At 36.2% G+C, this 69880-nt stretch overlaps 8 protein-coding genes across 11 annotated transcripts in view; 3 read left to right on the top strand and 5 right to left on the bottom strand.

Annotated features, from left to right (window-relative positions):
- Window positions 1-7355, bottom strand: part of LOC132632644 (uncharacterized) — an 8516-nt gene extending 1161 nt beyond the window's left edge. Inside the window, exons 1-7 of one of the 3 annotated variants that reach the window (XR_009579449.1) lie at window positions 7220-7355; window positions 5668-6920; window positions 3276-4265; window positions 2539-2764; window positions 1851-1993; window positions 1154-1551; window positions 644-861 (exon numbers count right to left, since the gene is read on the bottom strand). Coding sequence is in view for 1 of the 3 variants with exons in the window: in XM_060348646.1 (XP_060204629.1) it covers window positions 1234-1551; window positions 1851-1993; window positions 2539-2764; window positions 3276-4265; window positions 5668-6849 (2859 nt within the window). In the remaining 2 variants the exon portion in view is untranslated. The other 2 variants (XR_009579450.1, XM_060348646.1) reach the window with 2 other exon arrangements.
- A 9571-nt stretch (window positions 7356-16926) lies between these two features.
- On the top strand, window positions 16927-23707 carry LOC132632642 (M phase phosphoprotein 10). Of its 2 annotated transcripts, none has more exons than XM_060348642.1 (13): window positions 16927-17662; window positions 17828-17889; window positions 18665-18785; window positions 18892-19002; window positions 19293-19430; window positions 20557-20625; window positions 20733-20774; window positions 20935-21003; window positions 21453-21524; window positions 21631-21684; window positions 21777-21918; window positions 23074-23136; window positions 23222-23707. In XM_060348642.1, the coding sequence occupies exons 1-13, from the start codon at window positions 16979-16981 to the stop codon at window positions 23236-23238; spliced, it is 1644 nt and encodes a 547-aa protein (XP_060204625.1). In that variant the 5' UTR covers window positions 16927-16978; the 3' UTR covers window positions 23239-23707. The 2 variants fall into 2 exon arrangements, with proteins under 2 accessions (XP_060204625.1, XP_060204626.1); XM_060348643.1 differs by having other exon boundaries at window positions 16929-17662; window positions 18895-19002.
- A 303-nt stretch (window positions 23708-24010) lies between these two features.
- On the bottom strand, window positions 24011-26907 carry LOC132632643 (uncharacterized). The gene is made up of 5 exons (XM_060348644.1): window positions 26644-26907; window positions 25793-25897; window positions 25080-25335; window positions 24926-25003; window positions 24011-24606 (listed from the first exon to the last, which is right to left on the bottom strand). The coding sequence occupies exons 1-5, from the start codon at window positions 26680-26682 to the stop codon at window positions 24485-24487; spliced, it is 600 nt and encodes a 199-aa protein (XP_060204627.1). The 5' UTR covers window positions 26683-26907; the 3' UTR covers window positions 24011-24484.
- Window positions 26908-28248: 1341 nt separating this feature from the next.
- LOC132631394 (CASP-like protein 4D1) lies at window positions 28249-29433 on the bottom strand. The gene is made up of 3 exons (XM_060346970.1): window positions 29288-29433; window positions 28572-28707; window positions 28249-28446 (listed from the first exon to the last, which is right to left on the bottom strand). The coding sequence occupies exons 1-3, from the start codon at window positions 29431-29433 to the stop codon at window positions 28249-28251; spliced, it is 480 nt and encodes a 159-aa protein (XP_060202953.1).
- Window positions 29434-31187: 1754 nt separating this feature from the next.
- On the top strand, window positions 31188-33816 carry LOC132634208 (uncharacterized). The gene is made up of 4 exons (XM_060350496.1): window positions 31188-31652; window positions 32064-32495; window positions 33128-33178; window positions 33434-33816. The coding sequence occupies exons 1-4, from the start codon at window positions 31259-31261 to the stop codon at window positions 33484-33486; spliced, it is 930 nt and encodes a 309-aa protein (XP_060206479.1). The 5' UTR covers window positions 31188-31258; the 3' UTR covers window positions 33487-33816.
- An 803-nt stretch (window positions 33817-34619) lies between these two features.
- Window positions 34620-38393, top strand: LOC132632641 (anthranilate phosphoribosyltransferase, chloroplastic-like). Its single transcript, XM_060348641.1, has 10 exons — window positions 34620-34898; window positions 34982-35125; window positions 35537-35698; window positions 35795-35878; window positions 36655-36843; window positions 37052-37142; window positions 37286-37345; window positions 37575-37693; window positions 37834-37968; window positions 38041-38393. Exons 1-10 carry the CDS (start codon window positions 34710-34712, stop codon window positions 38083-38085), a joined length of 1218 nt encoding a protein of 405 aa, XP_060204624.1. The 5' UTR covers window positions 34620-34709; the 3' UTR covers window positions 38086-38393.
- Window positions 38394-51515: 13122 nt separating this feature from the next.
- Window positions 51516-54787, bottom strand: LOC132632639 (glutaredoxin). The gene is made up of 4 exons (XM_060348640.1): window positions 54486-54787; window positions 53942-54030; window positions 51943-52041; window positions 51516-51855 (listed from the first exon to the last, which is right to left on the bottom strand). Exons 1-4 carry the CDS (start codon window positions 54587-54589, stop codon window positions 51770-51772), a joined length of 378 nt encoding a protein of 125 aa, XP_060204623.1. The 5' UTR covers window positions 54590-54787; the 3' UTR covers window positions 51516-51769.
- A 3461-nt stretch (window positions 54788-58248) lies between these two features.
- LOC132632638 (uncharacterized) lies at window positions 58249-67822 on the bottom strand. Its single transcript, XM_060348639.1, has 13 exons — window positions 67355-67822; window positions 65145-65280; window positions 64411-64547; window positions 63840-64038; window positions 63332-63570; window positions 63135-63246; window positions 62818-62962; window positions 62545-62687; window positions 62282-62451; window positions 61056-61352; window positions 60922-60977; window positions 60246-60457; window positions 58249-59632 (listed from the first exon to the last, which is right to left on the bottom strand). The coding sequence occupies exons 1-13, from the start codon at window positions 67562-67564 to the stop codon at window positions 58431-58433; spliced, it is 3258 nt and encodes a 1085-aa protein (XP_060204622.1). The 5' UTR covers window positions 67565-67822; the 3' UTR covers window positions 58249-58430.
- Window positions 67823-69880: the final 2058 nt, after the last annotated feature.

Genomic DNA, 69880 nt, shown 5'->3' with positions numbered 1-69880 from the left:
AAAATTTGGCTTTCTTATTAATTAGTATGTTAAGTATTTTCATCTACTCAAGGTTATGAATGAATGGTACAATTTAATTAAGTTTTTTTTTTGTATGAATGCTGCCATTTTGACTAACTTTTGATTAATTATTAATGAACAAGTTTAAGTATTCGCAAAGAACTTCAAGCTAATGTCACTGAGCCTTCAAACAAAAATGGCGTTCGAGCACTTTTCAACTACTAAAACGGCCATCCGAACTTTTGTGTATCCTTTATGTATTGATCCTACCTTATTAATCGCACTAAAATAAGTAGGGTTCTATATAAAATATTGAAGTTTCGGAATCCCGAAGCATGATTACTCTATGGTCAAAGTACGTTAAAAAGTGTAATGGAAGAAGGGTTAATCAAAAGGGCGGAAAAAAAAGGACGCTATAGCGCAGTAATTTATTGCGCTATAGCACTTAACGGAGCCGTCCCCGTTAAGTGCTTTAGCGCAGTAAATTACTGCGCTAAAAGCACTTTGGTAACATTTTTTTTTGTCAGGGTATTTTGGTTCAAAATGTTTTTTTTTTGGGGCATTTTGGTTCCGGACTCACCAAAAGAGGCATCTGCAGCATCAGATAATTCTTTTTCTCCAATGGATTATCCAACATCCATAATGGAATAATATGTATATTATGATTCGCCGTTTTCTGGGCCCATAAAAAGTGAAATCAGTAAACCTAATAAATAAAGCAGTTTACAAGTATATTGATTGTGTAAATGCACTTCCAGTGTATGTAAGTTAAATCCTTGCCCATTTCCTTGGTGGTGCTCTGTACCATGACCAATATGCAGACACCAACTACTCCAACGTCAAAAACAAACCAAAAGGCATCTACAAAAGATAGAACAAAAAGTTCCTCACCGGATACAGTAAAGACAGTCATATATAACAAAAAGTTCCTCATTGGATACAGTAAAGACAGTCATACATATAAATAGGACAAGTTGCACTCTTCAAAATTCATATAAACTAAAGTGATCATGGGGGAGTGAGGGAGATTAAAAAAAAAAAATCAACCTTGTTTCTGAAACATTAATACAAAATAATACATGTCGAATGGAGGAAAATACAAAAGGACCAAATATGAGAATGTGAGAGAGAGAGAGAGAAGGGAAACTCTTACAGATCTTAACTGAGGTACAAGCTTCAATTCACATGATTTCTTGGAACCTTAAAAACAAAGCTCTACATATGTACAGGCATTCAGAGGTTGGTCATTGGCAGTGTACCCATTACAATAACAGTATTCTTATCTTCAGGCCGCTGTTCTCCACCCTCGCTAGACTTCAGTGACCTTACCTTCGAGAATAATCCAGAAAAAAGCCTCATACTGAAGTCTGCTCTCTTTCCTGGCATGTCCAAGGAAAGATCCTTCACACTGTTGTCTCTCAGGCTGCCCCTATTTGTATTGCCCTCTTGCTCCGGCTGAAATTGAGTACCACAAGGGCAACTTGATATCCTCTTAAAGCAATGCCTGTGAAAAACTGATTGACAAGACTTGCATCTTTCAATTTCTCCTTCCTGTTAAAGGACAAACTACATCAATCAGGAGCTCTATGCAAACAAGGGCACTCATTATTTCTTAATCTCTTGGTCTGACCTTGCATATGCATGTAAAGATTGAAGCGAACAATTTTATAAGGTTACATCACAGCATTTCAAATTTAAGCCAAGTTTATAGGAACATGAAGTGCAGATTGGGTGAACAGTCAAACAAATTAACTTAAGCTTCCCAAATAGGACATGTATAAGAAACAAAGATCAGTAGTTTTGACAAGAAAGAGTTACGATAGATACAACTAAATTTGAGACCTGCTAACCTGGAAAGGAAAAATGAGGGAAGAGGGGTCATCACAAGCTTGCCGAGCATTACAGGGGATACCCACATCACAACATATAAGGCACTGCTCAGCTATATGCTCCAGAATTTTTCTTGATATAGTCTCGACCATAACTGGTAACGCTGCATTTGAAGTGATAGCCATCCAGACACCAAAACATAAGTCAGTTTTCTTAGTAATGTTGTCAGATGAAAAAACAAGGTCAGAACTATAGAGAAACATCCTTTTCCTGATCTGTCCTAGATTCTCTTTTCTATGTTCTGCTTTCTAACAAGTGACAATCAAGAAGCAACATTCATGTTTCATCCGAAAGCTATAATAAATGTAAGTTAAAAGAGGGGATTGATATACTTTCTGCTATGAACTAATTAAACTGGGAGAGAGAGGGAACAAAAGAAAAAAAACGGTGCAGTTTCGGAACAATTCCATGGGAACTTGAGCAACTGGAGGCTAAGCTAGTATAAAATGTAAAATATCAAAATTAAAACAAACAAGAGCTAACAATAGCCCTCATTCATAATCTTCAACTAAAAACAAAATGGAAAAGGAAAAAGTAAAAGGGAAACAGTCAGTAACAAATCACTAGCAAAGAGAGGATCTGCTTGGACTTTAAGAGGACACATGCGTCCAAGCATCATGAGTAGAAAATTTCATTTTACAAGCTAACCTGCAAAGACTCCCTTGGAAAGATCGACGAGATCCCTAAGAGAAAAGAAGTCATTGCTCTCAAGAAGATATCTTCTAGATCCGACTCCCTTGTAGATGGACCTCCGGAAAGGGCAACGAACAAATGGAAGCATAGTTCCTATCCTTTTTCTGATATCGGTGACATGCTGCAGAGCAGGGACCTTCGAGAACAGCAAAGGATTGACGGCACTGACACAAAGCATTGGCTGCAAGAGCAGAAGAATAAAACATAAGTCCTAGTTCTTTCCTGTAATCACAGTCAAAAGGACCCAGAAGTAAGAGAAACAGGAGGATGCAGTCCAGGGATAAGGCAAGAAAACGTGAGCACTTCTGCAGCTGGGGCTTATTGCCTACTCTCCTTATGATGGCAGCAGGCCATAATATTACTTACCCAGTCAAAGTCTAAGCTTTTTTTCTGTGATGTACTAATCCACCGAGTACCTGCTACCTACCACTAGCATAGGTACCGTGTACCTCTGCTTACCTAGGCTTAGGCAAATGAAAGGAATTCACCAAGTGCTTTTCCCACTTCATTGACCACTAAGCTACATCCTAGGGTGCAACCTTTTGGATCGTAGAAAGATATTTGGCATGAAAAACGAGGAAACAGGACAAGTGCCTTGATAATTTGCCTAATTACATATGAACATGTGTATGCCTATTCACTTCCAATGAACAGAGTTTTAAGCAAATTTGTTTGGCAATATTTCTCATTACCTGGTCGTGTATGGAGTCCAGATAAGATTTAGCCAGCTGAGAAACTGGGTATTGATTAAAGTCCCAAAGATGCAGAATCCTTGCAGGCAAGATGGCCATATCATTTGTATGGCATGAAGAGCAGCACAACTGACCACTATATTCACAAAACCGAGGTTTTCCCCACCCCAGAGTCTGCACAAGTTCCTGTATTCGAGTCTTCCCATCATCAAAATTTTTGTAGCAACCAGCACAAGAATAGTGTTGTTCATCTAGTAACTGTTTATGCGATTTATAAGGCCTTTTATTTACAATGAGGGAAATAGTCTTTCCCAAGCTGGAACCATTCTCTCTGATTCTACTTCTTGAAGTAGATGGAGACTGAAGTACATTTGTATCACGAGTTGGAGAACTGGGAAGATCCTTAGACAGAGATAAGAAACAAAATACAGCATTGAGGGCACCTGTAGGAAACCTCGACTGGAGAAGGGAATTTAAACACTCTTGAATAAGAACACTTCGATCAGCAATAACATCTGGAGAAGCACTTCTGAAAATCTTCTGTGATTCTTGTTCAACAGAGGACCAGACAGGAGGAAGAATCCTGCCCTGATCTGCAAATAATTTCTTCAACCGCCGATAGAGAGCAGCAAAATCACGATATCGTTTTTCAACCTCCCAATTATCCTCGCCACTCCACACTCTTATTCTGTATACAGTATATTCTCTTACTCCAACTAACCTCTCACTAAGTGAAACATCCCCTTTCTTCTGTCTTGTACCAATGACCTCCACCCTGTCAAATCTCAGAGGGTGTTGAATTACAGCATAAGCGTCATGAGTAACAGAAGTAGAAGCAGTAGAACCTCCATCTCTTGAAGGAAGTGGTATATATGATTGATAAATCTTGTTACCAAAATTGTATCCAAGAGATTCACCAGATTCAAGTAATATCTCCTCCATATCATGAACAAGCTCGTCATATAATTCATTTAACTCAAGATTTTGTGTCTGCAAAAGGAAGAGAAAGTACAAAGCATCAAATAAAGTAGCCTCGTACATAGAACTGGGAAAAGATTCATTAACGCCAAAGAAGGTTATAAAAATTGATAAACACGAAAATAATAAGTACTGCCAGCAAACCACCGTTCAGAAAATTATGCACAAATGATGTATTTCTTCTTTAGATCTGTATGCTACATAAGCATGAACCAAAGGACCCTGACTGTCCAAACAGAAGGGCCATAAACACAATAGCAGAAGTCACTGGAAGTCATTGCGCTCAGGAAAGAATCAGTATGTGTTCCAAGAGGGACAATGCTTTTGAAAATAAGTGGACCCTGGAGGAGTTCCAACACAAAGGCACTCCAAAATCAGTAAGTCAAAGTTCTTTTTTAAAAAAAAAAAAATCGACTCCATAGCATATAAGTTTATCATTTATGAAACTGAAATCTTCCTCTTTGTCTAAACAAGCCTTTCTTTCTAATACTCCCTCCGGATAAAAAAGAGTATCCACTTAGCCCTTTTGCTTGGATCAAAAAGAGTGTCCACTTATCAAATCAAGAAAGAATTAACCTTATTTTTTCAGATTTGCCCCTATTAAGTGTTATGTGATCAAATCTCAATGCCTATTTAATTAGCGGCAGTTTAGTCAAATTACCTATTTTTGTCTAGAAGTTAGTATTTTCTTAAGGCTAAGTGGACACTCTTTTTGATCCGGAGGGAGTAGCTACTATTTCATGAATCCGATCTTTATCAGTTCTTAAAAATCAATACTCAAGATCTAAGACATTCAACTCACCATGTTCCATTCAACAATCAGACATATCTTTTTGATACATTGAACCATATTTACACAACATGTCGCAGCGTTTGCAAATTTTTATATGTAGGATTAAAAGCAAATTAGTTTATCTCCTTTATTTGGGTCCTTGTACGTAAGCAAAGATCGGGAAATTATATTCTATCAACCATCTTCCAGTCAATGGCAAAGGATTCACTCTTAGAGAAAGAATATTAACTACCACGCTTACAAATTCACCCTAATGTTCTCAGATTTATGTATTTTCAATGGAAGAACCTCAAGAAGTATTTTCACATTTTGTGGCATGCTTCTGCCAGATCATTACAGAAGATAAAATCAGGTAAAAGACCTTTACCTAGCAGATAGATATATGTAATGAGTACAAATCATTGTGAAATGACTATGCTTAGTTACTGTTGTAATATAGGTCACTTATTATATTTCACAGTTCAAGGAGCTAGGAGATTAGAAAAAGCAAAACAAGCAAATGTTGTCAATGTTTAATTTTATCTGTTTCACAGAGAACATGGTACGTACTTGTAAACTTCAGGAGATCATCTAAAATATATAAGCACGCAACGTCCTTATAAATATTTGTGTATAATTTACCTTAGTAGATGCAAGATGATCTTCAGAGCAGCCAACTGAAAGGGAAGTACTTTTAGCATTTGTATGATCATTAGCCACTGATGCTAATGATGTAGATGAGCTTTGATCTGTGGATGGTTCTAACTTCACATCTTTAAAAGGTTCTGCAGATGAATGATATTCGTTTTTATCAAGATGAGATAGATGGTCCAAGAATAAGCTTTTGTGATTTAGCTCCACTTTTTCGGAAACAAGACCATCATGGATATGAATTACTTCCTCATTATAGGCATCTTGATGTTTCACTTCCCATTCATCATCTTCAATTTTTAGATCCTCTTTCATAGGAACTTCTTCTAGCTGTATATGCGGACTTTTGTCCTGTTTACACAATTTGGAAGCAGAAGACTGCTCAAGGAACTTTGCTGATTCATTAATGTGTTGGATTTGATTGTTTGTAATAAGCATGGCTTTGTCGTTTTCGACATGCTTAGATTTACCATTGTTCAAAGGACTCGAAGGCTCGACAGAACAGGTAGTAGGGTAGTTGGTTAATTCATCACCAGCTTGGATGTGATTACTTGGAAGGCCATCTTCTTTAGGCATTCCTAAACCAACACTAGAATACTCAACGATGGCAGTATTAGCAGTATTCAAACATCCATTTTCACTTCTAATATTAGGCGAGTTTTCAGGTTGAAATTCTTCATGCACCATTGAAGAGAGAGTAAACTCTCCATTTTCCTGCAGGAAATCATCCCAATCATCTGAACCAAACGCCACTGCGGAACTCATAACCAACTTATTTTCATTCTGGTCATTTTCTTCATGAGAGCACTGTACCTCTCTTCTATAATAAAAATCAAAGTTCTTCTCATCATTAGTGCTTCCACCAAACATCGAGTCCTCGCCATCTGAATGGTCGTACTTTGACGACGTCTCACTTTCATCCGAACATCTTACACACTCAGCCCCACCGGCAGCTATACCAGATTGCAAGCTTGATCCTTCCAAACTGCCTTCCCCACGGAGCTCTAAACCATCTTCAATCCCCATAGGTTTGATTTCCAATGAACCACCACTACTCCCAAAGCTTTCAATTTGTTTTCCAACTAGTTCACTATTCTTATATTCACAAGAATCTGTTGATATGAACAATTTATCACTATTTTCCATGCTGCCTATAAATTTTCTCTCATCCATGATTTCATATAAATCTAATCCCTTTCCAGTGGATCAAAATTTATCTTATCTGTCTCCTCTCCCATTTTCATCTGATTATAACAATCCATAAACAAGTTATATAAACTGAATTAAACGAAATCAACCTAGCAAAATCATCAAGAACAATCACGAAAAAGAAATAAACATGTTCATCTAAATTCAATAAAAGGAATGACGAATTTATTGCTTTCCGTTCACATCTGGGGCATACAAATATACCAATTATTTTTTTATTGAGTTAGAATTATTTAAAAAAAAAAAAAAAAAAAAAAAAGATCGGCTAATACAGATGCCGTCGCTGAAAAAGTTGAATTTCAATTTTTTGGTATAAGTAGTTGAAAAAACTGACCTTGATTATCAACTCACCGGAGCATGAGAGAGAGAGAGAGAGAGAGACGAAATGTTGGATAACAAGAAATTTTATTAGAGTTGAATAAAAGAGAAAAAAAGTGTAACAGTCAAATATATAATAGAGATATTAAAAAAAAAAAAAAAGTCAAATGTACACGACATAAGTTTTAATCTTTTGTGATCGTTTGGTGCATGGCCAAAATTACTCCGAGATTATTTTGCTAGCCTATATATTCAGTTCTTTGACTTTTTTTGATTATGTGTAATCCACTCTATTTTAGTAGCATATTCAACTTTATTTTTAAACCGAAATAATTGCATTATGTATAAATAAAGCGTCAAATCACTTTCCTCCCCATCCTCCTTAGATGCTCTCTTACTAGAAACGGAAGAATTTATAGAGATATGATGCTAATTTTGAATCAAGTCCCATTATATTTTTTGCAAACACAAAGAGAATAGTATTATATTTTGGTAAACACAATTAGTCTAAACATTTATTTTTCCAAACTTAGAATTACAAACGAAAATGATATTTTAATAAAATACCACAAACGGTTCTAAGTATTGAGTTATATGATGAATAAGATTTAGAATAGAGCCATTAAACTTGATCGTTGAGGATAGGTAATTGTTATTGTAATTTTGCTTGATAAGCGTGAATGTGAATGGGGAAAATAAAAAAGGACACTGAGAAAAGGATCATGGAAAAAAAATTCTCAAACTGGAATATCTTGTCTTTGGATTAATTTTATATATTCACAAAGACAAAAACTAGAAATCGAATCAGAATAATACAAAATCAAATAGAATCATCAATTTCACACCCTATAAGTAATGTTTTGACTGTTTTCTTTTATTCCAGCAGCAAGGAAATACACATGTATTAATAAGGCGTAATGGATATGCAGTCTCCTAAATTTGATCTTTTTTTTTCATTTTGACAGCCCAACTAAGTGTTGTTCCCATTGAATCCCTGAATTTGGCCTCAAGTGTGTCAATGAAACACAATCAAGCTTACATAGTAACATATACGGTGAATTTCATTTTATTTAGCTTGCGCGTGAACGTGAGTCGCATCCTATGTGAAAAATTCAACCAATTAAAATCCCCCACGCATTTTAATTATACACATCATTAAAATATGTGCATAACGACCGTTTTTCAAGAACCAAGCAACTCGGCCAACCAGGAATTGAAGACCAGCCTTTCGAGATTGATTTTAAAGCTTTTTTAGGATTCTGGAATAACATAATAGGATCTGGTGCCTTCTGGGTGCGGGTTACCTCTCCCATGTGGTTTGCGAGCTATTGCACAGGAGCTGGGTTTACCCTGTGCGCACCCAAAGAGTAGCGGCTGCGGGTTCCCATGTCATAAAAAAAAAAAGGATCTGGTGTTGCTTAATATTTTTGGCTTCTTATTTTCCAGTTTTCAGTTTTAGTTTTCAATCTTGATTTCTTATTTTCCAGTTTTTTTATTTGATTGGTTTAAGTGGTGCTTCTTCACTTGTATAACACGGTAGCACACTTCTTCCTATCTGATGTGTATAATTAAAATGGGTGTGATTTTTTACTTGGTTGAATTTTCCACGTAAGATGCGATTAACATTCACGCGTAAGGCTAAAGAAAATGAACTCACCATATATGTTACTATGTAAGTTGGATTGTGTTTGATAGACACACTTGAAGTCAAGTTCAGGGGGGTCAATAGGAACAACACTTAGTTGAGGTGCCAAAAAAAAAGGACAAATTTAGAGGGCTGCATAATAATTCCTGAAAGAATCAAAGGATACCGTGGTCGATTATTTTTCATCGTGAGAGAGTTGTGTTTTGGGTTAGTTGTTCATAGATTCCATCTACTAGGACCAAAAGTGAACCACTTTTGAAAATCATAAGGGCTATAGTGCTTCACTGTATAATTCAGAGACTATTTTGTATTTAAATCCAAATATAAAGACTATTTTGAGTTTTTCTCGAAATAAAAAAGAAAACATTTGAAAACCAAATTATTCTTTAACACTGTCATTCATTTTTAACATTATCTTGTTTTTGCAGCTTGGGTTTAGGACATAGGAGATGATGACGGTGATGAAAATGGAGGGACGGAAAATACTTCCTCCACACTGAACACACCCTAAGGATACAATAAGAAATTTAAAAATAAATTATTATTAAATATAGAAAGGCACTAAAAGAAACGAGTGTCTCATAAATTGAGATAAGGATGTACTCCGTTGGATCAAAAAAAGAGTTCACTTAGTTTTTTTTTTAATCAAAAAAAGAGTTCACTTAACAAATTAAGAAATAATTAACCTTATTATTCCATATTTGCCCATATTAAGTGTTATATGATCAAATCTCAATACCTAATTAATTAGGGGTAGTTTAGTCAAATTACCTATTTTTGTCTAGAAGTTAGTATTTTCTTAAGGGGTGTGTAAATGGCTAGCTGGACTCTTTTTTTTATCCAGAGGGAGTAATAGTTTTTAGGGAAAATGATCAAAAATGTCTCTCTACTTTGGGAAAAGGGCTAAAAAACCTCTTCCGTCAATAAAGTTTTCAAATATACGTCTGGTTTGATGAAATCCCAAATCTCCCAAAATAATTCGATTTCATTTATTAATTCCGCTTCATTTCAATCCGACCCAACTAAATAAAGAACTCAAATGAGTACCCGCTCCTGTTTCAACAATTTACGTGAATGACCGACAAAATTATTACTGTTGCCGATGTAATGCTTGCTGTTTGGAGCATCAATGGGGAGTGCCTAGCCGTCTCACTTTATCCTTTCACTTGTTAGTTGCACATTCCCTGATTGGCTGGAAACTAATTGATATATCTCAGTCCACCAGAATGAAGCCATTAAAATTTGAAAAATGGTACATTGCTCTTGAGAGGGAATCCTACCGGAAGGTTAGCTCAGGGATAGCGTACCAAAGCATATGATCGTTCGTGTGCAAGTTCCTAATGACTCTAGATGTAGGATTCGGGAACAAGTTGGTCGCATATGGGTATTTTATTTAGTTGTTTGGGTTTAAATGGAGCAAGTTTAAAAAATGATATCGAGTTATTTTGAGAAATTTGAGAATTTCCGTTAAGATTAGGGGTGAACATGGTACGGTATTTGAAACTTCGGTTTTCGGTTTCTAAAAATACTATACCATTACCATACCAAATTAATTCGGTATGGTTCGGTTGCGGTATTTTACGGTACGGTAAATCGGTACCATAGTTTATCCGACTTTGACTTACATATGCTCATATCGTGGAGAATTATGACTTCCGCTGCTTAAGAAACGTCTCAATTATTATGTATTAAACACCTTACACATGTAAAAATATTCAAAAGACAATACAAGCAATCCCCTTCGTAAATCAATTACACAAAGAAAACATTTAAATCAAGATAGAGTAGTCAAAGTTCCAACATTTAAATAATTAGTTTTCTAATAATACTAGTTTATATATTTGTTGGTACTAGTTTTAGCATACGTGTGTTGCACGTGTGTATCATGTCAATATAAAAGATAGTATGCTTATATAACATAACAATTGAATATGCAACATTATATTCATTTAAATGGCAAAAATATGTGTTATTTCAAGTGTAACATATATTGTTCATATACAAAAATCACCTTACGGCAAAAATAACTCAATTTCTGAAATTGTTTGCCAATATGCTTTATTTATTATCGTTGCATATCACAAACATATTAAAAATCATTTTAAATGAATTTTAAATGGCAACCTTTATAGGCTAAAGTTGAATCTTGAGGTTCAACACGTGTTTGGAGACTTATTGGCCTATTATTATTTTGCATGTATCACATCGTGGTGAAAATGGTTTTCTACCATATTTGTATTATTACCCAATCATTTTAACAATTCAAGTTTCTCAATAATATGATTGATGGGTGTATTTTCCTTCAAAATCAACCTCGCATACAAAATGGAAAATCACAAAAGAAATTATAGTTTTATAAAATAAGAACTTAATTCATTTAAGGTGCAAAATTTTTTTTTTTTTTTGGCAGATTGGCTTTTAAGATTATTCTTAGTACTCATAATTTTAGATGGCCAGAATGATTAAAAAGTTATAGGTAGCCAAAACATATGGACCACAGTGTGTGTGCGTGTGTGTACATTGTGGTCCATGTTTTGAAAAATATTTTTTCTTCCTTAGAGATTTGGAATGAAGAAATTCGTAATTGCCTAGAAAAGAAACGAATAAGTGATAATGTAAAGTCTAAAATGACTAATGTTGAGTGGATTTTTCCACAAATAATTTACTATATAAAATATCTGCAGAAAGTTTGAATAGAAAAATATGTAACTGTCATTATATATTTATTCTATTTAATGAGGCAACTATTAAAATCAATAATATACAAATTTAATTTACAGTGGAGTTACGTTTAATGTTCGAAATCCAACTATGTTAAAATAGTAAAATATCATATGATAAAGGGCAAGGAATCCTAAATCTAAGAAGAATTGAAAGTGGGCTGAAAAAAAGGAGTCCTTGACTAGTATGGAAGAAGTCCAACATTATAGAAAGTTAATTAAATGTTTATTTCATATATTAGGTGAAATGTTATAAAGCTTTGAAGGTTATTTTAAGTGAAAAATTTAATGACTATCCTTCCCTGATCCCACTTATGGAATTACACTGGATATGTTGTTATTGTTGTTGTTTTAAAAGGCAATGATATTTCACTAAAGACTTCTAATCTTGATTTTCATAGGTGAATATATTTAATAAAATATGAGACACATATAGGTCATGTTGCCATATCTCAGGCACCTATTATATACTTACAATATTTTAGTGTGTTCTCTTTTGCCACTTCGCTGTTAAGTAAAGAAGTAAATATATAATTTTACAGAAAATGTAACTAAATACAAAAAAAAAAAATTATTACTTTAAAAAATACATCAATGACTTGAAAGTATTCTGAATCAAAAGCAAAACAAAAACTTAAGCAGTTTTACCTAAAGGAGATTTGGATATATATTAATTAACCAACATACTTCGTTGTAGGAAGTTACTCATACACTAACAATCCAAACTTTTAACACAAAAATTAATACCATTAACGAAAAAGCTAGAAGAGTAAAAGTAATAGTAAAATCAAAGCAATTATAACTTCAGGCTTCATTCCATGTATTAATTGACTCAAACCTTCCAACACCTCATTGTTAAAGATACACCACAATCACATGAAAACTAAGCAGTTGAAAAAAGAAGAAAACACTCAATGATTTATCCATGCTTGGCATCAAAGAGTTTGCCTTAATTTTTGAAAAAATTTCTTGTATGTAATTGTGTATTCAGATAAACTGTTCAATAGAAAATACACGCTGTAATCACAATTCAATGCAAAAACTCACAACTCCACCTTGGTAAGAAAAAGAAAAAAAAAATGCATTTTCCAAAAAAAAATAAAAAAAAATAAAAATTGTATGGATCAAAGAGCATTTAATTAAAGCGAATAATGATAAATATGAGTCGTTGTAATACCTGTCGAAAACGTTGACAGTCACAATTTATTTCCAATAATCCCAACGCAATTTATGATAAATAACGTGGAACAATAGCTTCTTTATAAAAGTATTAGATTTAATCTTTTTCTCCGTGGATTCATGAAGGAATTTACATTCCATACAAACAGAAAAATATCATTGTTGTCCAAAAAAAAATAGGTTAGGAGTCAAAAACTCCTCGGACTGAATTTGGATATAAATGAATTAGGATACAGACGAAGGTAAAAGTTTGCCAAAATATAGGCAGTTCTTTATTTTCTCAAAAAATATATATTATTAGTGTTAGAAAAAAATAAGGACTCATACATCAGGTTTTATTTTGCCAAAAATAAAGGAAGTTCTTTATTTTTTCAAAAATATACTATAATTAGAGTTAGAACAACGAAAGGACTCCTACATCAGCTTCTATTTGCCAAAAATAGCGGTTATCTTTTATTTTTGCAGAAAATATATATTATTAGTGTTCTTACAAAGGGTAAAAAAGACGAACATATATATTTCTTAAATTCAATTTTAGATTGCGACTCAAACTCCACAGCCATTAGGTATTTATGTGTGATTGAACTGCTAGTAATACTAATCTAAAGTGGTCAAAGATTTAATTGATCTGAAAATATTAATTATTAGACAAATTCCTGCTAACATAATTCTAAATGAGCAAAGTTTTAGTTCATTTCAGGTCTTAATTATTAGGTAAAGGTCTAAAAATTGCAATTCTAAATAATAGACAAATTCCTACTACATAATTCTAAATGAGCAAAGCTTTAGTTAATTTCAGGTCTTAATTACTAGGCACAGGTCTAAATATTACAATTTTATCTGAGGTATTATTTAATCTTTGAAGAAAAATAAAATATAAACACAAAATAAAGTAGATTATAGATCTTTCTAAACATCATCTTTCTACAAGAACAACACCGTGCTGCGAATTAAATAATTGAAGAACTTTTAGACTTACAAAAGGAAAAAATATAATACAATGTAATGAATTGTCGGTAAAGAGTTTGTATTACTTGCAATCTATATCTATATATAATATAAAGCTAGACATAAACAATCCTATGTGGCATCTCTCTGTGACCACCATTTCTATTTATCCTTTTTTTCTCATTTTTTTGATTTTTTTTTGCCTTATTTGATGTCCAAAAAATCTAGAAAATAATAATTTAAATCCACCTTCTTCATGTCATTCATTATTTAACATTAAATTCCATACACACGTTCTATACCCCGATGACTTTTTCCCATCATTCTTTCAATTCTCTTTGTCCTATTCATTCATTTATTACATGCTACATCAATTACACATTACTCTTTCTTAATTATTCCTAAAGAAACTGAAAGCAGACAATTATGAAGTTTTTTGCTGATTTATTAACGCAACAATTGTTTCTTTTTGGCACCAAGATGTAGTATGATCATTGCTGTTTACAAAGAATTTGTAGAGTCAAGAACTCCAAACGTCTAAAAGCACCGAAAAAAGAAAAGAATGCAGGTAAGCCTTTCCCCTATAATAAATGTAGATTAATGTATATAAATAATTTAATTACCTGAAATCAAAGCAAAAATAAGTTATCGGTTAAATTTGATCCTCAAGAATTTATGTTTTCACCATCTTCATATTCACCAATTACCAGCTCTATTCAACTTCCCTTCGCTATTTGACTATAAATACATGCATTTGGTGCTGTGGATAATTGAGATGTTCTTTCTCTGATTTAGGATGCTTTAGAAGATTCTTACTACATATGGTAGATGACTAAAAGGTACGCCGGATTGACAATTTTTGTAATTGAGAAATGGTACTATAGAGTTACGTTGAAAGCATTGGTGGGTCTTTAAAGATTGTCCGGATACTTTGTTTCCGAAAATATTTGATTGCATACATTGTCTTCTTTATGGAGTAAGCCTCTAAGTTTCTTCAAATAAAGCCTTCTAAGTTTCTTCAAATATTTTTTTTCCTCTAGATTTAGCTTTCTTTTTGTATATGTGTGAATATTTTCTTGAAGTTTCTTTTCCTATTCAGCTATTCTGCAGATATTTTGGAACTACCCCTCACATCGTTCAAAATTTTCTTTTACAGGTATGTTTGTGATACGTTCAACCTTAAAAACTAAACCGTTGACATTTCAAACACTTCAAGTCTTGCTAACCCAACAATAATTGCATAGATAGATGACTTTTTCTGTGCATACGATAGTATTTCTTAATTACCTTATTTCATTTAAATAACTTCATGTGAGTTTTGAAATTCTCATTTATTTGATTTAAACGTTTGAAAATAGCAACATTTACTGCATAATTATATGATATTATAGGAGATTAAACCAAAGCTGATGAGCAAAGAAAGGTTTATATATTATATATTTTTTTGAGATTATATTAGATCAAAATTTATGTAGATGAAGTTATGCATTGCAAGATAAGGAAAGAAGAGTGATTCTAATGATAGATGTATAAAGTGTGAGCTAGTAAACTAAATTGTCTTTTAGAATTTAATATTTCATATTATAAAATTTTGTTGGATGAGTTATATAAAAGTTTGACATTCTTATATAAAGAGATATTGTTTAGCTGGAAATGTCGAACTTTAATTTGTAGAAAAATATCTTTTCATTCATTCATCTTAATATCACTGAGAATAAACAAAAATAACACATCTACAAAAAAAGGATAATGACAAAGAAAAAGAACATGAAAGTAGTTAGGAGATTTGAGCAACACAAGAACTCTTGACAAAAAGAATCGCACGAATAGAGAATATAACATTGATCGAAGAATAAATATTGATTTTGGGTTAAGTTTTTTTAAAATTTTATTTAAAAACCGCGGGAAGCGCGGACAAGTTTTCTAGTAGCAATATAAAAGAGGAACTAAAGAAGAACATGATCATCTGCAACATTAAAGATCAATTAACAATTTTAATGAGGAACTAAAGAAGAGCATGATCATCTGCAACATTAAAGAACAATTAACAACTTTAATAAATCACATCACAAGGAAAAAACTAATTAAATCGAAACCCAAAGAAATAAAGTTGCATCTTCTATTCAATTAATTTGATCATATGCATAAATGCAAAAGCATCCTACGCATATAAGAATGAGAAGAAATATATACAAAAAGGAAGAAGACATTGGGACCATGCGTCACTAACTAACGCGAGAATGCAATATGCTAATGAACTCTATATAGAAGAGAAATAGGCGGTGGAAAATTTTATACAAGGTAAGTTTCAACTGATTTCAAAGTGTTAAATATTAGGGTTTCTACCTATGTCAAGTAAGGAATGATTTAATAAGATGTTTTAAAATTATTTTTAATAAGGTAAGTTTTAATTGATTTTAAAGTGTTAAATATTAGGGTTTCTACCTAATTAGTAAATGACTATTTTGTCTATTGCGGAGTCATTTAATGAAGGCAAAAAGTTCAATCAACATTTCTAAGACCCTTCACACTTTTAATATAATATAGATTATAATATTAAGATATATGAATTGTATAAGTAATTATATACTTTGGTATGATATTTGATAATTCGGTATTTTTCTTTATGAATACCATATACCGTATCGAATATCAAACTTTTTAAAAATGCATACCAAATACCGTATCAAATATCATAATACCGAAACTGCGATATCAAAAATTTCAGTTGTAGGGATCTAGTAGCTCAGTTGGTTAGCTGCCTGAACTTTCAACTTGTTGGTGAGGGTTCGAATCCTCACATTGTAATCCTCTCCCCATTTCCCCTTCCCCTACCCCATATGTAATAAAACCAATATTTTTTTATTTTTTTTTTAAAAAATCGGTTTCGGTATAGTAATAGGTATCTACCATACCGTGCCCACCCCTAGTTAAGACAGAGGTATATTTGATATCTTTAATGACGGGAGTGATATTTTTGACCTAAATTTATAATAGAGGTATTTTCAGCTCTTTTCCCAAAGTAGAGGGATATTTTTGACCCTTTCCCTAGTTTTTAATGTCCTTGTTAGATTAAGACTAAAAGTGTACCATTTTGTCATTAATTAAAGGACTATTAATGTGTCAAATAAAAGTATAGGGACTACTTTGATCCATACCCCAAACAAAAAGTACCATTTTGAGTTTTTCCTCGAAATAGTAAGAAAACAAAACGTTTTCCCTAAACAAAAACCTTTTCTTAAACCCTACAAACCTTCAAACAAGAACATCATCATTCTCCTCCATGGCTACCGACGACAACCAAAATGCTGGCGGCGTTACGGCCCTCCGTCGGCTTAAATCAACTTCACCGCCGCTCTATCTCTCGGCTTCACCTGACCTTTCTGAAGCGGCTAGATTAGCTTCCAAGTACTTATACTCTTCTCTCAAACCCTATACACCTAAGTCGCCTTTTGCACAGCTCTTGACTGATGGTTTTGATGCAGAGCAGATATGGCAGCAAATTGACCTTCAATCTCAGCCTTTACTTGCCTCCCTTGATCGCCATATCAGACAGTTTGAGAAGAAACCTGAAGAAATTTCAAAAAGTTACAGTTTAGTTTCAGGTACTAGTGAAAAAAAGAATAATTTAGAGAGGGAAAAAGAGGAAAAAAGTGAGGACTTTGAGGATGTAGATATGGATGATTTTGATGATGATGATGATGATGAGGAGGAGGAGGAGGAGGAGGAGGAAGAGGATGAGGGTGATGATGGTGAAAAGAGCGAAGACGGGGTAGAGGAGAATGGAGGGGAAGGGGGAGTGGAAGATAAGTTTTTTAAGATAAATGAGTTGGAAGAATATATGGAGGATGATGAAGCAAGGGAGTATGGGTTGAAGAAGAAGAAGACTAAGAAGATAAGAAGAAATAATGTCGAGGAGGACGAAGGTGAGGAAGGCGATGAGGGGGACGAAGAGGAAGATGACGAGGTGAGAATTTGCTGATATTTGGAAATAAGGGTTGATTATGTTTTTAGCGGTTTGGTGGTTCAGATATTTGTGTCTAAGTTTATAATGATTGCAAGTAGATTGGTGACAGGAGATTTGTGCTTCTTTGATAAAGCTTTCGTTTTTACTATTATCTTGTTTTTGCAGCTTGGGTTTATGGGAATAGGAGATGATGAAGATGATGAAAATGGAGGAACAGAAATTGCCAGGTGCGCCTTCATCTCATTGTACTTTTTAATGCTTTTAGTGTTCTGTGATAAATAAAGGATCGATAAGTCTCAGTCAATTTGATTAAGACACTTAAATGCTTCTGGTTATTTTTCAAGACTTGAGGTGCTTATTGTCCATCAGGTAGTGTCTTTGATGTCGATTAAGCAGAGTAGATTTCATTGTGAAGGGTGATTGAGTGTCATTTTCCATATTGCCTTAAACTGAGAAGGACTGGAAAGAACTATGTGATTAGGCTCTCTGCTGAAGCTCAAACGTAGTCTTTATGTAGTCCTTCGGAATTTGCTTGTGGATGCAGGGTGCTCTTTCTGCCTCCCAGGCAACTGTAATATTTATTCTGTCATCGTGACAGTTAACCAGTACTAGATTAGTGATTCTGATGAAACTGCTCTCTGGTTTGATAAAATATCAGAGGAGCCTGTGGTTTCTTTCCCCCACTACATTTGATATATTTCAGTACTAAACAGCTGCCGTTGATGGTACAGCCATTTAACTAAGTTTCAAAGTTTTATTTGAGGATCTCCAAGTACTAATTTTCCTAAAATGGGCTCAAAGCTTGCAGAATCACATTCCACATACGCCCTCAGTTTAATAGAAAGACACACCTGCACTTGTCCTGTGGCAGTTCTCTTTCACTATTTTTCATCCCCCTACACGAAATGTCAATCACACTGTTCACGACAGTGAGGTTTTCAACTATGTTACCTCAACATTGACACACTTCTAATTTGCTCAAATTTTCTCGGTGATACACAGATATGAGGACTTCTTTGGTTCAAAAAAGGGTAATGGACAGAAGAAAAATGTTAAATCATCTGATCTATCAGATGGCCTGGGAACAGATGATGACATGATTGATGATAATGATGACAATCAGGTAATGTACTCTCTGTCATTTCAGTTGTAAATTGTATGAAGATGACTGAGTAAGTGATCTATACTGAACGCTTCCTCTGTATAATTTATTTTGTTTTTCTTTCTAGAAGAAGCGAAGCCTTTCTACCCATGAAAAGGAGCTTGAAAAACTCCGAACTACAATCGAGGATATGGAGAAGGCAAACTTGGAAGAGAAGACCTGGACTATGCAAGGAGAAGTAAGATATTTCTTTCATAGTTTCCTTATTTGTTTTAAATATTTTCTTTGAAGAAACACCCGTTCATGAATACACAAGCCCACACTCAAGATGAAAACTGAAACTCGGTTATCCCCGTACTCTCGTGCTAATTTCACAATAATCTTTTCTCTCATTGTTGATGCTACATTACGATCTTCATAAACCTTTTCCTTTCTAATTGTTCCCTCTTCCTGTATAATTCCCCATGACTCTTTCATGAACATGTACTAGGTCTTCATTCTGTATGTTTGAACAATCTCTATTGGCAGGTAACTGCTGCAAGAAGGCCAAAAAATAGTGCATTGGAAGTTGATCTGGATTTCGAGCACAACGTGAGACCTGCCCCTGTAATCACTGAAGAGGTTACTGCAACACTTGAAGAACTAATTCAGAAACGTATCATTGAGGTGAATATTCTTCTTTTGTCTCTATGCTGCTAATATCTAAGTCTCTTTTTTCTTTAGACCGTGGGAATGTTTAATATTAAGTTTTTCACCAAAAAATGTTTAATGTTAAGTTAGTACGCTGCTACTGAATTTGGGGCATTCTTCTTGTGGAATGGAAGTATTCTATTTTCTTCTGATGCAGGTGAATATTCTTCTTTTGTCTCTGTGCTGCTAATATCTGAGTCCCTTTTTCCTTTAGACCGTGGAAATGTTTAATATTAAGTTTTTCATCAAAAAATGTTTAATATTAAGTTAGTACGTTGCTCCTGAATTTGGGGCATTCTTCGTGTGGAATGGAAGTTTTCTATTTTCTTCTGGTGAAGTGGAATGTAATTATTCTTCAGGGCAGTGTTTACTATTGACTTTTTGGTGAGTTTGGCTCACATGTAGAGATATGGTCAAATATAATGCTACTCTTTTTAAAAAATTCACTGCAGAAAGATTGTAACATTTTAACATAAATTGATGCTTTCAAGTTAGCAATAGAAAGTGGTTATGTTCTTTGAGGATTTTTTTCGGCCCTGGGAGTTTAATTAGTATGTTTAAACATTTCCTACGTAGACTATTTTGATTATCGTTGATGAACATACTCTTTGAGTGTTGTGAGCTTGTTGAAGCTTTTGCTTTTGTGATTGTTGAGAGAATTGGTTGCTTGGGAACTTAGATTCCCTTGAGGTCATCCTAAGAGAATTGGTGCTTTGATTGAATGCTAGTTTAAGGTTTTAGCTATTGAAGAGCTTTTAGTTGCCAATTAGTGTCTTTCCTTGTGTCATTCTCTCCATCCCTTTATTTTCTTGTTGTTTTCTTGTTTTTCCATATCCGTTGTTGTATCAATGTACTTATTCAAGGGTTAATGGTGGTTCTTCTAGATCAAGTTATCATCAAAGTGGTTAGTGGATAAAGTTGTGTCTTTTCGTTAATGGAAGTAATTGTAACTACTTTACCAAAAAGAAACTCCTTACAGATGTAATAGTCACATCAGTGTGTTTTGTTCTTCTCCTATTGCTTTATGCCTTCCTCCCTAGCCAATGTTTGAGAGTGCATGAAACAAAGTAACCAACAACTGACCCCAGCTTGTGATGTCTAGGGTCGATTTGATGATGTTCAGAAGCCTCCTAGCTTGCCATCCAGAGCACCAAGAGAAACAAAAGAACTGGTAAATACTTATTCTATATGTAAAAATATATACTTGTCCAATCAAGTGGATACCGGTTGTTAATGATGCTGTGATTTGATGATTCTTTTTGATTTATCAACTTGCAGGATGACAATAAAAGCAAAAAGGGACTTGCTGAAATTTATGAGGTTAGTGCTCTTGGATTCATGTTACTCGAGGATAGTGATACTTTTTGGCAGCAACTACTGCTGTAAATATGTGTGCTCTTTATGCTTTACTAGCCAACTTCCTAAAGGAAATCTGTCATCTTTTTTGCTACTTCATTTCATATATTATATATTTTTGCAGGAGGAATATGTCCAGAAGACTGGCCTTGTGTCAACAGCATTAACCTTCTCAGATGAGCAGAAAAAAGAGGTATGTTTGACCACTCACCTAATATCCAGCTCTCTTCTTTATAACAAGAGTGATTCTTGTTCTTCTGAACTTTGTCATCAACCCCTTCTATTTGCCTTGTCTTACATGCCTGTCTTATGCACTATGTCTGACTACTTGATGTGTTATTTTATCAAGTGACAACCTTAACCTGAAATATATTATTGCTGTTAGATATGAGCAATCCAATGAAATGCAATTGTTGGGTGAACCCTAGGTTCTGTGTGCACAAATAAGATAATGAAAATGCGTCAATAGGTTAACAGACTTTTAAAAAATTACAGCATGCAGAGGAGAGGAAGAATTCTCTTAAACTTCAAGTTTTGAGGGGTAGCGTGTGGAGGAGGGAAGGAAGGGATGAATCAGGGCTTAACTGTTTTACTTGCTTGCATCATTTTTTTAAGTGTGCTTTATTTTGAATGTAAAAACAGGCCACTATGCTGTTTAAGAAACTGTGCTTGAAGTTGGATGCTTTGTCTCATTTCCACTTCACCCCAAAACCGGTATGACTATAACAATGTACATTCAGCTAGATTTTTCCCATCTCTACAGTGTCTCGTGTTACTTCTCCATATCTCATGTTACTTCTCCACGACTCACCTTGGTTAGGTCATAGAAGATATGTCTATACAAGCAAATGTCCCTGCACTTGCAATGGAAGAGGTGAGTTGACCTGAATAAGCAGACACTTCTTATTTCGAATTAACTTATCATACTTCTCAACTATAATTGCTCATATTATGGTTCTATGGTAGATTGCACCTGTGGCGGTCTCTGATGCAGCTATGCTGGCTCCCGAGGAAGTATTTAGTGGCAAAGGAGATATTAAAGAAGAAACAGAGTTGACACAAGCAGAGAGAAAAAGGAGGAGAGCGAACAAGAAAAGGAAATTTAAAGGTGAGTTCTTTAGTAATGATATGCCCCAAGGACACTTTCCATGCAGTTGACTCATGACTATACAAAACCGATGGTTGAACTAGCCAAGGGCGTGGCCTAGTGGTCAATGAAGTGAGGAGAACCATGGGGTTTTAGTTCAAACCCCAGTGGAGACAAAAAACACCAGGTGATCTGTTCCATCTGCCTAAGCTTGTGGACAGAATTGCCCGAGACAGCAGTTACTTGGTGGAATAGTCGAGGTGCGCGCAAGCTGACCCGGATACCACCGTCGTAAACATAATAGAAAAATTAACAAATTTAGCACAAGATTTTATACTACCAGAGAACAAAGTAATGACTCATTATTGAAGATCTAGGGTTCTTTATCAACTTCCCCAACCCGTGCTTTGCACTTCAGACTTACTGCCTTAGGTCATCAGTCCAAATTTTGAGACATTAGGAAATTGTATCAAAAGTTAGATGGAAGTATTTTGATGAAGCTTGAAACGTGAAGTAGTACAATTTTTGAAAATTCATATTAAGATTAACACGTGATAATATTTGTCTATATTGATTTCAAGTTTGGGATAAGTAAAACTTTATGGGCAGATGAAGGCCGGAAGTATGCGAAGTTCTATTAAGCACCAGGTACTCTTCCCTGTCGGTCCATAAGTGAAGGATAAATTTGATGGGATAACTGAATATCTATTTTCCAATTCTTATCCCTCTTTTCTATTTATCCAAAAACAACATTCTTATACTCCTCTCTCTCTCTCTCTCTCTTTCTTTTTTTTTGTGTGGTTTTGGGGGTGGAAATTTTGCCTTCTCTGCTGGCAGCAGCAGTAGATATTGCTGCCTACTGCCATACTTTTCTTTTATTTTAATAATGGTGCGCCCAAGCCAGCTTGTCGACCTATCCACTGAACACCGGCTACCTTCCATTCAATTTGGGGGGGGGGGGGGGGGTATTTATGAACTTTTGTGACTTGCCTGTAGTTGGAATGTGGTCAGTTTAATGTTTAACTAATGTGTTAACGTCAATTTGCTTCACGGCCATGCTCAAGTACATCTGTAACTAGGTGTTTAGGACTGAGTTTAAGAGATTTATGGAAATTTAGAAGAGTTTAAACTGTCTGTTTCTACTTGTTATCTTTAAGTTGGGTAACTGTTTTGCAGCTGAGTCAGCAAAAAGGACTGTAAAGCCGGCGCCAGAAAATACATTGTCTAACGGTGTTGAGAGTAAGTTGTTTTCTTTATTCTCATCTCTGACCTCTATCTTTAATGAATTTCAATTACTGAATTTGGTCGTGCCATTATTTTACAGGTAATGATAAGTCATAAGGTGTACCAAAAATGAACCTGAGTGGAGCTCCCATGCCTCACTCAAGCAATTTTGATAACAATTTTGGCACGGAACGATTTCTGCATCCTTGCTGACCAAGAGTGCAAAGCTGTTCAGAGCTGCATCCTCATACAAGACTGTTGTTTCCGTTGTGGACATGGACTGGAGTAACTTGGAGAAGTGCGGTTGCATGTTTGTTATCTGGCATGACATGAAGAAAATGTCACTACCGTGCTAATTTGGTTGAGAAGAACGAGATATTTCACATGATAGAGAACTTCATTACGATGTAATGTATTTTTTTTTATAGGGATTTGGTGGCGGTGTTATTAATTTGAATTTAATGGGAGCTTTCAAAAAGTTTTTGATATGTAAAGAGTTGGAATAGTGGCTGATAAAATGCTTCAAGTTTCAACCATATTAAACTAACCAGAAAAATTTATTGGTTTGAATTGTTGGACGACAGAAGTTCTGGATTCAAAATAATATTGGAAGTATTTTGGGGGCAAATAAAGAAAAACAAATTAATTGGTACGAAAAGGTAAGTTGTTTTGGTGGAATCTCAATTCATAATTTGAATTTCCCCTTCAGGAAAAGTGGAACATTTAAACTGGATAATTAACTATTTCAGAAAATTGAGCATCTTAAAAAATACCAGCAATGTGCAGTTACAGTCTTTTGCTTGTCTTACCAAGATTCTTTCTCACACAGACACAAATCATTCCGAGTGGAGCCACACCACTAGTGACCAAAAGAAAAGACACCAACATGTTAAATCAACATACCTTAATCCTCAAAAATACTTTATTCATCAACTATATCTGCCACAGTACTCACAAGTTAACGGGAAGATGTTGGAAAATTGACATACATTAATCCTCGACAAAAAAAAAAATACTCTAGTAATTAACTGTCTCCGCCATAATATTGACAAGTTCAGGGGAAAGATGATCTTGATAAAGCATCACATCCTTTCCATGTTTTAGGTTATTTTCTAAACCTCAAAATGTTGATCCACGCTCTTTTCATGTATTTATGAAGTGCGCAAACTATCAAAACAATCCTATAATGCAATAAGGCCAAGATAGCAAGTTTTATAGCTCCAGCGGGGGAACAATACGAGATGTCTTCTTCAAACCTCTTTAGTTTTCAGCTTGCCTCCGGTATTAACTTTTGCTAATATCACCATCATACATTTCAAGCAGGATCAGAATCCGGTTCTTGTGGATTGAACGTCATCATAATCTATTTGTTGAAGTGCCCTTCAAGTCGCTCAATTGCACCACCTACACCACCCTTCATTTCATTGCCATCAGTTGCCCCAGACCCTTCGTTGGCTTTCTCTACAAGCTTCAAATGAAGCCACCCTGATAGAACAAGTTTGTTTTAGTACAGCTCTGCTCTAAGTTTACTTTTACCAGAGAAACAAAATAGCCCACCCAGAAGTTTGTCCCTACTTCACATGATTCTTCATGCTAATGGATACATAAGATGCATGAAATCCTCATAATTTGAAAGTGTAAACCAGACTGCCTTAGCAGAGATGATAATTTAAATCAGATACGATTAACTGATTACTAATTTATAAGTTTTAGTAGCATTAGCAATACTATAAGGATAAGAACTTTGAATATATACAGAGCAATTTAATAGATTGGTATTAGTAAGCAGGTCACATTCTATTACCAAGAGGGAAGCAAACTGCAGCACCCAAAGCAGAACCTAACATCACATTTCTCGCACGCCATTGGAGTGATCCTGGCACTGGAACATAAAAGGAGGAGTTAATAGGGAGGAGATAATCTAATAAAGGTTCTGATGCCCAAAATTTCCCACTTACTAACTAGACCAAATGTTGCAGCTGTGGCAGAACCAGCTCCAACAACATTGAAAACATCATGCACACCACGCTTTTCAGCAAGCAGATTCTGTAATCCATAAAAAGCAGCAGTAAACATTCCAAGGCGTATTCCGCCAACTATTGAGCCACGAGTAACTCGTATAAATCTTTTTTCCATAGCATCTCTCATGAGCCGATACTGTTCACGCTTATCTGGTGTGCTCCCAAGCTTTAACATCACCTCTGCATCCTTGCTCTGTTAAAAGAGGAGAAATTCACATGAATACTGGAGGAACCATCCATGCAGAAAGGGAAAAAAAAATTCACACTCTTCCTTTTGGGAAGGGAGGACTAGGGAAATCCTATTAGTTGCAGCTTTCCTCCAGACCTCTAGAAAAAAGCAGCAGGAAATCAAATTTTCTTAAAGGGGCATCTACCTTATACAGCGCAATAGTAGTAGAAGATACATATACAAGGTTAACAGGGTCATAAAGTCCGATTAAAGAAAGCCCTAAATTTTCTTCTGCTTCTTATTTTATTTCAAAATATATTCTGAACTCCTTAACATGTAGTTTGAAATCTTATTTACTATTGATAATGTGACATTTTACTACTGTTAACATTGCCTCTGTCCAATTTATCTCTAAGCATAAATGCAACTATGGGAAATCAGTAAACGGAATATAATAGTTACAGAGGGAATGGGTACTAACAACAGAAGCAGCTGCCTCCTTGCTACCTCCATAAAACATGCCAGCAAATACCCCAATTACAGTAGCAGTGCCCCAGTTTACAGTTCCTGCCATTTTCTGAGATCTCTGGAAAACAAAACGATATACATAGAGAGATAAATAAAATGTCAAACAGACAATTTTCCGGTAGAAGTCAAATAATGTAGTAGCACAGTTCCATCAGCCTGGTAAGGAAATAAACATTTGCACATTTTAGCTCAATCCCAAACTAATTGGGGTCATGTATACATAGATACTTCATAGTTTAGCTAATTGTACGTCGGCGTCAACCAACACTAACACTTCCTTTTGTCTATAGGATTTGGGACTAATATGGGTCATATAATAAACACTTTGAGAGTAAAAAGAATATCAAGGAAACAACATTGGCAAGTTAACATGGAAGACAATTTCAGCAGCTAGCTGGACCAAATATATCTGGAATGAAAAATTCTTCAGTGAAGTAAAGACTAGAACTTTACAACGATCATGTAAAGATTCCAATATTCCCAATCAAATAATCAACTCTTTTTTCGAATGGCTTAGCTGAGAAAATTGAGAAGTAAATATCGATATCGAGTAATTTCAGATTGAATAATCCACCAAGTACAACATAAGAACAGTAAGAGCAGTGACCTAATAACTAATTTTAAGTAATTAGAAACCAATTCATATATAGAGAGAGATAGACGGGAAAAAACCTCACCAACATGCACCAAATCATGTTAATTTAATAAAATTGAAGTAAGAATACGTATGAATTAACTATAATCAAATGATAAAACTTATACAAATTCACTTATTGGTTTGGAAATGCACTTAATATTACTCACATTAGGCACCGTTTCTTCAGTGTTCTCCGATGATTCCATTAATGCTGACGTTTAACTGAGAAGGTTAGCTCAGGCTTGAAAGGAGTATCGAGTAAATAGATGGGCGATGATTAGAGTCTCGTTAATGCTGCAAATGAATTAAACCAACTTGTATGTTCAATTCCAACCGATGGATGTTATACCTTGAAAGGGTCGGGTCGGATCTGATTCGACCCTTCGATTTAGGGCCGGCGCTTTTTTTTTTCCCGCAGATTGTCCTTCATACCGACTGGTAGTATCTTTATTACTTAGGTCTATGCAATCATAGATTTTGGGGTCGATCCTAGCAGAGTCAAAAAATAATAATTTTGCTAGGCAAAATTATATAAATTTTGATTTTTTAGGTAAAGTTATATAAAAATTATGTCTCGTCCGATATGATTCTGTAGAAATTAAGTTATTTTATATAAGTTTTGTAGAAACTTTGCATTTTAGGGCAAAGTTAGATAGAAATTACGTAGATAATTTAATTTCTACAGAATTATACCAAATAAGACATAATTGCTATATGACTTTGCCCGAAAATTCAAAATTTCTATATTTTACTTTGCAAAATTAAGTCATAGATCCAAAAAAAAAATCTGATTTTTTTGATGACAACGATATTTTTGGCCACTTTTTCATAACTTAAATGTGTCGAAGGGAGAAAAATTAAAAAGAGCAATTTCGGTGACGAAAGGTAAAGACCACCCCCAAACCATTCGTGCGAATTGCCTGGCCAGGGAGTGGGGCTTGATAAGCCTCATCTTCATCGTGGGCCGACCCAAGAGTCGTTTTGTTTTAATTTTTTTTTTTTGGGAAAATGTTTTAACTTCTAGTTAATACAAATTTGAAATACTTTGTCTTTTTTTTTTTTTTTTTATGTTAAGGGTTAGGAATTTGAGATTATATCGGTTCTAGTAGTATTTGGAATTCAATAATCCTCTCTACGACTTCAATGTTAAGGGAAGGGTAGTTTATAAGTACTAAATTTATATTGGCAAAATACCTACGAACACCCCCAAATTTGATACAGATTATTAGTTGTACTTTAAAATTATTCATAGTCTTAAAAATTCCTTAAATTTGGTTATTTGATAATTTGTTCCGTTGGATGCTAATGTGATAAAGAGCATCAATGGACTCTCCTCTATGCGTGTGGAAGTGAAAAAAGTTTGAAAAATCATCTTTCAAATGAGTATATTTTTATCCATTAGTTACCACATAATTATATATAATGGTTCATTTACTAGAATTTGTTTATTTCATTTTGTTTCATCCTAATATACAATAAATAATTTATCCCAACGTTGTATTTTTAATTTTTTTTTTTAGATACAACGGGTATTTGATTCAACTGTATATGAAATTTCTGAATCACTAAAGAGCAGAATTTTTATTTGATGGACGTCAGAGTCATATACATACATGTTAACAACAACAATGATGACGACAATGAATTTCTGTTATTTCATAGATTTATTGAAATAAATACAAAGTATTGCGGCTTAAAAAATAGTTAATAGGATGAACAAAAGACATGACTCACTAGTTTTATTATTTTTCCATTATATATTGTGAAGCTAGCTAGAAGCCTCTTCCCTTGCGGTTACTCGTGGACGTGAGAATTGTGAGTATAGCCATTGTTGTAAATCCAGCCAGCAGAAGACCACTTGCAATATAACCCCTCTCAATGATTTCTCCTCTTTCTATATCTTGCACTTTTAATTCAACGCTTACCCCAAACCCCAAACCAACACCGCTTGCCAAGAAAAATGCTATCACCTGCATGCCAATTTGATGAAAATTTTAAAAGAGGTACTACTTGGAAATAGTTGTTGTTTGTAACTTTTTGAGACGAAATATAAAGGAAAAAAAAAATTAATAAATTTTGAGGGGAATAGTTTTACCTTATCTCCATAGAAGTCAAATATTGGGAGAAATTCGCCTCTAATCAGTCTCTTCTCTTTGACAGCATGATACATTGCGAAAGGCAGCTGAATCAATGAGTATAAAATTCCACCAGCTGCAGCAGCTAGCACATACCTTCAGTGGTGTAAAATTAATTATTACTAGTATAAAACTCAAACGAAAAAAAGAGAATTAATTAATGCACCTTACTGTATCTGTAAAGTAAGTCTACTAGGACATGTTTTTAATTGTTACATACAAGGAAAATGAAATCTAACAGTCCATTTTTTTTGCCATACATAGAGCTCACCAATGCGTATCATTCTGTTTCCTGCATAATATATTACCATCTGTCTCAATTTATGTGAAGGATTCGGGATGGGATTTGGTCTAGTAAACTTTTGTCTAGTAAAGATTAATATTCCTCTTGATTCATGACATCTATCCAACTCCAAGAAATATTAGATGACTAGCATACATTCTGGCCTCCGGGACTCATGGTTAGTATATAAAAGAAACTAAAAGGGTATTGATTTTTACTGAATAAAAGTTTACTGAAACTAATTTCATTTCGAAAGATTTGAAATACTCCGAGTTTCAGAATATTTAATTTATGGTGTGAATTCGAATTTAGATTCTTCAAGTCCTTCAAAATAAAATTTATATTTTTAAAGACTACATGAAAAGTTAGAGTACATGGTCTAAAATTAAATACCTATAGCTCTTGATACCACGGAATTGGGATTTGATGCTGCCGCGGAGCATACTGATAACTATTAGTGCAAGGGAAGCAGCACATAACAAGAGAGTTAAAATCCTAAGAGCAAGAATTGAATTGATTATAGCCCTTGATGATGCCATTACTCAATTCCCTTGGTTAGTTTTCCTCTTTCTAAGTGTTCACTATATATGCATATCTCTCAACTTCATGTTCCTTTTATACACATTTAGACAAAAATCACCCAACTTAATTAAAATATGATTGAGATATCGATGTGGCCAAAGACTCTGTGTCCTAATAATAGTTTAAGGTCATTGTACATAGCCGGACGAGAAAGTCACAGCGAGTACAAACTTTTCTAAGTAAAACGGTCGGCCAGTAAATACATTATAGTAGTAAAGTAATGGTAAAACCTTTGAACTAAAACGCGTAAAATCCGTAAAAATTACCTTAATAAAGATATGATGGTTTAGTTTTAAAAGGGAAAGGCAACACTAATATGTTTCATACATATATCAATGGCCCAACATGCATAAAAGCTTGGGGTCAATCACCCCCACTATGATCCTATTCTAAATTAAACTTCACCATAAAGCAATCCAACACTCAACATAATCATATCTTCAAAATTTCTACCACTCTGCAGTGCCTAAAAGCAAGTTAAAGCAAACAGAAAAGCTAAAAAGTTAGCCAAATCTTCTTAAAGAAACCAGAATGCCTCCCCCAAAAGTAGAAATTCCCTTTAAAATATTCAACTCACCATCTGAATAAAGTTTCAGGGCATAGCCATGATTTTCACAAGAAATCTAAAATATAAAGAATTAATCACTCAAAAAAGTTAAGAAATTCAATATCTATTAGATATATACATAAAAAATAATTTTAACTTTATATATGCTCTTATTCCTAGTCCCGACATGGGTCCCACACCTTCCCTCTGTTTGGATGGTTGTTTCCCGTGGTTCATTAATGTGCAGTATGGTATGGTACAATATGGTGTTGTATTGTATTGTACTGTATTAATGAATACAATGTTTGGATAGACTTTATCGTTTGTTATGGTTTAATAACATTTGTATTGTTTGGTTTGATTGTATGGTACTGTATAATAACTTGTAAGTTTACTAAAATACCCTTAACTCTTAATTAGAAATAATTTTTATATATTAATAAAACTCAGGTAAAGAATAAAATAGAAACTTTAAAAAATAAGTAGGCAGTGGGTGGGGGAGGGGTGGGTGGTGTGAGGTGGGTGATTGTGAGATGAGAGTGGGGGTAGTGGGTAGTAGGGGTAGGGGTGAGTGGTTGTGGGGGTGGGGTTGGGTGGTGGTGAGGGGTGGGTAGTGTGGGATGAGGGTGTGGGTGAGTTGTTGTGGGGTGGGGTTAGGCGGTGGTGAGGGGTAGTGGATGGTGGTTGGGGTGGTGGGGGTGAGTGGCAGAAAAGTGGGGTAGTTGGGAGTGGAGGCGGGTGGTAGGGCGGGGTTGGGTTGGGGTGAGTGGCGGGGGTGGGTGGGAGTGAGTGGTAGCGTGGGGCAGGGGTGGGGGTGGGGTGGGGAGGGGTGGATGGTGGAGGGTATAATGGAGAAATGAAATACGTGATCACAAAAAAATTACCAAATCTGTGGTTTCAAAAATTGAGACTTTTCATGCTTATATAACCATGAAATGAACTACGAGTTTATAACACCATACCACATAATTTTAAGAACAATGAAAACAAACATGATTTCTTAGAAAACCATACATTAATGAACCACGGAAACCACCGTCCAAACAGGGGTAAATCATGCACTGTAACTTAGCTCTGTTAATGAAGTATCACCAGTTTCTTAGCATCCCAAGCAACGTATCTATCAACTTTTTCTTTTCCTAAGATAAAAAAATATATTTTGTATCTTTCAAAACACTAGTCTCTTTCCCCTCTTAGAGACCAATTATTCTTCTCCCATTTCTCTCCTCTCAGCCATGGCTCATTTTCTCTCAGCTTTTATTTTCATTATATTTCAAACTCTAGCACTACTCCCAATATCCGCTCATAGCCATGGCAATGCGCATACATGCAGATCATTCTGTGGAAACTTAACAGTCGATTACCCTTTCGCAATTCAATCCGGTTGCGGCCATTCAGGTTATAGGGATCTCCTATTTTGCATCAACAATGTTCTTATGCTTCACATTAGCTCTGGATCCTATCGCGTTTTAGACATTGATTACGCTTACCAATCCCTCACTTTAGACGATCCTCACATGTCAACTTGCTCGTCCATTGTATTCGGCAATCGCGGCAACGGCTTCGTTGTAGAAAGGTGGCGTGAACCGTACTTAAACCCTACGGCGGACAATGTGTTTATGCTGCTAGGTGAGTTGCAGGACCCGTGAAGACTGTACCGCAGTGGAATTGAATATGAGCATCCGCACCTTAGTCTGAATATTTATTTATTTTAGACATAATGTGTAGATAGACATCTGATTCCAACTGGCAATTAAATCCTCTAATTTTAAGAATGCGCGTCTAGAGATCTCAACTCTTCCCTACAGTGGACACCAGACGCTGACGTGACATGTATATTTGAACGTGTCTAGATGATCATTTTGTAAGGTTGAAATGTTCAACTGACACAGTGAAAATGAGTTGAGGTTATGTCTAGATGATCATTTTGTAAGTTAGAGTGTTCAACTGACAGTAGATGCCAAGTTTAAGTGTCTATTTATGTATTATGCCTTTATATTATTTTTCTACTGTAATAATTTGTGGTATTTTCACCAACAGGTTGCAAGGCGGAATCGCCGCTGTTCCAAGGGTTTCCGGGGAAGCATCTGCCGTGTCGGAATGTTTCCGGGATGGGCTGTGAGGAGTATTATGGGTGTCCAGGTTGGGATATTATTGGGCCAAAAAAAGTGGGCTCGGTGTATGGATCAGGCCCACCTGATTGCTGTGCTGTTTCGTTTGAAGCTATTAAGGCTATTAATTTGACTAAACTTGGTTGTCAAGGGTATAGCAGTGCTTATAACTTAGCTCCACTGAGAGTGGTTGGGCCTCATGGATGGTCTTATGGGATAAGGGTGAAGTACTCAGTTGAAGGAGGTGACTCATTTTGTAAAGGTTGTGACGCAACAGGAGGATCTTGTGGCTATCATGTTAATGATTTTAGCAGTTTGTGCATGTGTGGATCGTGGAATTCTACTTCCAATTGTGATTCAGGTGATATACACATTTAAAACTCCAACTCACTTCCTCCCAATTTATGCGGTCTAGGATCAATTTGATTAAATTTTGAAACTAAATTGGATTAGATTAATTTATTATTTTAAAATTAAAATTTAGATATTCAAAAATCATACAAAAAATATTATAGTATATTACAATTGTCTTCTCATATAAATCTCATATTACTATGATGAAAAAATGCAGTTCACAACATTGGTCAAAGTTTATATAATTTGAATATAAAACAAAAAGTGTTACATAAATTGAGACAAGGTAAAAGTAACTGCAGCGTTTTCCTTATTTTATATTCCACTTCTTTCCTTTTGATGTATTGTTTTATTTATGGTTGTTTTTGGCAGGGAGAAGGTCTAAGTTTGCTTTCTCTACTATATGTATATGAAGTAGCTTAATTTTATCTTCCCATATGTTTTGTACATTCATAGCCTTGTCTTTAGATAATAGTTTCGCACTTACTCTTGCCACTAATAACGCTCTAGCACGAAATATGTGGATTAAAATATTTTCGAGAAATTAAATATCTTTGTCAAGTTAAGGACATCATAATTTCTTTATTTACTTGAAATTCTCTCGCGTTTAACAAAAGTGAACATTTATTTTATGTGCAGTCCACTCAGCTTCGCACAGAAGAACTTGGTCGATAATGGATGCACTTAAAGGTACGGATTTATTGTTAAATAGTAGCACTACTTACAGTTCAAGATACTATTATTTATTTTCTTAAGCGCATCATTATGTTTATATTTCTCTAAAACGTCTTTACTTAATTAACATTCCACTCGTTAAGATAGTAAGAGTATATTCGAAAAGAAAATAATAAATGTTTTTCTTAAATGTCAATTATTTGAAACCAGATTTAGTTTGTTAATGAGTAGTCATTTCTGGGGACTAATTACTGCTTTGATAAAATATAGGACTAGTGGGTTGTATTGCAGTCTGGAAGCTCTCCGCCACACTTGGATTGTAGGAAAGAAGTGACCTCTGTTATTGATTGATCCAAAAAAGAAAGAGCAGTTCAAATGTGCTTACCAGAAGAATATAAAGCAACTTATATCAATGTTGCATCTCAGCGTTAAAGAGTGTGCTAGATAAGAGGACCGAATATTTGGTTCTTCAAGGTTTTGTACCTTTTTTTTTTAATTGGTGGAGTACCTAATTTTTCAATTTTGGCTGAAGAATTTGATAGTATGTTATTGTTATGTACGTACACATAGAGAGACAACAAATTGCACTTGATTCCTCAAGGTACTGTATAATTAAAGATGTATCTAAATATGAACTTGCTTGTTCTAGTGCTTTTTCTTTCGCCATCTCAATTTATATAGTACTTTTATTTTATTTTATTTTATTTTATAAAACCATTATATTTTCCAATATTTCAAATGCATTAACTTGTTCAAATTTAAAACTTAACGTGATATTTTATTATTAAGTTGACTTTTGATCATATTTTACATTTCTTGTACCATCCCAGCATCATTATACAAGTTAAATATAACGTTTTTAATTTCGTAACTAATCAAAGAGCTTCATATAAAGTGAGATAAACTACTTATTTTTGGTAACTATTTAACAATTATTCTTGTCGACATCCACGAGATCTTCGCTTAAGTGATGAGGTTGATGTGCCAATTTTTCTTTCAAAGTGAAGCAACCGCATTCAGCTAATTAGTTGTCACATAGTTTATGGAAGCACACCAAAATTAATAAAGCAGGGCCATTATTTGAGAGTAAAACAATAAATACCAGCTTTGCAATAGAGATAAGTATTTTCCATTTTGAATGAAATATTTTAAATTTGAGTTTTAAAAATAAATTATCATAATTTTTTTAGGATTCAAATTCTGTAAATAAAATCACCTTTAATAAGAACATTTCTACTTTAAAAGTAAAATTTTCGATGGAACCCGGATTATACGACCCCAAAATAAAATGCTCGATTGAACACAAGGTGGGGAAAATAAATAAATAAGAAGAATAAGAAAACATGATGAAAATGGAAGAAAAAAATAATAACAAAAACAGAAAGAAGCAGTAGTTGACAGTTGCCCACACGCAACCATTAATTGCATATGATTTATATTCCTTTAACTACGGTACTGGATTTCACATCCCAACATTTATTACGCCGAAAAATAGAGAAAACGTTTACGTTTATTGAATTTGGGACCCAAAAAAAGTGTTAAAAACATGGCTCTGCTACATTGCCGTATTCCTTCTTTTGCAGTATCAACAGCACCTGCAAATCGTTATCTTCACAAACTGGACATTACCAATTTACTATTTCACAATTCTAATAATAACCCAATTACCAAAACCACCCTTCTTTCTGCCTTGCCCAATTCATATCAGCATTCTTCCATTTCCTCATTCAGTGAGGTATAAAATTGATTTTTTCTTTTTGTATCTTTTTATTGTTTTGAGTATGGTTCTGAATTGGGTTTTTGTAATTCATGGTTCAGTTGATCGAGGCTTTAATTAGTGGGAAAGACTTGACAGAATCTGAATCAGAAGATTCTCTTGATTTCTTGTTGAATGGTGCTGATGAAGCTTTAATTAGTGCATTTCTTGTTCTTTTGAGAGCTAAAGGTGAAACCTTTGAAGAAGTAAGTACCAGTCTTCAATTACTTAGATTCACCCTTAGACGTAAAATGTTTATATTTAGATACACCATTGGATATAGTGACTTTGATGAGATGAACATTTCATCTTGTTCCGATGTAAGGCTTTTGGACATAAAAAATGTGATTTTTGAAAAGAAGTACAATGTATTTGAAGTTAAGTAGAAAAAGTAAATTTGGAAATTGAAGTTCTGTTCGAACATGTATTTAACTTTGACAAAAAGTTGAAATTTTGTCAGAAAAACTGGTCAAAACTACTTTTTCTCATCTTCAATTTTTCTTTTCAAAAGATCAGTCCAAAAATGCGGTTTTGAAATAAAATTCATGGACAAGCGGCTCCTTGATATACTGTGATGTGCGAATGTTAAAACCTGTTTTGTTTATGGTGATGGTTAGGTAGTGGGATTGGCAAGGGCAATGATAAAGCATTGTAGAAAAGTGGAAGGATTAGGTGATGCGGTTGATATTGTTGGGACAGGAGGTGACGGTGCAAACACAGTGAATATCTCAACTGGTGCTTCAATACTTGCTGCTGCTTGTGGTGCAAAAGTTGCCAAGGTTGACGGATTTTACTTTTTCTTCTCACTGTGAGTCTTTCTCTTTCTTAGTAAGTACAGAAATTTGAGGCTGAAAATTCGTTTGATTTAATGGCAGCAAGGGAATAGGTCAAGTTCATCTGCATGTGGAAGCGCAGATGTGCTGGAAGCACTAGGTGTTGCAATTGAGCTGGATCCCGAGGTTAGTGCAATTTGCTATCCTGATTTAGATTAATGCTAAGCAGTAGTTTTAAATGCTGAAAGAAACACTAGTGTCAAATTGACTTCTGTGGCTTGGATGTAGTAGCTTATATTCAGAATAAACACTTGTCACATTCACCTGTTTAAACTGATTTGACGAGCCGTCTAGCAACTGCTGTGTAATGCGAATTTATCGTTCTATTCTTTTCTACTCTTGTAATTTTAGTGCACTTATGTAAGATAGGAGATAGGTACATCCAACACATGGACCAATATATTAGTTATCTTAGATGATGACCTCCAAAGCTGCTATTCAGGTTCAACAATTCTCTTAGTATGATGGAAGGAGTAGCACATGCTTTATCCTATAGGACGTCTTTCACCTTCACATGTGCTCATTGGGTTTGCACTCACTAAGAGAGGTGTCATTTGTATGCCATATTTCTTGTTGCTATATTTTCGGGGACAATGGCCAAACTATTTATAGAATGAATCGTCCAAAGTAGATTAATATGCAGCCTAGGGTGTCATTGTAAAGAACCATATTGTTGTGTAGGCTCTCTACTTTTTGGTATATTGCTTATATACGGAGTTTTCCAAATTGATGAAAAGTTTACCTTATAAAAAAATTAATATGCATCCTAACATAATCATGCTTTCTTACTAATCAAGAATAAACTAAAAACTTGTGCTATAACCTTTGGATCAGTAGAATTAGTCATTATCTTTGATTTTCTAATTTGATGATGCTAGCGATTCTCAATGTTATGGATTCAGGGGGTAAAAGAGAGTGTAGCTCAGGCTGGAATCGGTTTCATGATGGCTCCAATCTACCATCCGGCAATGAAGATTGTTAGACCTATCAGGAAAAAACTGAAAGTAAAGACAGTATTCAACATCCTTGGACCCATGTTGAATCCAGCAAGAGTGCCTTTTGCTGTAGTTGGAGTTTACAAAGAAGACCTGGTAAATCTTCAACTTCCAATTACACTGATACCATAGATCTCTGAGTATGTGGTTATATAAGAATCTAGTACACATCAAGTCTGATTATTGAGGTGCTAGTACCCATTTTCTCTGTTTTGTCTTCTAGTTCATAGCCTTCTGACTTGTTCCAGTAGTTGTGCTCAGTGTTATCGAGGTCCAAATTGTAATCAAGCCGTCATTTCTTTAGGTCGAAAAAATGGCTAAAGCAGTCCAAAGGTTTGGTATGAAAAGAGCACTGATTGTTCACTCGGAAGGTCTTGATGAGATGAGTCCTCTTGGTATTGTTCCCTGTTGCAGTTTTAGTAGATCTTTTAAGTGTAACTTACTAAAAAGAAAGTAAATTTGTTAAGTGTATTTTTATACTGACGGTTCTTATCTTTTACTTCACTTTGCTATTATTGATAATAGATTAATGTTACAGGGCCTGGTTTAGTTCATGATGTCACCCCAGATAAAATTGAGAAGTTCCCATTCGATCCATGTAAGTAACTTGTCAATATCAGAATTAGTTAACAATTCGTTAAATAAAAAAAAGTTGGATAGATTTCATGTACAATTGTTTTATTCAGACAACTAGTAAAACAACATCTAAAATATGCAGGATGGAATTAAATTCGTAGTGAATAATGATGCATTACCCTAGGTGTGTTTCTCAATAGTCCATTAGCATTTTGATTAAAACTAGTCCTGATATGATTGTCTCTCTTTAGTGGACTTTGGCATCCCTCGCTGCACTCTTGAAAGCCTGAGAGGTGGAGGTCCAGAGTACAATGCCGAGATGCTTAGAGGTGTGCTCTCAGGAGAAAAAGGGCCGATTGCTGATGCTTTCGTAAGTCTTATCTTGCTACACCTAAATCTCCTTCTATGTTGCTCTAATTGTGCAGATGTCGTAAATGTGTATACACCATCTTATGAAGCAACGGCTTTCTTTCCCCAGCAAGTTTTAACACTCTGTTGAACTATTGGTAGGCATTAAACGCAGCAGCAGCTTTACTGGTCAGTGGACGTGTTAAAAATCTGGCTGAAGGAGTGTCATTAGCTCGCGATACACTACTTTCTGGCAAAGCTCTGAGAACACTTGATCTGTGGATACATGTGTCCAATGTAAGGACAATTCTCAATGTTTATTCGGATAAAGACTAGATCAGTTCACTGTATCTGTTCTCTGTTTTGCAGAGGGTGAAGGAAGAAGCTCTTCGGGGTGGTCCACTTTCTGCTTGAAAGTTGATGGAAACTACCACATTGTACATGTAACAGGTTCCAAATTTGTGGCTGATCAAGATTGGGAGCCGCTCACAGTGGTTAAAAATTTAAAAATCAAAGTGAGGAGAGGACACTTCAATCAACTTGCACAATTTTCTGGGTAGTTATAACTTATAAGTATGAAAATTGAGGGGTTAAAAAGAACAAGAATAACTGAGACCTTTTAGCCTTCTTATGATTTTAAGGGCACGTGTGTCTCTGTAGAATCATTGGCTGTAATACTTACATCAAGGCGTGGAATTGCATTAGTTGTGGATTCAGAATTTTGTCCTAAGTGGTTCTATTAAAATAATAATTCAAATCAACAAGAACAACTGACATAACAAGTATCCAAATTCAATATATATTTAGTGAAAACCATCAAGATACATCATATTGAAATAGCATAACTGATCAATGATCGCATCACATAGTTGCACTTTCAAATTCTTAATATACATAACACCTTCAAACAACATATCGTTAAGCAATTCATTTTTCATTTATTTCAAGAAAAAGTTCTTAACTGTACTGACGGGTAATATTAGGCTTAATTTCACAAGCAAATTAAATAAATGAGTGACCATGTCTGATTAAGATTCATTTCAATCAACGTCTTGGGGTTGCTCACACTTTTGTCTGAGAAAGACCAGCTAAACGGGCAGATCTAAATTTGTTTTCTCCCATCTCTGTAGAATTCAACGTCCCATACAATAATTTCAGAAGTTCAGTTTCTGGCAATTTCAACTTCACTTCCAACAGTTTTCTAGGTAGTTCAGGAAGGGCCATTGGCAAGAACACGTCCACTACGACCAAGAAAAATGGACCAGCAACATGGCAGTCTCATCGCTCATCTTGATCATATATGTAGTGTTTTTGTGTGAAACTCATATCACCTTGTAATAAATCTATTCCTGCTTGGACCTAAAAGCCCTTGAAGAAGTAACTTTAACATACTTCTATTGAAGCATCTTATTGCCTATTTCTTTTCTATAGACAGCTAGAAGATGGTAACATCGCCTACTTTTATCCTCAAAGGTGACTGCACCTCAAGAAAATTAGATCTTGATCATCTTCTGTAAGAAATTTGAATAAGGCCAATACTATCATATTCCAACACAACATACTTGGAACCAAGGAAGCACAACAACTAATGTGAGTATCTTTTATTAAATTATACTATGAAAATAAGAAAGATACACCAATCATCTGAAGTAAATGAGAGGCTGTAATTATGCTATATGTAAAACAAGAACATAAAGCATAATAAATAGAGTAAGCAAACGAAGGTGTCTGACTCAATACAGAGTTGGTGTGACCCAAGTTGGAGGGCAAACTCGACTGAAGGAAACACCCTCGTAAATCGGCTGGATGCTGCCATCTGCTAAGCTGAACACCCCCATGTCCGAGCCTCCTCCTTCTTCATAGAGGAGGTATGATAAATAAAAATCGTCTGTAAATTAAATATGATTGGACTTGATTCCTGGAAAATGGGAAACTTGGACTGAAAGAGAAGCATTAGCACCCAGAAAAAAAGCTCTGTCCCCTTAATTCCCTGGTTTGGGTCGCTTTGCCAGCAGCTAAATCGACCTGGAAAACTCGGAAATCTGTTGTCCCATATGTTATGCCCTTCTGACTACCCAATCGGGAGATAAGCCTCAGCGGAATCCTGTCGCAATCACCTTTGACTTGCCTAAGTCGGATACCATTGCGCAAAACTACAAATAAAGATCCTAGTGATTCTAGGATGTAGAACTGACCCTGATAGTAAACAGGACCGAATGGTAACTCTGCCACAATTTGACTGTTAGTGCGAGCTGTTGGGAATAAACCCGCCACAGAAGTTATATTCACGGTATTTACAGCGAAATAACAATGTAGCACCGTGATACGGTTAATCAACAAGAATTAAAAGAGCGATAATGACACCAAGATTTTTACGTGGAAACTCAAAAAGGGAAACCACAAGCTGAGAGGAGCAACTGATATCACTATAGCAAGGATTTTACACTTTGTAGGTCTGAGCAAAATACTCCAAAGACCACTACACACTACAAAAAAATTGTCCTCTTTTAAGATTTTCCACCTTACTACAATATCGCTCACACTCTCTATTTTTCCTCACAGACTATTTTCCTATCTGTTAATGCCTCACTCTTCTTTCTCTCTTTGTTGGTGTGATTACAAATGGAAGAATGACCCTTCATTTATAGGAGACCAAACTTGGCCTCCAAGAACAAAAAGAAGAAAAAGAAAAAAGACCAAAATTTGTAATCCACAAATTTTGCTTTGGCTCCAAGTATTTTCCTTTGGCTCCAAGTTCAATTTTTAGCCAACTAAATTGGCACATGCCAATTACCACCAAATGGGATGGACTTCATCAATCTCCCCCTCCAATACCATTCACCTGAAGGAGGTAACACGAGGCTTCTAGTTTGATTGCATGCCGACAAGTTCCTTGCATAGCTCGAACTTGTCTTTTGGTACAACCTTGGTCAGCATATCCGAAGGATTCTCACCTGTAGGGATCTTCTTGACCTGCATAGATCCATCCTCTATCTTTTCTCGAATCCAGTGATATCTCACGTCGATGTGCTTCGTCCTTGCATGGTACATGGAGTTCTTGCTCAAGTCTATTGCACTTTGACTGTCATAATAGACGACATACTCCTCCTGATGCAATCCAAGCTCTTGAAGGAACCGTTTCAGCCATGTCATCTCCTTGCCAGTTTCTGTAGCGGCAATGTACTCTGCTTCAGTTGTAGAGAGTGCGACACACTTCTGCGACTTCGACTGCCATGATATAGCTCCCCCTGAAAATGTGAACAGGTATCCAGTAGTAGATTTACGATTATCAAGATCACCTGCCATATTAGCATCTGTGTAACCCTTCAAGACTGGATCAGATCCTCCGAAACACAAACAGTTTCCAGTAGTACCTCTCAAGTACCTAAGTATCCACTGACTGCTTTCCAGTGTTCTTTTCCAGGATTTTTTTTTTATAAATCTGCTAACAACACCAACTGCATGAGCAATATTAGGTCTAGTGCATACCATTGCATACATCAAGTTTCCGACTGCTGATGAATAAAGAACTTTGGCCATGCCCTCTTTCTCCTCCTTTGTTGTAGGACACATCTACTTGTTCAACTTCAGATGACTAGGAAGAGGCGTGGTAACGGGTTTAGCACTCTTCATGTTGAAGCGTTCTAGTACACGTTCAATGTACTTCTGTTGAGATAGCCACAACTTTCTGCTTGTTCGTTCTCGAACAATCTTCATCCCCAGAATTTGTTGTGCTGGGCCCAAGTCCTTCATGTCAAATGACTTGGACAGATCTCTCTTCAACTTGGAAATCAACTCCTTGTCTTTTCCTACAATTAACATGTCATCCACATACAACAACAAAATAATAAAGTTGTTGTTAGAAAATCTTTTGAAGTATACACATGGATCAGAATAGGTCTTTGTGGTTTGACTTTTCATGAATGAGTCAAACTTCTTGTACCACTGCCTTGGTGTCTGCTTCAACCCATAAAGACTCTTATTCAATTTGCACACCATGTGTTTCTTTCCTGTTACTTCAAATCCTTCTGGCTGCTCCATATAAATTTCCTCTTCCAAATCTCCGTGAAGAAATGCAATTTTCACGTCCAGCTGCTCCACTTCAAGATCTAGGCTAGCTGCTAAGCTCAAAATGGTTCGAATAGAAGTCATTTTGACAACAGGTGAGAAAATTTCGTCAAAATCAATACTTTTCTTCTGTTCGAAGCCTTTTGCCACCAATCGAGCTTTGTATCTGACCAGGTCGCCATTTCCATCTTTCTTGAGTTTGAAGACCCACTTGCATTTGAGTGGTCTTTTACCCTTTGGAAGTTCAACCAGCTTGTACGTGTTAATTTCTGTAGAGAATCCATCTCTTCTTGCATGGCTTTCATCTACTGGCTCTTTTCTAGATGGGACAGCACCTCCTTCAGACTTTCTGGCTCCTCCTCATCACTAATGAGGACATACTCCGAGGACGGGTACTTAGATAACTCTACCCTTTGCCTTTCTGATCTCCTCAGAGGTTGAGATTGTTCTTCTTCTTCTTCTTCTTCTTCTTCCTGAGTAGGGTACTCCACTTGCTCGGCATATTCACCAAGTTGCTCCCCCTGCTCGACAACCTCATCGGCCGTACTTTCTGCACTTCTGGGAATGTTAGAAGGAACGGTAACAAGGTTAGGGACTATACTATTCTTAGCCTTCTCTGACAGATCATCAGCAGTTCCAACTTCACTTTCTCGGAAGACTACGTCTCTGCTTCTGATGACCTTCTTCTTTACAAGATCCCACAGTCTGTACCTGTCACGACCCTTCTAGGGGCCGTGACGGGTACCCGGGGCTAACCACCGAGCACCACTCATTTCCTTACTCGTCATAGTCATTACGCAATTCTTTACCATTCATATACTTATAATCATAAGACAACCATTTTTCATTTGAAACCATAATTACTTTTATATACATATGCCTCTCGGCTATCAAAATGATAATGTACACACACACACACACACACACACACATATATATATATATATATATATATATATATATATATATATATATATATATATATATATATATATATATATATATATATATATATATACGGTAGTGACCTTGTGAGACCATATAACCCACACTGTGTATCTACGAGCCTCTACTAGAGTACTAGACATATAGACGGGACAGGATCCCGTCATACCCAAAATATACATGTACACAAAAGAATAATCTTAAGCACCTCCGAACAATGGAGTGCTCTCAAATCGGTTGCTAGCTCCTATGAGTCTGGATCAGGATCACCTCCCTGTCTACCTGTGGGCATGAACACAACGTCCAAAGAAAACGGAGGTCAGTACGAATATTGTACTGAGTATGAGAGGCATAAACAATAATGATACGTCAAGGAGATAGTGAAAGCATCAATAAGGAGCAACTGTATATGACTGTCACTTATAAAAGAAATGACACATGCTGACTTACTCATAATCACCATCATATCATGTATGCACAAATTTATAAGTATAAGCTGCCCGTCCATATAGGTACGGTGTGATAATAATTAACTTGCGTCCAGGCCTCCCGCGTCCGGGGTATAAGCTGCCCACTATAGTGGTGTGTATGTCTGCCCGTCCATATAGGTACGGTGTACTATTATCAACATGTACTCATCACCATGCATGATCATCAACATATACTCATCACCATGCATGATCATCAACATATACTCATCATAGTGCATGTATAATAACTCAAAGATAGCTATACTTTATCGAGGTGACATAAGGTCGTGAACCCCCGATTCCATTATGGGCATCTATAAGTATCCTGCCTCACCTTGAAGGAAATAGTATGTAAGGTGAGGGTATACAATAACTGACATCATTAACTTAATAGTATTCTGCCTCACCTTAAAGGGAACATATGCATAAAGTGAGTGTATACAATAATGAGATCATTAGCTCAACGGTATTCTGCCTCACCTTGAAGGAAGTAGTGTATAAGGTGAGTGTGCACAACAACAATATCATTAACTCTAGAATCTTTAGACTCAAGCTTATCATCATCATTATTGGGCTCGCAACATATCTCTTATCTCATATAGCTATTCATGAACATAAACTATTAGCTTTCTGGAATGTAGGAGATTCACGGAGAAGAAAGAAGAATCATATCATCGGATTCATGCCATAGAAAGAAAGGACTAGCCCCACATACCTTTGTTGTTTAACTACTGTATTGCTTGCTCGTTCTCCTTTAATGCTCATGTCTTTTCCTTCAAAAGGAATCGTATGAACGTTAGCCAATCGATTACTTAAACGTGCTTACTATTTCTAGGAAAATTTGGGCAGCATTTCCTTTGTTTATACAACTTTTCCCATATTCTATATCAACTCCCAAACATCCGTAACATCATTCATAATCTACTTACAATCACAACATATCCATATTCATGATTCATTCCAAACTACTACTCAACAATAACACTATTCCCACATTTATGACCCATTTTCTATATTCTTCCACAATCCAAGTGTTTCAACTTCTCAATATCTTAAACATCATGAAATATCATAAAACTTACCTTAGATATTGTAGGAACAAGCCTTGAGTGGTATTACTCTTCTTGCACCAAAACCCTAGTTCACTTCTCTTGAAATTTCTTGGCTTAGATGACTTTAATGTGCTTCACACTCTTGATTTTTGTTGGTTTGATGAAGTTAATCATCAATTTCCTTTGGTTTCTTATGGATGAAGAGTGGAGAATATTCTAGAGAGTTCTTGACTTGTGTAGGTGAGAAATGAAATAAAATGAACTTGGGTCTCCTTTTAATAACTTAAAATCTGATTCCGTCGGGCAATTATACGGACACTTATACGGTCCGTATAAGTGACCGTGAAATTGACCCTTCAGTTTCTCTCCTCTGTGACCATTATACGACACATTATACGGTCCGTATAAATTTATACGGTCCGTATAAGTGACAGTATAATTCCACCAGTGAGGGACCATCCACTGTGATGGTTCTGCGGTCTATTGTACGGACCGTATAATTGACCGTATAACCTATCAGTTCACTGAATCTTATTTTCGTCACTTCGTTTGATCTCCGATCCTTATGGAACCTTCTTAACACTTGGTTAGCACTTTATTAACAATCTAAGGGTCGTTATAACTCTTCTCCAAAACGTTTTTAAACTCTCATTAATTCGATACTCGAAATTCTTGCCCGACACACAACATATAACTTGCTTTCCGTAACAACTTTCTTCCCTTACCTTAAATGTCTTTGAAATCTCGATTAGGGTCATCAAATGCTATTTCTTACTTATCAAAACATCGTATACGTCATCCCTTCGTTGGCCTATTCACTGTACGCTGATGGGAAATTTTTTGAGGTGTAACATTCTTCTCCCCTATTTGGAATATTCGTCCTCGAATGTTAAGTCATCGGGAATTCTATAAAAATTTTGCCAAAATTTCCCCTATAATATGACACTACCATATTGTTACAACAACCCATAATAACATTGCCTCACAGGGCCACAACACACTAGCAATATAAATTGGCCACACACGACCCATATGCATAAAAAGGAAACGTACATACCTCATAATTTCGATGTCTCATCATGGATCTCTTCCGGGGACCGAAATAAGTGCGGATATGTGGACTTCATCTTCTCTTCCGCCTCCCAAGTCATCTCTTCCTGGTTGTTATTTCGCCATAAGACTTTAACTGAGACCACTTCCTTGTTTCGGAGTCTCCGTACTTGTCTGTCTAAGATGGCAATGGGCACTTCTTCGTATGCTAGCTTTTCTGTCACTTGAACATCATCTATTGGGACAATACTCGTAGGATCCCCAACACACTTGCGGAGCATCGAAACATGGAAAACTGGATGGACTAATTCAAGTTCTGGAGGTAAGTCCAATTCATACGCTACTTGACCCACCTTGCGGATAATTTTATAAGGTCCAATGTATCGTGGACTTAATTTCCCTTTCTTGCCAAATCTCATCACTCCTTTCATTGGCGATACCTTAAAAAATACCCAATCATTAACTTGAAATTCCAAGTCTCGCCGGCGATTGTCCGCATAAGATTTTTGGTGACTTTGGGCTGTCAACAATCGATCTCGGACCACCTTGACTTTTTCTACCGTTTGCTGAATCAATTCAGGGCCTATTAGCTGTATTTCTCCTGTTTCAAACCACCCAATTGAGGATCTGCACTTTCTTCCATATAAAGCTTCATACGGAGCCATTTGGATACTGGAATGGTAGCTATTGTTATATGCGAACTCAATCAGAGGTAATGATCATCCCAGCTACCACCAAAATCTAATACACATGCCCGTAGCATATCTTCCAAAGTCTGAATAGTACGTTCGGCTTGTCCATCGGTCTGCGGATGAAACACCGTGCTAAGCTTCACTTGGGTACCTAGACCTTCTTGAAAAGACCTCCAGAACTTGGCTGTAAACTGTGCTCCTCTATCTGTGATAATAGATATCGGAATACCATGGAGTTGCACAATCTCCTTGATATACAACCTTGCATAATCTTCAGCCGAGTATGTGGTTCTGACTGGAAGAAAATGAGCTGCTTTTGTTAATCTGTCCACAATTACCCATATAGAATCATACTTGCCTCGGGAACGGGGTAACCCACAATAAAATTCATGTTGATCACTTCCCATTTCCAAGTAGGGATTTCCATTGCTTGCAATAACCCTCCTGGCTTTTGATGCTCGATCTTTACTTGTTGATAATTTGGACATTGGGCTACAAATTCTGCTATGTCTCTCTTCATGCCGTCCCACCAATATATCAACTTGAGATCGTGATACATCTTTGATGCACCTGGGTGAATAGAATACCGAGAATAGTGGGCTTCTTCTAGAATTCTACGACGCAATTCTGCAACATTCGGCACACATAGCCTGCCTCGGTATCTAAAAATTCCATCCATAGAAGTTTCAAATAGAGAATTCTCTTTTTCATGAACTTCGTATCTATAATGGCCCAACTGAGGATCTTCATACTGACGCTCTTTTACTTCCATATTCAGGGACGAAACTGTGGGATCATTAATACTAATCCCTGCACTACCCGAATCAATCACACGTACTCCAAGATTAACTAGTTGGTGGAGCTCATGAATCAATTCTTTCTTCTCCAAAGGAACTTCGCGTAAACTGCCCATTGATCGGCGGCTAAGCGCATCGGCTACTACATTTGCTTTTCCGGAGTGGTACAAAATATTCACATCGTAATCTTTCAATAACTCTAACCACCGCCTCTGCCGCAGATTTAACTCCTTCGGTTTGAAAATGTATTGAAGAATCTTGTGATCTGTATAAATATCGACATGTACTCCATACAAGTAATGTCTCCACATTTTCAATGCATGAATAACCGCAGCCAATTCGAGATCATGAGTTGGATAGTTCTTTTCATGTTTTCGCAGCTGTCTCGAAGCATATGCAATAACTCTACCATGCTGCATTAACACACATCCTAACCCAACACCGGAAGCATCACAGTACACCACATAACCATCTGGCCCTTCTGAAAGTGTTAAGACTGGAGCTGAGGTCAATCTATCTTTCGACTCTTGGAAGCTGCGCTCACAAGCATCGTTCCATTGAAACTTAACTGACTTCTGGGTTAGCTTTGTCAATGGGGCTGAAATACAGGAAAATCCCTCTACGAATCTTCTATAGTAACCTGCTAATCCCAGAAAACTACGAACTTCTGTAGGCGTCGTAGGCCTTGGGCAAGTCTTCACAACTTCAATTTTCTGAGTATCAACTCGAATACCATCATCTGAAATAACATGACCCAGAAATGTCACAGAATTCAACCAAAACTCGCACTTTGAAAATTTTACATACAATTCCCGAGTTCGAAGAATTCCAAGGACAATACGTAAATGATCTGTATGTTCTGATTCTGTGCGAGAGTACACCAACATATCACCAATGAATACTATTACAAATAGATCCAAGAGAGGCCTGAATATATTATTCATCAAATTCATAAACACTGCCGGGGCATTAGTCAACCCAAATGACATCACCCGGAATTCATAATGACCATATCTCATTCTGAAAGCTGTTTTGGGAATATCTTCTTCTCTAACTCTCACTTGATGGTAACCCGACCTCAAGTCTATTTTTGAGAACCACTTGGCACCTTGCAATTGATCAAACAAATCATCAATCCTTGGGAGAGAATATTTGTTCTTTATCGTCACCTTATTCAACTGCCTATAATCGATGCACATTCGTAGGGAACCGTCTTTCTTTCTCACAAATAAGACAGGTGCTCCCCACGGTGACGAACTGGGTCTAATAAACCCCTTCTCAAGCAAATCTTTCAGCTGTGCCTTTAACTCATTCAATTCGGCCGGAGCCATTCGATACGGGGGAATAGAAATAGGCTTGGAGTCCGGCAACACATCAATGGTGAAATCAATTTCTCTCTCTGGAGGAAGGCCTGGAAGTTCATCTGGAAATATATCCGGAAATTCATTCACTACTGGAACGGATTGGAAAGTTGGCGACGCTGCTTCGGTGTTATGAACTCGGACGAGATGATAAATATAGCCTTTAGCTATCATCTTTCTTGCCTTAAGGTAGGAAATAAACCTACCTTTTGGAGATGCTGTATTACCCTTCCATTCAAGCACGGGCTCTCCCGGAAATTAAAATCGAACTAATTTCATCCGACAATCAACATTAGCAAAACATGAAGCCAACCAATCCATACCCATAATCACATCGAAATCTAACATTTCCAGCTCGATTAAATCAGCTTTGGTCTGGCGATTACACACCACAAGTACACAATTTTATACACTTGTCTAGCTATCATGGGATCACCAACCGGAGTAGATACCTCAAAAGGTTTAATTGGCTCGGGTTTCACCCCAATACGACCAGCAACATATGGAGTAATATAAGATAGGGTAGAACCCGGATCTATCAATGCATACACATCATGAGAAAACACGGACAATGTACCTGTAACCACGTCTGGGGAGGACTCAAGATCCTGTCATCCTGCTGGAATCTGAGAAGTCTGCCCTACCGGGCGCACTAAAGAAGAACCAGCCACTGATCCTGTGGGCTGAACCCCAACTCTACCACTCATCGACGGGTAATCTCACATCATATGCCCAACCCGGCCGCAGGCATAGCAAGCATCCGAACCCTGGCGACACCGTCCGGAATGTAATCTACCGCACTGACTGCACTGCGGTACTGGGGGTCTCCTCTGGCTATAATCTCCCCCAAACTGAGAATCTGGGGCCTTCGAACTTTGACCCTGTCCTGAACGAAAAGAGCGATCAAATCTCCTACCTGTAAATCGCGGAGGTGCACTAGTCACCGACTGACATGGGTACCTAGAATGTGTCTTCCTTGATCCCCCTCTATAATCACTGCCTGCTCCCATAGATTTGATCTTCTTGCTTTGCCTTCTATCAATGTCACGGTCACCCCTTTGCGGATGTTGTTGTCCTTCTAGATTCTGGGCATGGGCTTGGATGCGGGAAATATCCATCCCATCTTGCAACGAAGTTGTCAAACAATCTTTGAACAAATGTGGCCCTAAGCCACTCACAAATCTATGTACCCGATCTCTCATGTCGGCCACCATAGTCGGCGCATATCTAACCAAAGAATTAAATTGAAGACTATACTCCCGGACACTCATGTTTCCTTGCCTTAGATTTACGAACCTATCCGCTCTAGCTCGGCGGACCTCGGGTGGCAAATAGTGACGGATGAAAGCATCTACAAATTCTTACCACACGGGAAGAGGCGCATTTTCTTGTCTTGATGCTAACCAATTATTGTACCACAATATCGCCACATCTCGGAGTCTATAAGATGCCAACTCCACAGATTCAGTCTCGGAGGCATGAATAATCTTCAATGTCCTCAACATCTCATCAATAAAACCTTGCAGGTCTTCATCCGGCTTCGACCCAAAAAACTCCAGAGGATTCAGACTCATAAAATCACGGGCTCTGGTACTAGCTGACCGATCACTTGGGCCCGCATTCTGCTGTTGTGCCTGGGCGGCAACCAACTGTGTCAATAAGCGAATAGCTTCGGTCATTTGTTGACCCGAAGTAGCCGGTGGATGAACTGGAGGCATAGGAGCTGGAGCTGAAGCCCCTTCTTGTTCTTCGGTAATAGGTGGAGTAGAAGAAGCATTAGATGTAGCCTCGTTATGTGATTCACCCTCATCTACATTCATCGGCGGCTCTGTTTCTGCCTGCCTTTTCGTCGTAATCTTGCCCTTCTGGGCGGCTTTAGCCTTCCCCTTTAGCGGCATTTCTGAAATCACACCACTATTACGGAGGATAAAATATTATACACGGCTCTTCGCACGATCTCATAAGAAGAAAGATGGTCATTTTTCCTAAGTGCCCTGTAGCCTCCTGTTTATTAGTGTGGCGCGCAACACACCATAAACAAGACTCTACTAGACACGACCCGTAGACACTTCCTAGGACTGAACTGCTCTGATACCACTTTTGTCACAACCCGATTAGGGGCCGTGACGGGTACCCGGGGCTAACCACCGAGCACCACTCATTTCCTTACTCGTCATAGTCATTACGCAATTCTTTACCATTCATATACTTATAATCATAAGACAACCATTTTTCATTTGAAACCATAATTACTTTTATATACATACGCCTCTCTGCTATCAAAATGATAATGTACACATATATATATACATATATACGGTAGTGACCTTGTGAGACCATATAATCCACACTGCGTATCTACGAGCCTCTACTAGAGTACTAGACATATAGACGGGACAGGACCCCGTCATGCCCAAAATATACATATACACAAAAGAATAATCTTAAGCACCTCCGAACAAATCTCTTATCTCATATAGCTATTCATGAACATGAACTATTAGCTTTCCGGAATGTAGGAGATTCACGGAGAAGAAAGAAGAATCATATCATCGGATTCATGCCATAGAAAGAAAGGACTAGCCCCACATACCTTTGTTGTTTAACTACTCTATTGCTTGCTCGTTCTCCTTTAATGCTCACGTCTATAATTACATTAACTATTCAAATATAACAAAAGATATACACTACTATGTATCAACAATGTATATTTTGCGTATATCATACACTAATATACAATAGATGCATTTACTAGTTATCATATAGTGGGGTGGCTATTTAAGTCAACTTCTCTTTTATTTATTGGCCAAAAACATCCACAACATATTGGACAAATATCTATTTTCATGAGGAACTACATCGCAACCATAAAAGAAATTCTGGAACTATTAATCCAAGCTTGGTCCTCAGATAACCACCCCAAACACCCATTATTCAACTGGATTTAACTGGCTTTATGGGCTCTCTCTCAGGACTAACAAATGTTGGAGCAGAGGTATTCACCTTATTCCACAGGCCCAAGAGGTAATACATTTACTACACACACCTAACCTGCATTACACTAAGCCCCTTACACTAATCGCATCTACATGATTGCAGATTGTTGACCTGCAGCTGAGTGATCCACCACTTGCGCAATTTTTTTTTTTGTGACCTGAGAACCCGCAGCGCTACCCTTCGGGTGCACACAGGGTAAACCCAACTCTGTGCAATAGCTCTCAAACCGGACAAATGCTATTATCTTAATGTACAATAATCGTTTTTACTATAACAACCAAAATATATCCGGACAAACTATGTCACTACGTAGAGGTCTGCTTGTACAAGGACAGGATCACCATCTCCAGCGAGAATTAGTAAAGAAAGAAAAAAAAAAGGCGGGAAATTTGACTCCTGTCCGAAACAGAAATGATCTGTAACGCAAATCTACAGTATATACTTCCCAAACAGATAGTAATGTCACAGCAGTAAGTTAGAAAGGAAAAAAAGTTGCATTAAAAAAAATGTTTAGAAGATAGAGGCAGGGTAAAACAGAAAAAGAAACTAGAAATTCAATGCCTTATTAAACAATCCCAACTAGAGGAGAGGAGGCCGTTAGTAAGTTACAGCACTCCCAACTTTATTGTTATTGTCAGCTTAACAACATACAGTGTATAAATGTGTTTACACTTTGGCAGGATCGTTGGGAACAGCAGCGGCATCCTTCAGCATAGGAAGTAGCTTTCCCTGTTGATGCTTTGCTAATACGCCTGCAGCAGAAGAAACAAATGTCACAGCTGCAAGAAAAGTTTAAGGAAAACATGAATGATAAAAGAGGATGAGTCGATGAGTCTTACTGTCGCAGCCACCAACATGTTCTCCCCCAATAAACACGTTAGGCACAGTCCTCTGCCCTGTCCATTCTAGTAGTGCTTGTTGCACCTCATCTCCATCACCTTCACATTACAAACAAGACTCTCTCATAACTATAATATATATGCTCCAACTAAAAGAGGGTGTATATTTGGACGATCCTTACTGAGACTAAAGAAAATGCTAGATCCATAAGAGGATGGTAGGAACGAACTGAGCACAACCTTTTAGAGCAACTGTAGTGGGTTTAGGAACTCTTTAGTAAAGATACGTTTGGGCAAAAAGTTAACAAAGCCAGCAAGTTCGAGATATATCTACTAGACGACTCAATCAACCAAACAACTTAGCGCAACATAGATCTCTCGATCGCCCTAGTTCTAGTGCTTCTATAGTTCTATGTACTTCCAGAACCAAATTCAAGTTCTCAAGGCTATGTAGCAATGTTCAATGCTTATTATAAGTAGGAAGATTATAGAACAAACTACTACCATGTCAAAAACAATGGGCACTGTAGCCCCGAACCAAAAATTGTATGGAATTTCCACTTGGATACTGTAAAATGATCATGGGACCAGAAAGCCTGACAATGGATATAAAATACTTTCTATTGAAAAGGAAGCATCATGGTAACCAACTAAACAAGTAATTCTTAAACCTCTCAGAAAATTTCAGTACGAAACATCGCGTTCTCAAAAACTTACCACTACAACTAAATACATTACACTCGTTTTTGCTTAATCTCCTCTTATTTTTGAACCTTAGTGCTTATACTATTTTAGGGAAAACATCCACCTTCCCAGAAGGAGGTTGAATTGTTCTTCGGATCTCTTAAGAAACTCTAGGGTCATTTTCTAATATACCCATGGAAGACATTCAGATCTTCTGATTTTTTTTTTTTTTTTTTAATATATATATATAAAGTTAACTTATAGATAGAACAATAGAATAGCAAACTGAAAAAGGAATAAAAACAAGATGGTGAGAAGTGAAGGAGATCTTGCCACGAGATTTTCAATAATTTTCTTTGGAGCTATTGAAAGAAAAGATCTAGGTGAATAAAAGGATTGTACATAAGATGTTTACTAGAGAAGTGACACATAGAATTACAAATGGAGAAAAAAGAGGAAATTAGTAACACATCCCCTCCACCTAAAAAAAAAGAAGGAAATGAAGAAATGAAAAGCTAGTTCTGATCTCTGACCCTAAAAATGATAGAAAACAGTTTTCGTATAATTGTGATGTGTGGTCAGCTTGCACGCACCTCACCGCAACTATTCAGGTTCGTAATTCCTACTCAGCTTGGGAGTACCTGACTATTTCAACCAATACCAGCTACCCCTCATCAACCTACGTCTTAGGTCTGTCAACCAAGGTTTAGGTAGGTTCAGGCAAATGGCAATGTGCACAAACTTTTAAAAATGTCAAGAAGAGCTTTGACTTTTGTGACGTTTACTAAAATTGTTTATAGAACACCAAAATTATCTTCTGAATCTTGTGGCCTTAGACGTGGTATTAGACATTCTAGGGGACTGTAGTAGTTAGGGGGAAAATGAGAATGCTGAAATTGAAAAAATTACTAAATAAAGAAAAGAGGCATCTTTTTCTTTTTTGATAGATTAATAGGAAGGTAAGACACATTAGTTGAAATGGAGGGAGTTACTATTTTGTACTTGTTGGGATTCGAACCTTCGGGGCTTCAAAATCCCAAGAATACCTACTATAATGAATCAGCATGCACATTCTATAAAATTTAATAGACTTCCTTCAACTTTTGAAACTAATCATTTAAAAGAGATTCAAGTTTGTTTTTGCTGAATGTTGATCTTCCAATGCAAAAAAATAGATGAGCAAAGCAAAGGAGGATATGTTTGTGCTTCGTGAGAATAAAACTATTAGTGTAAGAAAGCACAAATTTTGCAGCAAGAAGGTCGAACAAAGGTTATATAAAGCACTTGAAAGCAATTGATATGTGGAATCACTCACTTTCCCTGTCAAGTTCAATAACTTTGAAAGTAGCACCAAGTTGGGAAAGAAGCTGCTTCACCCTCGTGCAATATCCGCAGTATGTTTTACTGCATTTGGAAAAGGAAGCATAAGACATTAATAAACATAAACACCCTTTCACAAATGAGACATACTGGGAGCTCATTCAGAACAATTACATGCTTTATCAAGGTTTAGAGAAACGCCTAGCAACCAAAAATATTCGTTTTCCAACAGGATTCAATTGAAACCTTCTTCATTTTCGCATGATTTTGCTTTCTTATCCACTTAAAGCCAAAACACATACTATCAGAGAAGCACAGTTTTTCAGTTTAGGATTGAAAAATTCCATATCCACAATCTTGAAATATATAAGAATTGGCCAAATTAAACGAAACCGATTCATATTCCCCAATAAACATAAAAACCAAGGAAAAAAAAAACCTCTTTTTACAAGTACTATGAAACAAAAGTGAACCAAAAATGGAAACCCAGAAAAGATTAGGTAATTAGACAGGACAAAATTGGAAAGAGTGAAAGAGACCTGAAGACAACGACAGGATTAGAGGAAACAATCTGCTTGGCTTTGGTAAGAGAAATCTCCATTTTTTCTTTGCTAATCTGAGGTGAACTGAACACTGATCCCATATTTGGCTCCTTTCTTTATACACACTACACTACAAAGTAAGGGGTTTAGAGTTTTAACAGGTGTTGGAAGTTGGGTTTGGCTTGGTGTTCGATAAATTGCACAGGTGGCTTCTTCTTTCCTAGTTTTATGTGCCACCCAATTTTTCTCCTTTGGTGAAGTTTTGATACTGCTACTATTGACTTTTTGATCAAGAAAAGGATGGGTGGTTATCCTAGTACTCATATTCTTATGTATTGCGCTTATTTTATGCACGCCACCTATCCAATTGGCAAAACCTAAGGATTCCATTTGTTCTTTTGGACTAAGGACAACAGAAAAGAATTGGATATTTCTTTTGTTTTAGTTAAAATATTTATCGGAAAAGGCTCAAATTTGTTATTAAATTATTAAAAATGAGTCATTTATGCCACTCATCAATAGCTTGGCTCATTTATGCCATTGTCGTTACAAAATGACTCATCAATGCCATTGGCGTTACCAAAATGGTTCATTCATGCCATTTTTTATTAACGTCGATTTTACATACTAGATATGACATGTGGCCTCCAGTTAGAGGTTCACGTTGTTTAATTAAACCAACCTAATTTTTAATCCCAAATTAATTAAAAATCCGACCCATTTTGTAACGGCAATGGCATAAACGAGTCATATTGACGAGTGACATAAATGAGTCATTTCCCATAGTTTAATGACATATATGACATATTTGAGCCTTTTCCGAATATTTATTCCACTTACTCCTCCTTCCCAATATTTTGTGCACTTTTAGAAGTCAACTTTAATATCGGTCACATTCATTTTGCGTTAATTTATACATAATTGGAAAAATTTGGACTTTCATGTGATATGAATTTATAGATGATTAGAAAACTTTTAAAGTTTCTGCACAAGGATACTTTTCTGGTATTTTTTTTAATCTTCTTATCGCAAAAGTTGTTAAATCTTATCTACAAAAGCCAAGGTTGACATAAGAATGAATTTAGATAACAGTTTTAGGACACGGGGAAATACACATGGAGCCTTTTGTTTTTGGATTGGCTAAATTTGGCTAAATTTACTTTCATAGGACTGCTTTTTCCTCTTTTCAGTACTACCTAAGCCCGTCAACCGGTTTGAACCGGACCGGACCGGTAACCGGTTAATAAACCGGCCGGTTTCCGGTTTAACCGGTTCCGGTTCGAAACTTTCCAAAACCTTTTTTTTTTTGTATAGTATATATATATATATATTATAGTATTTATTAGTATATTGTAGGTATATTTACATATGTTATATAAGTTTATAAGTAAAGTTTATATATTTACTGACTAACAGCAATACAGCATATACGTGTATATATATATTAAGTTATACTAACTTAATATAAGTAAAAATACGAATACAAGTAAATAGAATAAAGCTCAATGAGCCATATATTTTATTCAATCATGGGTAACATTTATTTGCAAGTTGTAGTTTTTTTTAACTTGCAAATAATACATGAGTTGCAAAGAAATAGTAGAATAATAAAATCACCAATTGTCAATCATTTGGTTAATTTCCCCCATATCATATTTGGTCATGGAGATATCTTCAAAGTCTTCCATTTGGTCCGCTCCGCTTGCTATCAAATCTTCAATCTCTTTCTCTTCGCCTTCCACCGGTTCTAAGTTTTGGTTGCGTCGCTCCGATCTAATCCAATCGCGAATGCACACTAGTACTTGCAAGCTAAAATCGGATAATGAGTGTCTATGGTCTCCAATTTGTTGTCTTCCTTGGCTAAATGCACTCTCCGAAGCCACGGTTGATATTTGAACCGTAAGGATATCTCGAGTCATTCTTGAAAGTATCGGATGACTTGCCTTGTATTTCTTCCACCATGCTAAGACGTCCAAATCATCTAGTTCCTTGATATCCACATTTGGCTGCATCAAATAAAAGTGATATTTATCAAAGTTTACATTACAAGAAGGAGTTGGATGTGAATATAAAACTTTTAAATGCGACAAACCCGACAAGCCATTTTTGCTACTTTGAGAAGTAATAGGGCGTGGAGCAACAGGTGTAGCATTTTCTTCCAAATTAGAATAATGACTAAAAACTTTTCTAAACTCGGCATCAATAGCGAGCTCGGCTTCAGCTAAGGATGGTTCAACTCCCTCTTCAATTTCTAAAAATGTATAAATTTGATTAACCAATGCTCTAGTATAAGACATTTTTAAACAAGGATTTAAAAGAGAACCCAATATAAATAAAGTTGGGATGGAAAAAAAATACTTCTTAAATTTTGTTGTCATATTAAAAATAGCCGCTTGATAACCGGATTTATTTTTATACTCTTGTAAAACTCTAGCTATTTCCGTTAAGTAGGCTAAAATTTCAGTTACCGTGGGATAGAATTGTCTAGAAAAAGCAAGAGTTGCATTATAAAATTTTTGTAAGAGTTCAACACATTCCTTAACATCTTCCCAATTCGTAATATTTAACCAATCGTCATTATTAAAATTATATTTGTTGTGAACTTGTTGTATGGGAATCCTATACTCATATGCTTGTTGTAGCATAATGTAAGTGTAGTTCCACCTAGTCTCAATTTCTACTTGAATTTTCCTAGGTCTAAGGCTATTTTCCACACAAGAATTCTTAAAATCTCTCAGTCTTCCCCTATTAGCATTACAAAAAAGAAACACAACTGCATTTCTAACTTTTTGAATAGAATCTTCAAAACACTCAAGACTATCTTTAACAATTAAGTTTAAAATGTGACAACTACATCTCACATGAAAAATATTTTTAACGGAGGGTTTAATTACCAAATCACCGGACTAATTTCCAACAAAGTGAAAGCGGCTAGAATTGCAAATCCACCAAAGCTATTTCGGATTGTTGCAAAATCACCAACTCCACCAACAATATTATAATTGCAAAATTAATAATTGAAACTATAATAAAACTTTATAATATTTAATTGAGAGAAATTTAAAGTGGCTAATTGTTGCAAAGTAGCTATAATTGAGAGATTGAGAGAAAGAGAAGAGTAAATTGGTATGGATAAAAATGAAAATGGAGAGGGGTTTATATAGGGGTGGGGGATGGGTTAAAGTGTTAAAGAAAAAATTTTGGGGGGTTGGGGGGGCCAAAATGGGGGTTTGGAACCGTTTGGCAACAACCATTTTTGCAACTGGACCGTTGCCCACAGTCCAACGGTTACATTTTTTTTTTTTTAATTCTGACCGGTTTAACCGGTCCGGTTCCAGCTTCAAAAAAATCGAAACTGGACCGGTATATATTAAAGGGTTGACCAGAACTGGTTCCGGTTTTACCGGTCCGGTTACCGGTTTGAATCGGTTAACCCGAACCGGTTGACGGGCTTAGTACTACCTGGAGAAAGTTGATAGAAAAATAGTACTATATGAAGCATATTTCCCCACCTTTTTCCTTGGTAAGGACAATTTATTATCCAATCGAAAGACGAAAGATTTAGTATAAGATATCAAGTAATGACATTGACAACAGGCATTTATACTCAAGAGCTGTACATACATTGCTAGAGCCTATTAGTCCAACAATCCTTACTATGGAAATATAACATGAACCTGCTAAATCCCATCCAAGATATAAATACATAAGCTCAGGTGCAACTTAAGCAGAGGTGAATCAAGGACCTAAAGTCAGTGAGTTCATAACAAGTGTAATTTTATTATACATATATATGTATACATTTTTTTTTTCATACAAATATATAGTTACATAGTTCGAACTGAAAGCAACAGGTTCAGTTGAATCCACAGAACCTGCTTTTGCAGTCAAGTAACCAGTAAAGCCAGAATATGCTACTCCATTGTTGTATGAATAAGATGTCTATGACTTGGAAGCAAAAATAGCTTCTAAATCCTTGTACAATCCTCTTGGTTTTGACTTGAAGTCTGCTGATGAATCTTCTTTAGATGAGTTCCCATTAGCGTTCCAGAATCCACTCCATCCAACACGACTCGTTGAGGGATCACTTGGAGTTGTATTACTGTCTTTACTAAAGCTGGACTTTGCTAGTTCTCTGAATTGCCTCAGCCATGGTTTATCACCTGAACTTCTACTACCAGAACTCCTATTCCTGTCAGCAGAAGAAGTACTCCTATTCCTGTCAGCAGCAGAAATAATGTCCCCGTTTTCCTTTAGTGGACGATCTAACAGTGCAGACCCACTCTCGAGCTTTCTGATCAATCTTTGAGGAATGAAAAACAAGAGGAATCCAACTGATGCTGCTTTCAGACCAGAGCAGAAAGACTTGTCATCAGGACCGAGTCGCTTTGTTTGTCTGTATAATGCATACCATTCATTTACCAGTTGAGATAAAAATGCTACGAAGAAAAGTACAAGCATAGCGATTCCAATTTTTGTATCATTTCTTGCTGAATCTCTGTCTACGAGAACAATGCAAGCAGCAAAAATACCTACTTCACAGGCAACTGAGATGATTTCAACAAGCTGAACCTTTTTTTTAATGAAAGGCTTCTTCAGAACCATAAAGAATAGCTGGAAAGAAGTGATGCTAAGCAGGGCAACTATGGGAGTTTTTGAAGAAGAGTTCTTCAAATAAGTACCAGCCACAATTCCAAGACAAACACGCTTCACAAATTCAAGAAATGTGAAGTATATTCTTAGAATCCCAAACACCTTTTGGATAAAAGGTGCTTCTGCATCTTCGTTCTCATCGTCTGTTGCAATGACTTTGTCACGATGCTTATTAAGATTTCCTCCAGCAATTTGCGAGAGCATATACTTTGGTGGACCCCTTAGATCCTCAAACAGAGGTCCGAACATGATTAGATATGTAGAATCACGTGATGTTTTCCATGTCCACTGACCTCTTTTACCAGGACCTAGGGTAACTCGAACTAATTCTTCATACCAATGGAATTTCTGCCCTACTTGGTGTACCTCCTTATACTGAAGTAGCTTCCCCAATGTAATTCCAATAGAGAGGAACCAAATCAATGCGAACAAGAGAAATGATACTAAACCCAACAACAGAATTCCAACAGCAATTCCTGCAGATGTTCCTCCTAGAAGCAAAGAAGAACAAAATTTGTGATTTCGTAAACTAGATTTACAGATCTTGGAGTGATGCAGAAAGAAAATGTAAAGTGTGCAGATCTCCTCTATTATAGGAAATTATTTTACTAAATGATTGCCTACGGATATAGGATTATTTAGGATCTTAATAAGCCGTCCCCCTATGGACATTTTATAGTGATATGCAACCAAGTGCCTAATTTCTAACAATTTATGTGGTTATCTCTTTTTTAAGGAAGGAAGACAGGCATGCAATAAGACATATCATCTGCGTATCCTCGCTCCTACTCGAGGTGGGGGGTCAGGAAGAGAGAATGATTAGGTGAACACAACCATATTAATAACGCACAAAATCTCTGCAAATCACAATCTTTCCGCAATCAAAGTTCTAAAAGATATAATGCATTGAACCTTGTGACCTTATCAATATTCGATAAAGGGAAGTGATTTCTAACTGTTATAGATAAATATTCTGTATTCGAGATCAGTCATTAGTCATTACAGACATATCCTGTCCCTTTTAGATGTGAAAATCGATGTCTTACCGGTGGAGTGTACTCATTGCAATGCAAAAGGAGCATAGTGCATAAGAATTAGAAATACCTTTAACAATATTTAGCGAGGCTTTGCAAATGCAAGGTATAGCCAGAAATACAAGAAAGATCTCAAATCTTGGAAAGACCAAGGCTCCATAGCTCCACTTTGTTTCTCTGTCCTTTCTTAGTTTTAAAACAAAAAGGAGAAAAGCATGCAGCAATATCAAGCTGCCTCCAATAACGGCTAACCAGAACATGCTTCTGTCGAAATTCCTCCACCTGAAAACAGCAGATGAATTATTCATTTACACACGCTAAATCTCCAACTTTTGCTTTAAAACTTGTAGAGAAATATTTCTGGGTAGATGCTTGATCATCCCTTTTTTTTTTCACTAAACCTGAGCCTCAACAGCTGAAGCAAGGTCAGTATGTGTTACTTTGTAATTAAGTTGTGTGCCAAGGGGGTATAGCATGAAAAAATTGACGTGCTATCAACATTATTTTCTTGTTGAGAGGGTTGAATTAGCCCAGGCTCTGGTTTCACGTGGTTTGTAGGTAGTGTGGTTTACAAGTAGTAATCCTGACCTTTAGTGCATGTTAGTTAAGTTCCGAAAAAGAGGAAACCAGTTGAAAGTACACCTAAGGCACATAGATTTATTGCATTGTTATCCAATAAATTGAAAATTTAAACATCCTTTGACCACTTCAAAAAATTGTGACACGAGACATCATTCAAAACTTGCCCATTAGAATATTGTTGATCCACGATATACTGCGCTTCCGGAAGAAGATTCTGGCTCTGCAATCGAGAAGAACATTCAATAACATGATCATGGAACAAGTATTTATATTTATTGTGAAATTTATGAATTCCTACCTGGAAGAATGATCTATATTCCATAGGACTAAGTGGCAACCCACTTAATGCTGCAGCTTTGTTCACATTGTATTTGTCTGTTTTCGTTCCAAAATCATGAATTTTAGAGCTGTATGAATGAGGGTTTGTTGGGGAACCCGGTCCCATCATGAATGGATGCATGCTTCCAGTTTCCCATGGGAGACTGAAGTAGGGAATACTCCATTGCAGGCCTCTAGCAAATTCATAGTATTCAACTGGCAAGGTAACTGGCAACCATCTCGCCAATGCAAAAACCTGTATGTGACAAGCTATTCTCTGTTTCAAGACACAAAAAGAAAACATGTTTATTCAGAAAATAATGTCATGGATCAATCAATCTAAGAGTGATATCTTGACCTTAAAGATTTTGTATATTGCAATGAACTTAATGGAAATAAGATGCTTGGACATTTCCCAAAAAAGAAGAAAAAAAAAAGTGTTCGTCCACATTAGAGCCTTATGACCAGTTTCCCTTAGTAGCTCAGTGATGGTTCAACTGTTGGCTGTTTTAAGTATTTCTTGTTCCAATTTTGAAGGTAGCACCCTCGACATACTAATATTTTCAGAAATTATGCTGCCTGCTACAGAGTACTAAAACTGGGAGCAAAGTTACGGCTACCCCAAACTCTACAAAAAATCTGATTTGCAATGAGTGATCTGCCACACTGGAATTATCTTTTGAGAAAGCAACAGATCATCTCATGGTTGCTTGCAAGAATACATCTAAGAAACGAAAAAAATGATTTTTTTGGCCTAACCCAACCCAAAAATCTAGCTCATGAAGTGAGAATTGCCCAAGACCATATAAGGAGACAAGTCATTTCCTCTACCAATGTGACACTTAATACCCCTCCCTCATGGACAGAATTGGACATCTAGAGCATGGACAACATAATAACATTCGGACACACAATAGTAGGGATGGGCCTATCTCCGATACCATGTTAACAAATGGACCTTGGGCTTAGTTAAACTCCAAAAACTAGCTCATGAGGTGAGGATTAGCCAAAATCATATAAGGAGGCAACAACTCATTTACTCTGCCAAACAACTTCATGAGCTTCACTAAGAGCCTTAAGAGGTCTAGAATTCAAATCCTGCCTCGTGCATCTAACGACCAAAGCAGTACCCACATGGAATGCAAACTGTATTGCATGACATTCATCAAGTCAAACATAAAGTTGTTAAAGAAGGGGGGTATTTACAAAAAGATTTCTAGCAGGATCAGATGTCATTAAAGAGCTTGCTCTTATGCATGCACCAACAGATTGGAGGCTTGCAGTTGAAACAGTGAGGAGCCCTGCTGCAAAAGATGTAACCACAAAAGCAGCAGTTGCAAAGATTGAAAGCACTTGAGATATCGTTGGTACAGTATCTGTAAAAGAGTAAAAGAAGATTGATTGTATACTTGAGCAATTTAAGCATCTATAAAGCAAAAGAAAGTCTTCGAAGAACTACAGAATATTACAGTGCTTGAGCCTGAGAATATTAGATTGCAGATTCCCATTTCCAGCAACATCACTAGTTACATTTTCAGGGATGGTCACAGAAACAAAATCATCTCTGGCTTGTATATTGACAACGTACATACTTCTACTCATTTCTTGAAAGCTGGAAATACATACGAAACATGAAATCAATGATCCATGACAGTACGTGATAGTAATGATGTTACTCTTTGTAACTTGCGAAGGAACAGGAAAATTCACCGAGGACGATCAGTGTACATGGAGATTCTAACCTCTGCAAATTTCCTCCAGAGATGGATACATGACAAGAATTAAAGCCAAACACTGGCTCTACGAACTTTATCAGTACAGGAATTTGCTCTTCACAGGTCCTCATCCTAGATGTTGTGCTCAACCTGACAGCAGGCCGTTGCATATCTGAAGGACCAATAAACTATTATATTTTGGAGAAACAAAATAACTAGCATATCATACATTAGCAGGACAATCACATATCATCTACAATTCAATACAGCAGGTGAGCAGTAGAGACACTCCTTTCTCAATTTAGTTCTTCTTTGATATGTTTATAACAGGCAGTTGAACATACCATATAGGAAAGTAACTGGAGTCACAGAAGCAATGGAGGTTCCCTGTCTGCTCAATATTAAGTTCGATCTTAGGCTCAACGTCACTATAGCTGTCTGTGATATACCTCTAACCTGGAAATGTGCCGAAAAAATTACTAATATGTGTTAAGTACTGCCAATAGAATATCAAAGTACAATAAACATTGGAAAGACTAACCTGAAAGCCAAATCTACGTTCTCCAAGGCTATTTCCACTAATGGGCGTAAGCAATCCCTGACTTATGCTCAGGGAATTCAAAATTTCTGTAGATGAGTTGGAAATAGGTTCTGTAAAGTACAAATACACCTCCATGTTCTCAGTAGTATTTGTTGCTAGCACGGTTCTCGTTTCACTGTCAATTTGAAGTAGCCTTTCAGGTATATAAGTCCTTATGGCGACGGACACTGTCCTTCTATCTGTTGAATCCAGTATCAAAGAGATTGAACTTTAGTTTGTTTAAGTGATTATTGTTAATCAATTATCTTTATACACTTGGACTGGTTTCTCCAGTAAATTCCTATGAAGGTATCACATATGAAACTTGTTTCAATTGTCACATAAAGATAGACATGTCTTTGATGATGAAAATGGGAAGGCCTAAATATAACTCTGGAAACAGAAAATCTAATTAAAACGGAGAATCTATAACTGATATGAACATGACCATGGTAAGGAAACTGCTCACCAAAATGTATAAATAAACTTGAATTTTCTGTCCTTGTAAATTTGTTTCCAGCAGGGTCTGAACAGAAGTTTTTATCCATTACCAAGACTGCTCTTCCATAGTCACGTGTAGATAGACTCACGACAACAGAAAATTTAAGGTCTGGCTCAATAACATTGACTGTGTTTGGCACGACCTGTCCAGCTCCATAAACGAGAAGCTGCAAATTAAAGAGAACACAATTGATAACTAGGTTTTGAGCTGAAGAGATAATGAAAAGGAATTCCCAAGAACTCTGGAGCTCCTACACAACTCTCCCAATACATGGACAATTTAAAAATGTTTGCAGTGGTGAACTTCAACCAACAATATATCTATCTCAGACTTCACTTGGATTTGAAAGGTCAAAAAACTTTGAAGGAAAGATACTTAGACATCGAATATGGAAACATGAACATTGATGCTTCCTAAACTTCAATTTATGCAGAAGGGTCCAAACAAGAACCCAAGCTCTCATGCAAAAAACTTATATACTGGACAATGGTGGAAAACCATCTGGTTGTTAGCATATTTTAGCTTCTCGTCTACTTACATTGCAGGAATTCGTGGAAGAGCATCCAAAACCACCTTGGCTCCAACATGGCTCACTGAAAGTTATGTCTACTGAAACATTGGAAGCATTTGTAAAAGTTGTTGGTGTGGTAATGTAGGCTGAGGGGGGGATGGTGTCTGCAGAAGAGTAGGAACATGGAATAAGGAAGCGAAAACATAAATGAATTTTAAACTTTACCAACTGTGACAACTAGACTAGAGTCCCAAACATGAACACATATCAAGCTTAAAAAACACCAAGTTTATTTGCAACCTGTCTATAATTTGGAAGGCAACTGCAACCTAAAGGTCAAAATATAGTAGGGTGCCTACTGCCTAACCAAGTTAAGAATGTAACATGTATGACGTAACCTTTTTATGCGAAGTTCGAAATGATTGAAAGACATTACAGTGAAATAGAAGTTTATCATATTATTGTTACTACTATTAAGGGGAGGATTCCAAACCTATCTGACTAATAAGTAAGATCCACAGCTCCCCTGATTATGTTCTCTCCATACTTAATGATCTCTCCATATCATAAATAATAGCTAACTATCTTGAAGAAAGAAGGCTTAAAAGCAACAAAAACAACTTAAGCCTTGAAGAGAGAACTCAGAAGTACACCATAGAAGATAATAGTCGTTTTATGTGCCCATAAGTAGCATCATCTAAGTATCATGAACTATTAGTGTGCCACCAACACCATAAAAAAGTAAAAAGGTTGAGTGCTACCAACAGTCCAGTTATAGTGAGCACATCCAACTCCAAGAGTTCCGTTGGTGCAAACTTCAAAAGTATGATTTCCATCAAGCAACCGTGTGTAAACAATTTCTCCACCTTCACAAACTGCAGGGATGAAATCATCCAGCTACAATAACAGCAAATGTAGTAATTAGTAAAAGACTGCTGAAACTAAATGATCAGAAAATTTACCAAGTTGAGAAAATAAAAACTGAAATTTAATAAATATAGAATAATCTTCAATAGGAAGTTGGATCCTAAGGACAGAGAATAGATATCTCTCGAATACTGTGTTTTCCTTGACTGGTTACTTTCCATTATATTCCATGGATGTCATACCACAAATTTTTCTTCCAAATCACAGAGATTATTTTGGGATGATAATAGGGAGATGCTTAAACATTCATGTACTACAGAGATATTTTTTCCAGGTAGTTGGCTTGGCCTAATTCATGGCAAAATTCTAAATGATGACGCATGCATCATGTCAAGGGACTGAGACACGCCTTTAGCCCTCACGTTTATCGATATAAGGTGCATGTAGTTTGACAGTAACATGTCCCTTTTCTATAATCCTTCGCTATCAGATGAATTTTATTTTTTCAGGGAAGCAAGTCATACATATATGTTATCGAAAAGAAAAAACAAATCATACAGATGCCTCACTTTTGGCATTGTTGCGGCTTACCATTAAATGCTAGTACATATTTAATTAAAGGATTGAAGATAATGTAGATGGAAGTCTGCTGACAAGAGGGAATGAGCGTAAAGATGGTTTCTCTGAGCTGACTAATCCTCATCTTAGATACGATAACACTGGTTTACTGAACCACTTCTCTTATTTCATTTGTTCAGCTTAAACTTATCGTATAAGTTTTCCTGTAATCCTATGCTTGTGTCTTTAACCCTCTGTTTGGATGGTTGTTTCCCGTGGTTCATTAATGTACAATATGGTATGGTACAGTATGGTGTTGTATTGTATTGTATTAATGAACATAATGTTTGGATAGACTGTATCGTTTGTTGTGATTTAATAACATTTATATTGTTTGGTTTGACTGTATCGTACTGTATAATAACTTGTAAGTTTACTAAAATACCCTTAACTCTTAATTAGAAATTAGTTTATATATATTAATAAAACTCAGGTAAAGAATAAAATAGGAACTTTAAAAAATAAGTAGGTAGTGAGTGAGGGTGGTGGAGGGTGGGTGGGATGAGGGTGGGGGTAGTGGTGGTGAGGGGTAGTGGGTGGTTGTGGGATGAGGATGGGGGTAGTGGGTGGTAGGGTGGGGTTGGGTGGTGGTGAGGGGTAGTGGGTAGTGGGTAGTGGAGGGGTGGGTGGGGTGACATGGGTGGTTGTGGGATAAGGGTGGGGGTGGGGTGGATGGTGGAGGGTGGGAGTGGGGGTGAGTGGTAGGGTGGGGGTGGGGTGGGGTGGAGGGTGGGGTATAATGGGGAAATGAAATATGTAACCACGGAAAAATCACCAAATCCGTGGTTATAAAAATTGGAACTTTTCATGGTTATATAACTATGGGATGAACCACGGGTTTACAACACCATACCATATAATTTTAAGAACAATGAAAACAAACATGTTTTCATACAAAACCATACATTAATGAATCATGGGAAACCACCATCCAAACAGGGGGTAAGTGACTAGTGAAAGGAGTTCCGATTCCTATATGTTTTATCCAAATTTTGAGTAAAATTTATAACCAAATAGTTTCAAATTGATCTTTTGCTTTTGAGAGTGAGTGAAGTGGGAAATAAAAGCAGTTTGCGTTTAAGGAATAGCTCAAACAGGATATTTTTTTTACTGCATTCAAATTAACAACATGAATCTAGTCGAAAATTCGAGATTACTTTTCCCAGGCGTTCAGATTTTCTGGTCACTACTGCTAGGACCTCTTTTTTTTATTTTTTTTATACTGCATACTGCACCTTTAAAGCTTAACTCTATAACAGTCATTCTCACATGCCTTGATCCTAAAGCCTGAGAACATGAGGATCATCAAAATGCTCATAACTAGATACATGCAAATTCAAGGACAATCCCTATTCTTTCTCTTTGTTGAAACAAACTCATAAATTTGCAGCAATGGTAATAAGGGTCTGCATGTAATTTACATTAAAAAAAATAAAAAAAAAATTCAATTACATGAATGCCACAGTTCAACAGTACGCAAACTAACCTTGCAACGGGTGGAGCAGTCCGCACAAATGCTTCCATTGCCACCGACCAAAACTTGAAAAGCAAATTTAGCAAAATTTCTGTTTGAGAATACGCGAGGAGTATTCAATAACTTCAAAGAAATATCTGAGCCATCACAATGAACTTTAAAACTCAGAACAAGGAAAACCCAAGTATGCAAAATCAACCAAACAAATTTTTCTCGACCCATTTAAACAAGAATTACATGTCAATGCAGACAATTTGCATGAGTGGGTACTTGAAGTGATTCTAGCTTAGACAAAAACAAGAAAACTGTTTGTATATTGGAGGAACAAGGGAATGCAGTATTTAGTGGTGGAAGTTGAATGAAGGTTGTGGTGAAGATATAACACATGAGACTGAGAGTGCAAGTGAGAGAGTGTGAAGGATAAGAGAGAGGAAAAAGATTCCAAACGGGAAGAAAATTGCGTAATAAATGAAGACAAAATGATAAGGACAGTAGTTGTGATTTGGCTATGAATGGGAAATGAGAGAGAGGAAGTTGTAGAATTTTAAAATTTTAATGCAGTTCGAGAAAATGATGATTTCTGCTACAGGACAATGTCATCTCCAACTCTCCATTTGTTTGTGGAAACGTGGCTCGTAATAAGTGTACTTAACAGCTTGTTTGGATGACTGTTACCTATTGTATTCTAGTTTAAATACAATGTTTGTTTTGATTATTACTTAAGTTTTATCTTATATCATGATGTAACGACAGAAAGTCTCATTGCGTGTGTCGTTCGATTTGGTGTGATTGTATCGTTACCTTATTTTCTTTTCTCAATTCATCTTTACTTATTATCTAATAATCTTATTTTATCTCTTAGGTACCATGCATTTTTTTATATTGTAGCTCTATCTTGTACCCTACTTTTCTTGTAGGTTTATGTTTCAAATTATTGATGTGTGATATTATGTAATGACGGAAAATGATATAATTTATCAAACGTTGTATTCATCAAAACATTACAATACAATATAATATGATACATTATAATACAATATGTAACAACCATCCAAACAGAGTGGAAGTGCCCACTCCCGTGTATTTCCTTATTAATCCGTTTTAAGAAAAAGACGCATTGCCAATTTGCAAGAAAAATAATTTAAACAACTGATTTTAAATTAGCCGATATCAACTTGTTCAGAATTGAGACGTGATTGTTGTTATTGTTAAACATCTCATTTTATCTTAATGAGAAGTTTCTATAATCTGACATGTTTAAAATCACAAATTCTAAATATATATATAATCACACAAATATTATGACACATTTAGAATTATAATTTTTTTTAAAATTACTTTAAAAAAAAAAAAAATCATGCATAACCAGTTTATTATTATACCATGTAAATTGAAACAGAGTGGGCAGTGTGTATTCTGTTTATCAGGTGATGTCTAATTAATAGGAGTACCTACGCCTACCAAGAGTTCTTATTAAGTACCTACAATAAAGTCTTGCACCAACAAAGGTAAGTTCAATTCTTAAAGTCTCATTCTTCAGTTACAAGTATAATCAATGAAAAATGGTTATTTCTGAGTACAACATGCCACCAGAAATTTTTGTGTAGACGTGGAAGATCGGTAAAATAAAATACAAGAGAGTCGTTTTTTTTTTTTTTTTTTTTAATCTAAAATGATAAGAAAATAAATCTTAGATCTAATTTAATTCTAAAAGTTAATTCATGAGACGAGGATCGATCAAAACCGTATAAAAAAATCTGGCTGCCTATCAATCGCATAAAAAAATCTAGCTGCCTATCCCACAAAACGATGTAGACTACTAACACAAGCACACCAAGTCCTGAACTGAGATTATTAGACGAATTCGAACAAACAAAATTCAAATGATTGTGATGCTACATTGGCGAGTTGATGGTTCTAATTAACACATACTCATTTAGCTAGTTCTTTGTCCACTTCCAATGTTTTCTTTTAACTCCTTTTTTTTTTTTTCTTCTACCTTTGGTATTCTCCAAATTTGATACATTCCCCCTCCTTAGAAATAGTCACACCCCCTTCTCATTTTTCTCTCTTTTCCTATACTAGACTATATATGTTTTGATGGTTATAAAGAGCTGAAATGTTAGAACATTATTGTCTAATGTGATACTTACTAATTTAAGAGAGTAGGTACATCACGTGCATGCACAGTTTCTATTGCAAGGACACAAATAGTTATACCAATATAAGTGGACTATATATTTTGCTGTATCCTTTCTTATATGTTGGAGGTTGAATTTAGAGTACAATCGACAATGGGTAAAAATCCCACCAAGCCAGCTATTTTCATATGGCCCATATAGCTCAAATTAAAAACTACTAGTACCTTATATTCATGGGACATTTATGAGGACTTTCCAGGCAGCTTAAAAAATTTTGCGAAAATGCTTACTTTAAAAAAGAAATTACATTTCACCTATTAATTAGAGCAAAAATATTGAAAAGATAATAAGTATGTACATGGTATATAATTCACGTGCTATATAAATCACATACAAC

Source organism: Lycium barbarum, chromosome 3, assembly GCF_019175385.1.
Source record: "Lycium barbarum isolate Lr01 chromosome 3, ASM1917538v2, whole genome shotgun sequence".
NCBI lineage: Eukaryota > Viridiplantae > Streptophyta > Magnoliopsida > Solanales > Solanaceae > Lycium > Lycium barbarum.
This window is presented reverse-complemented; position numbering and strand designations above follow the sequence as displayed.

Bases quoted from the DNA above. Each gene is read 5' to 3' on its own strand.
- LOC132632643 (XM_060348644.1), bottom strand. From the start codon at position 26,682: ATGGAATCATCGGAGAACACTGAAGAAACGGTGCCTAAT. The intron at 25,004-25,079 runs GTAAGTGGGAAA...TTTATGTTCCAG, and splicing joins TGCAACATTTGGTCTAGTTA to TGCCAGGATCACTCCAATGG. The intron at 24,607-24,925 runs GTAATAGAATGT...TTGTTCTATCAG, and splicing joins TGCAGTTTGCTTCCCTCTTG to GGTGGCTTCATTTGAAGCTT.
- LOC132632642 (XM_060348642.1), top strand. From the start codon at position 16,979: ATGGCTACCGACGACAACCAAAATGCTGGCGGCGTTACGGCCCTCCGT. The intron at 20,775-20,934 runs GTTAGTGCTCTT...ATATTTTTGCAG, and splicing joins GACTTGCTGAAATTTATGAG to GAGGAATATGTCCAGAAGAC. The intron at 21,685-21,776 runs GTGAGTTGACCT...GTTCTATGGTAG, and splicing joins CTGCACTTGCAATGGAAGAG to ATTGCACCTGTGGCGGTCTC.
- LOC132632638 (XM_060348639.1), bottom strand. From the start codon at position 67,564: ATGGGTCGAGAAAAATTTGTTTGGTTGATTTTGCATACTTGGGTTTTC. The intron at 62,963-63,134 runs GTATGTTCAACT...TTGGTCCTTCAG, and splicing joins TCCAGTTACTTTCCTATATG to ATATGCAACGGCCTGCTGTC. The intron at 59,633-60,245 runs GTATTTCTAATT...CTTTGCTTCTAG, and splicing joins CTCGCTAAATATTGTTAAAG to GAGGAACATCTGCAGGAATT.
- LOC132632639 (XM_060348640.1), bottom strand. From the start codon at position 54,589: ATGGGATCAGTGTTCAGTTCACCTCAGATTAGCAAAGAAAAAATGGAG. The intron at 54,031-54,485 runs GTCTCTTTCACT...TTCCAAATGCAG, and splicing joins AATCCTGTCGTTGTCTTCAG to TAAAACATACTGCGGATATT. The intron at 52,042-53,941 runs GTGAGTGATTCC...TGTAATGTGAAG, and splicing joins TATTGAACTTGACAGGGAAA to GTGATGGAGATGAGGTGCAA.
- LOC132632641 (XM_060348641.1), top strand. From the start codon at position 34,710: ATGGCTCTGCTACATTGCCGTATTCCTTCTTTTGCAGTATCAACAGCA. The intron at 36,844-37,051 runs GTAAATCTTCAA...TCATTTCTTTAG, and splicing joins GAGTTTACAAAGAAGACCTG to GTCGAAAAAATGGCTAAAGC. The intron at 37,694-37,833 runs GTAAGTCTTATC...AACTATTGGTAG, and splicing joins GGCCGATTGCTGATGCTTTC to GCATTAAACGCAGCAGCAGC.
- LOC132634208 (XM_060350496.1), top strand. From the start codon at position 31,259: ATGGCTCATTTTCTCTCAGCTTTTATTTTCATTATATTTCAAACTCTA. The intron at 31,653-32,063 runs GTGAGTTGCAGG...TTTCACCAACAG, and splicing joins CAATGTGTTTATGCTGCTAG to GTTGCAAGGCGGAATCGCCG. The intron at 32,496-33,127 runs GTGATATACACA...TTTTATGTGCAG, and splicing joins TACTTCCAATTGTGATTCAG to TCCACTCAGCTTCGCACAGA.
- LOC132631394 (XM_060346970.1), bottom strand. From the start codon at position 29,433: ATGGCATCATCAAGGGCTATAATCAATTCAATTCTTGCTCTTAGGATT. The intron at 28,708-29,287 runs GTATTTAATTTT...ACACCACTGAAG, and splicing joins CGTGGTATCAAGAGCTATAG to GTATGTGCTAGCTGCTGCAG. The intron at 28,447-28,571 runs GTAAAACTATTC...ATTGGCATGCAG, and splicing joins TTGACTTCTATGGAGATAAG to GTGATAGCATTTTTCTTGGC.